Source organism: Rana temporaria, chromosome 1 (assembly GCF_905171775.1).
Source record: "Rana temporaria chromosome 1, aRanTem1.1, whole genome shotgun sequence".
Taxonomy (NCBI): Eukaryota; Metazoa; Chordata; class Amphibia; order Anura; family Ranidae; genus Rana; species Rana temporaria.
The window spans coordinates 349,051,114-349,123,202 of record NC_053489.1 but is presented as its reverse complement, the minus strand read 5'-3'; the positions used below and the strand labels follow the sequence as shown (position 1 = coordinate 349,123,202).

The 72,089-nt window shown below is 44.8% G+C and overlaps 1 protein-coding gene across 1 annotated transcript; it reads left to right on the top strand.

Annotated features, from left to right (window-relative positions):
- The first annotated feature begins 37,658 nt into the window (after nucleotides 1-37,658).
- Nucleotides 37,659-65,928, top strand: LOC120908975 (plasmalemma vesicle associated protein). The gene is made up of 5 exons (XM_040320529.1): nucleotides 37,659-38,231; nucleotides 46,883-46,946; nucleotides 51,463-52,049; nucleotides 55,249-55,309; nucleotides 65,763-65,928. The coding sequence occupies exons 1-4, from the start codon at nucleotides 37,857-37,859 to the stop codon at nucleotides 55,288-55,290; spliced, it is 1,068 nt and encodes a 355-aa protein (XP_040176463.1). The 5' UTR covers nucleotides 37,659-37,856; the 3' UTR covers nucleotides 55,291-55,309; nucleotides 65,763-65,928.
- Nucleotides 65,929-72,089: the final 6,161 nt, after the last annotated feature.

Here is a 72,089-nt window from a genome sequence, read left to right as displayed (position 1 = left end):
AGGGGCCGACCGCCCCAGCTTCCTGAAACTGTAGAGACACTGTATGTGCTTGGCAGGGGCCAGCGGCACTCTTCCCTTTTGCCAGCACTTCTGCTGGGGACTCCACATCATCCGCCCCAGCTAACCGTTGGGGAAGGAGGCTGAATTCCTCCACACACAAACTGTGTAGCTGCCATTGGGGAGGTGAGCTGGCTGCTTCCTTTTCCGTTCCCTCATCTGGCTGCTGGGACAACATGTCTGTGGTACTGTCTCCCAGATGCACGGATCTTTGCTGGGGAGGAAAGACCACGTTCTCCACCCTGGCCAACTGTTGGGGAGGGATGATGAACATCTTGTCTTCCTTCTCCCCCTGTATCGGCTGCTGGGAAGTGATCGCCACCTTCTCACCCTGAGCCTCCGGAACTGCCACAGGGGTGGGGCAGAGGTCTTGAACCCTCTCTCCGGTGACCAGCGATTTAGCTGGGGAAGTTCCTTGCAACTCCACAGATACTGTTGTTGGTGATGGGCAGAACATAGTGAAGTGTGGCCCTGATACCAGCTCTTCTGCTGGAGGCTCATCAAGTTGTTCTTCCTCAGCAGAAAAGTCTATCAAATCCCCTGTCTCTGCAACTGGTGTCTGGGAATAGAGGTTCACCATCTCCTGTCCGTGGAACTCATCAGATGCCATCGGTGCTGGACAGAGGTTAGCAGTGCTCTGCCCTGCTGTCAGCACTTCATCTTTGGGATGGCAATATCCAGTTTTTCCGCTGCCGATTCTCTGGCATACTGCTGGACAGGCACATTCCTCCATCCAAAATCATCCCATGCAGAAACAGGATCATCAAGGTCAGTCAGCACTTGCTGCATATGCCATAAGACCTCCGCGTCCATAGCTGCGGGGGCAGGTTGGCAAAGCACACTGTTACTCTGCCACATTGCGGACTCTTCAGCCAGGATTTCAGAGTTGTCCACTGGTATTTCCTGATAGTCCCAGGCAAAGAGAGCCCAGCCCTGGCGCTGAACGGCCAGAAACTCTATATCTTCCAGTGCCCATTGCACCCCTAGGTGGAGCCTAGCATCGCTGACGTCACCACGTTCACCAGCTGATCGGTCTGCACCATAGCTGGAAGTAACTACACACACGCTTTCTTGATCTCAAGGATTCAAAGTGTGCAGTGTTTTTGAACAATTTTTAAAGCTGATGTCAGTATGTCACAAACTGAATAAACGCCACCTTTTAAATGGAAACCACTGCACTATGAAGTTCTTCCTCCTATTTTAATTTTTATATACCGTCTGAGCACAAGGAGTCTGGTTGCTATACCTACGGTGGGGAATCCAACGTCCCGATTCCTGAGTGTCCCTGAGAAGGCAGCATCGGAACAGCCACCTGGATGCAGCGATCGACATCTTCACTGAGTGCCCGACTGACCCCTTGTGGGTCCAACTTTCTGGTAAGCGGCCATCCTTTTCTTGTTGTATCGGGATTGATGTTACCTACCAGCCAATTCACCTGCAGCAGCACTCGTTGAGAAGAGTCAAAGTTCTGCGAATGAACCCTAAGGCCCCGTACACACGACCGGATCTGTCCGCTGATACTTGTCCGCGGACCAGTTTCAGCAGACAAGTTCGGTCGTGTGTACGGCCTATCGGACCGTTTTCGGCCGGGCATTTGTCCAGCCGACCGTTTTCTAGCGGACAGAAATTTCTTAGCATGCTAAGAAACCTGTCCGCTGGAAACCTGTCCGTCGGACATATCCGGTCATCTGTACAGACTCACCGGACATGTCCGATCGGCCGCCATTCCTCGCATGCGTCGAATCACTTCGACGCATGCATGGAAGCATTGACCTTCCAGCGTCGCGCACGTCGCCGCGTCATCGTCGCGGCGACGGCGTGGACACGTCACCGCGCTGTCTGTCCGCGCGGATTTCGGTGTGATGGTGTGTACAACCATCAGACCGAAATCTCCCAGCGGACATGTCCGATGAAAACTGTCCGCTGGTGTGTACGAGGCCTCAGATGTTTCCCAGATAGGACTTTTTTCAGCATTTATTGTGTTCAGTTCATCATGGGACATTTGAATTTCACCTATTAATCAGTCACATTATTATTGTACATTCAGTAGCACACTTTTTTCCTTTGTTATATATGTTGTTTGGAGCCCATTAGGCTTCTTTTGTTTTGAGGTGCAGCACTGTCATAGTTTTATTTTTCACTACACATTCACATCATAGGCGTGCGCACGGGGTGTGCCGGGTGTGCCTGGGCACACCCTAATCCCCCCCGAGCGCAACATGCACAGCGGCAGTTGGGTGGCCAGCGCAGCGTAGGGTTGCCACCTGTACTGACGCATGTGCCTGGGACGGGTACACATTCCATCGTCCTGTGGCCTAGACGGGCGGCGCAATGCGCTCTGAGCCAGTGGGTGCCCTGCAGCCCTGTGATTGGCCGAACGGGCGGTGTGCGGGGCGGGCCGGAAAGCAGACTTGGGGATCTGTGAATGGCCCTGTGGAGCTGGTGCTGGTCATGTGTGGAGGCGTGGACGGGGCTGTGCAAAGTGGATTCCAATCGATAAAAATGCCTGCTTGCTCCCGGAGTCCTGCCTCACGTGTGTCTCCTGAGGTGAGGGCTCATCTGCTCTGTGTCACCCCCCTCCTCTGCGTCACCCCCCCTCCTCACCCCACCCCCTCTCTCTCTCACTTAGCCCCTTTCTCTCTCTCTCTCTCTCATCCTCACCCCACCCCCTCTCTCCCACTTAGCCCCTCGCTCACCTCCTCTCTCCCACCCACCACTCTCTCTCTCATGCTCACCCTCCCATCCTCACCCTCCCTCTCTCATCCTCACCCTCTCTCATCCTCACCCTCCCTCTCTCACCCTCACCCTCCCTCTCTCATCCTCACCCTCCCTCTCTCATCCTCACCCTCCCTTTCTCATCCTCACCCTCCCATCCTTACCCTCCCATCCTCACCCTCCCTCTCTCATCCTCACCCTCCCTCTCTCATCCTCACCCTCCCTCTCTCATCCTCACCCTCCCATCCTCACCCTCACCCTCCCTCCCTCTCTCACCCTCCCTCTCACCCTCACCCTTACCCTCCCTCTCTCACCCTCACCCTCCCTCTCTCACCCTCCCTCTTTCACCCTCACCCTCCCTCACCCTCACCCACCTTCCCTCTCTCACCCTCACCCTCCCTCTCTCACCCTCACCCTCACTCCCTCACCCTCCCTCTCTTACCCTCACTCTCCCTCTCTCACCCTCCCTCACCCTCTCTCTCCCTCTCTCATCCTCACCCTCCCTCTCTCATCCTCACCCTCCCTCTCTCATCCTCACCCTCCCATCCTCACCCTCACCCTCCCTCCCTCTCTCAACCTCCCTCTCACCCTCACCCTTACCCTCCCTCTCTCACCCTCACCCTCACTCCCTCACCCTCCCTCTCTTACCCTCACTCTCCCTCTCTCACCCTCCCTCACCCTCTCTCTCCCTCTCTCATCCTCACCCTCCCTCTCTCATCCTCACCCTCCCTCTCTCATCCTCACCCTCCCATCCTCACCCTCACCCTCCCTCCCTCTCTCAACCTCCCTCTCACCCTCACCCTTACCCTCCCTCTCTCACCCTCACCCTCCCTCTCTCACCCACCCTCTTTCACCCTCACCCTCACTCCCTCACCCTCCCTCTCTTACCCTCACCCTCCCTCCCTCTCTCAACCTCCCTCTCACCCTCACCCTTACCCTCCCTCTCTCACCCTCACCTTCCCTCTCTCACCCTCACCCTCCCTCTCTCACCCTCACCCTCACTCCCTCACCCTCCCTCTCTTACCCTCACCCTCCCTCTCTCACCCTCCCTCTCTCACCCTCCCTCATCCTCTCTCTCCCTCTCTCCCTCTCTCTCTCTCCCCCACCAACTCACCCATCTCTCTCTCTCTCTCTCTCTCTCTCTCTCTCTCTCTCTCTCTCTCTTCAGGGGGTGGGGGCCCCATGAGGATGGCTGTATGGGGCCCCAATAATTGCTAACAGCAGCCCTGTGATTGTACCAGTTTGGATGTGTCCTGAATCCTGTGTCTTGCCAACACACTTCTCCCCAAGGCTCTCCACACAATGAAAAGAAGGAAAACGACACTACAGTAGAGGAGCTCCACCCCCACACTTTCTCGCTCAAAGCGGCTCTCGGTAAGGCAGTCTAATGGGGGTCTTTCGTGGGGAAGGGGACACTGATGGGTGGGTTCCCTGATCTAATCAAGGGGGGACCGATATAAGGGAAAGGGAGTCCTGGTGGACTACAAGGCCCAGCATTTTACTATAGGAGGCATTGTGTTTGAGGTTTGAGGTGCACACCCTAATGCAATAGGCTGCGCACGCCTATAAATCACATATTGTTTAATATTCACTCTCCAGGGGTATAGCACGGATTGTCTTTTGCTTTCCCGGAACTGGAGAGAGTCCAGAGAAGGGCAACAAAACAAATAAAGGGACTGGAGGACATTAGTTATGAGGAAAGGTTACTTATGAGCACTGAACTTATTCTCTCTGGAGAAGAGACGCTTGAGAGGGGATATGATTTCAGTGTGCAAATACCATACTGGTGACCCCACAATAGGGAAAAAGCTTTTCCACGAAAGGAAATTTAGTAAGACACGCGGCAATTCACTTAAATTAGAAGAAAAGCGGTTTAACCTTAAACTGTATAGAGGATTCTTTACTGTAAGAGCGGTTAGGATGTGGAATTCTCCAATTCTGTTCCACAGGCAGTGGTTTTAGCAGGGAGCATCGATAATTTAAAAAAACTATTAGATAGGCAACTGAAGGATCACAACATACAGGAATATTCAATGTAATACTGACATAGGTTGGATTTGATGGACTGGCCTTTTTTCAACCTTTGTTATCAGTCCCCACTTAGCAAAGGTTCGAAGGCTTAGTGCAATTTCTTGTTTGGGGGGGTCATTTCTCATAACCCCCCAAAAAATTATACAATAACTAAAACGGAAAATTGTATACTTATCTTTCCGTAATTTTCCTTTCCTGGTGCCTACCCATGGCAGCATACCAATGGTTGGTGACTCCGCCCCTAACCGACCCACAGGACCAATTACAACTCTTCAAAAGAAAGAGTCAGTCCCCTCATACACTATTCTTGTAACTAGACTCAAACATTTAAGGATTATATAGAAGGGAGGGTGTATGCTGCCATGGGTAGGCACCAGGAAAGGAAAATTACGGAAAGGTAAGTATACAATTTTCCATTTTCTTGGTGCCTTCCATGGTAGCATACCAATGGTTAATAACTCGCTTACAGGGAGGGTTGCTGCAAAAAAAAAAATGTAATCTTGATTACAGAGTAGACAGCTTTTTTTTTTTTTGTTAAGGCGCTATAAGTAAAGGTAGACTAGCATAGGCCATGAATATGGTACAGGATGACTGGTTTGCATATGATAGAGAGCTTCTGGAGAGATTTGCGTTACCGCTTTTCAGAGAAATGCCGCTCCCCGCAGAGTCAGCATTGGCCTTGGACCCGGACGACCACTAGCCCTGATACGTTCTCTGAACGAAAGATCAAAACAAGTCGTTGAAGTTGTCTTTGATGTCGAAAGTTTCCTTTCCTTCTCTCTTCTTTCTTTTTTTTTTAAAACAAGCTGTTAGTAACACTAGATGCTTGTGTCAGACTAATAAAAAGTCTGAAAGGGCTTGCCCTATCTGGCTCGTGCAGGTTGCAGTTGCTGGAATGTTCCGCAGAGGCTGGAAGTATCTATTTCTAAAAAAAAAGGAGATATGTAGAAGTAACTCTAGGCATGAACTGGCGATACTACCTTGCCAAGAAGGGATGTAATACAGGAGACTTCACCTTAGGACTTGTATTTTCGAGAACCTCTGGCCAGAGGAGATAGTGTGTAAGAGCCAAACAAAAACAAAAAGGAACTGTCTGAGAGTAATATCTTATAGAGAGTGCCGAAGGCAGATCTCACTTTAAAGGTAGTGAATCCCTTGGAGACATTAAACTAAGCGTTGCTTTGATAAACATTCAAATAGTGGAAGCCAAATCCATCCGATGCTTGACAAGGTTGAAAAAGGAAAAAAAGGCTTCCGGGTGTCAAGCCCCGTATCTGAGTTTATCCAAGCTCTACAGACCGGAACATGTAGCTTTGCGGATAATGACATCCTCCCCACCCTGCCACAGGTGCCAAGGAGGATGAGGATGGGGTTCGAAACCACACTCATTCCGTGGGCGCAGGCCCAAATCTTCTACCCCTTTAATGGGCACAGGGTAAGGTCGACTTGTTGCCTACTTATAAAAAGATGAACTCACCTCTGAAAGAGGATGTCATGCAAACGGCCCCTGACTTTGAATGTTGGATATTAAACTTTTGGTTTACTTGCTGGTTGTCCTGGGTTAATGAATTCCTCAAGTGGGTTTTGAGTGGTCACCTCCAGGAACTCTGAATGTGATTGGAAGAGGCCTTTCCAGGACACGATTGTATGTAACTGTAAAACGGTAAAGGGCCGAAAAAGGAAAGACAGCTTGATTAGTAGAGTGAACCGAGATTTTCTTGACAAACCAAGGCATTGTGGCCGTGAAAGCAACTCATTCTACTGACAGCTGCTGGCGTCCAGCTGGGTCAGAGGGTACTCATCCGTACCAATGCGAAGTGCCTTCTTTGAGATGCACCAAGGGGAAAGAAAATGGAAGAAAAAGTAAAGGACTATTAGAAGTAGGGATAAGCTTCGTATTCGAGTTGAACTCATGTTCGACTCGAACATCGTATGTCGAATTACGAACGTTTTGGGCCGTTCACGCCAAATTCGAATGGTGTGTCACGGCCCATAATTCACTGCAGCATCGCAGTGCATTGCTGGCTGATGATTTGCCAAGCATGCACTATGACCCGCATGCTTGGCCAATCACAGCTTGCAAAAAACAGAGAGCCACAATTGGCCAAAGCCAGGGTGGCTTTGGCCAATTATGGCTCAGGGGGTTAAGTACATGCCCCACACTATAAAAGGCCGCCTGCAGTTCAGCCTTGTGTAGTGTGTTGCGGTGGTTAAGAGAGAGAAGACAGAGAGAGAGAGAGAGAGAGAGAGAGAGTGTCATTTTTTGTAGGTACATAGAGCAGGCAGGCAGGCAGGCTAGTCAGTTAAAGTTACAGTGTGTAGAGGATATATATGCATCCCAGGTGTATATATATTTATACACTGTATAGTTTAGCTAGATCCGCTCTTCTTAATTTACTGGCAGGTAGGTGATTGTGCTAGCTGCAGTATTTTCACGTGGTGTACTGCCTGTGTCCTCTGCAGTGTGCACCTAAAGCTACATGGTGTGTACTGCCTGTGTCCTCTGCAGTTTGCACCTAAAGCTACGTGGTGTGTGTACTGCCCATGTACTCTGCAGTGTGCACCTAAAACTACGTGGTGTGTACTGCCTGTGTCCTCTGCAGTGTGCACCTAAAGCTACGTGGTGTGCACTGCCTGTGTCCTCTGCAGTGTGCACCTAAAGCTACGTGGTGTGTACTGCCTGTGTGCTACTGGTATGTAGGGATGAGCCGAACACCCCCCTGTTCGGTTCGCACCAGAACTTGCGAACACACCAAATGTTCATGTGAACTTTAGAACCCCGTTAAAGTCTATGAGACTCGAACGTTTGAAATCTAAAGTGCTAATTTTAAAGGCTAATATGCAAGTTATTGTCCTAAAAAAGTGTTTGGGGACCTGGGTCCTGCCCCAGGGGACATGTATCAATGCAAAAAAAAAGTTTTAAAAGCGGTCGTTTTTCCGGGAGCAGTGAATTTAATAATGCTAAAAGTGAAACAATAAAAGTGAAATATTAATTTAAATTTCGTACCATGGGGGGGGGGTGTAAAGTTAGCAAGTTAAAAAGAGCGCATGTTTCCCGTACTTAGAACTGTCCCTGCACAAAGTGTAATTTCTGAAAGAAAAAAAGTAATTTAAAACCGGACTTGCGGCTATAATGAATTGTCGGCTCCCAGCAATTCAGAGAGGATTCATTCATAAAAATAAAAAAATAGCGTGGGGGTCCCCCCAAATTCAATTACCAGGCCCTTCAGGTCTGGTATGGATATTAAGGGGAACCCCGCCGTCAATTTAAAAAAAATTACGCGGGGTCCCCCCAAATATCAATTCCAGACCCTTCAGGTCTGGTGTGGATTTTAAGGGGAACTCCACCCCAAATGTAAAAAAAAATGGCGTGGAGTTCCCCCAAAAATCCACACCAGACCCCTTATCCAGGCACGTCAACCTGGCCGGCCGCAGAAAAGAGGGGGGGGACAGAGTGCGGCCCCCCCTCTCCTGAACCATACTAGGCCACATGCCCTCAACATGGGGAGGATGTCCCCATGTTGATGGGGACAAGGGCCTCATCCCCACAACCCTTGCCCGGTGGTTGAGATCATCCCTCATTCGCCGCACAGATCGCGTTGTAAATAGCCGCTGTGATTGGCTATTTACCGCGATCTGTTATTGGCTGTGTCCAAGGGACACGGCCAGAACAGAAGTTCCCCGCTGCGCACTCGGGAGCGCGCGCGGGGAACGCGGAAATGAGCTGCCGTCTATTGACGGCGGCTCAGAGATGTAGAACCACCCCGCGGCCGTCAATAGTCGTACGGCCGTCGGGAAGTGGTTAAAGGGGTTGTAAATGTACCATTTTCCCCTAAATAGCTAAGTAACACACAGCTCCTTTCCCTATCTGCAACGTAGAGAGCATCCTGACTCTCCTGTAGTCCAAGGTTGGGGGCGAGCACGACACTCCACACCAGGCAGAAATCCTAGCATTACTGTGTGGAGTTACAGACAGAAGAACAGGAAGTGAGGATTTCTCAGAAGAAATAAGGACATTTAAAAGCAAAATGGAAGATGAGGTAAGTGAAGGAGGACTGCACTAAGGTAAAGGAAGCTATTTAGGGGAAAAAAATTGTACCTTTACAACCCCTTTAAGGGAACCTATTTAGAAAATAAAAAACAAACTTTTACAACCCTTTTAAGCATCCAAAACTCTGTTTATTTTTATGCATCATTCCATTTATTGTTATTTCATATTTTGCAGATGTTACTGCTTCTTGTATCTGTAACAGTCGCTGGATTCTTTTCTGGTAATAAAAATGATTGAAGTGAAAGTGAGGCTAGGTTCACACTGCTGCGAATTCGAAATCGCGGTAAAATCGATTTCGCGGCTGCGGTTTTGCCGCGATTTTGCCGCGATTTCGGCTGCGATTTAAGAGACATCTGTGTAGGGTTCAATGTAAATCGCGGCCCAAAATCGCAAAAAGTAGTACAGGAACTACTTTTTGAAATCGGTGCAGCGCCGCAGATGCGGCGTCGCACCGATTAGGACGGTGCCATTGCCGACAATTGCCGGCAAATGCCGCCGATTTGAGATGCGATTTGACATGTGAAATCGCATCTCAAATCGTACCAAATCGTACCCAGTGTGAACCTGGGCTAAAGGAAATTAAAAATAGATTTGAAATTTGGACTTGTAGAAGATGCCACAATGGAAGGGTTCTATAGCAATGGAGGCAATGGTGGGCTTATAATTATATCTCCTTTGGCTTCCATTTTTTCTTTCAGTAAGAAAGTGTGCACCTCAGTGGTGATGCTAGCACTGGGCACCCAAACTACCTGCCCCACATCTTCTGTGGGATGCCTTGAGTCTGGGAATACCTGCCACTGCAGCAGAAAGCATCCTTCCCCCAGGCTCCCTGTCAGAAGGATAGACTTCAAAGCTGAGGGAAACCGCCCCTAGGTTCCTCCTTAACTCTAACATGTCACATGACACAATAGAAGGGTGAATTATACTGGTGGGACACAATGACTGGGGAAGGAGGGGGGGGGGGGTGTTAACAATGATTTGTTCTTGGGGGGAGAGGATTTGTGCTGGAAGAGGGAATCTGGGGGGAAGGATTTCTTCTGCGTAGCGGAATTTTGGGGTTGTTGCTCATAGGGGATATTTTGGGTGGAGGAATAGAAGTTGTGCTGGAAGAGGGATTTTGGTGAGGCAAAGAGTATTTGAGCTGGGAGGGGGGGGGATTTTAGGTGGGACGGAAGCAGATTTATGATTTGAGATAGGATTTAGGGGGGTTACGCTGGGAGCAGTGGCGTAGCATGGGTTGTCAGCACCCGGAGCAAGACAAGTAATTTGCGCCCCCCAACCTGCAAACTTTTAGCACTCCCCAAGTCCCTTAAAATACAATAGTACTGACGTACCTGATTCCTATACTGACCACTACACTAACCTACTTGATTTCAGCACTGACCAACCTGATCACTATAATGTCCACTACACTACACTGACCACAATACTACACTAACTACTACACTGACCACTATACTACACTGACCACTATACTATCCACTACACTATACTGTCCACTACACTGACCACTATACTATACTGTCCACTACACTACTACACTGACCACTAAACTACACTAACCACTACACTGACCACTATACTACACTAACCACTATACTATACTATACTATACTACACTAACGACTACACTGACCACTTTACTATACTGTCCACTACACTACGCTGACCACTATACTACACTAACCACTACACTGACCACAATACTACACTAACTACTACACTGACCACTTTACTATACTGTCCACTACACTACGCTGACCACTATACTACACTAACCACTACACTGACCACAATACTACACTAACTACTACACTGACTACTACACTGACCACTATACTACACTGTCCACTACACTGACTATTATACTATCCACTACACTATACTGTCCACTACACTGACCACAATACTACACTGTCCACTACACTACACTGTCCACTACACTACACTGTCCACTACACTGACCACTATACTCAGGGCTCAACATTTCAAGTCTTGAGCCACTAGCCAGGCCTCAAGGATTACTTGCCACCAGTTGGGGATGAGAGAGAGGGGGTTGGGGATGAGAGAGAGAGGGGGTTGGGGATGAGAGACAGGGGGATCGGGGATGAAAGACAGGGGGATCGGGGATGAAAGACAGGGGGATCGGGGATGAGAGAGAGGGGGATCGAGGATGAGAGAGAGGGGGATTGAGGATGAGAGAGAGGGGGATTGGGGATGAGAGAGAGAAAGAGAGAGAGGATTGGGGATGAGAGAGAAGAGAGAGGATTGGGGATGAGAGAGAGAGGGGATTGGGGATGAGAGAGAGGGGGATTGGGGATGAGAGAGAGGGGATTGGGGATGAGAGAGAGGGGATTGGGAATGAGAGAGAGGGGATTGGGGATGAGAGAGAGAGAGAGAGAGAGGGGATTGGGGATGAGAGAGAGGGGGGATTTGGGATGAGAGAGAGAGAGAGGGGGGATTGGGGATGAGAGAGAGAGAAGGGATTGGGGATTACAGAGAGAGGGGATTGGGGATGAGAGAGAGAGAGAGAGAGAGAGAGAGAGAGAGAGAGAGAGAGAGAGAGAGGGGGGATTGGGTATGAGAAAGAGAGGGAGAGAGGAGGATTGGGGATGAGAGAGAGGGGGATTGGGGGATGAGAGAGGGGATTGGGGGATGAGAAAGAGGGGATTGGGGATGAGAGAGAGGGGGATTGGGGATGAGAGAGAGAGAGGATTGGGGATGAGAGAGAGAGGGGATTGGGCATGAGAGAGAGGGGGATTGGGGATGAGAACGAGAGGGGATTGGGGATGAGAGAGAGGGGATTGGGATGAGAGAGAGGGGATTGGGGATGAGAGAGAGGGGATTGGGGATGAGAGAGAGGGGATTAGGGATGAGAGAGAGAGCGAGAGAGAGAGAGAGGGGATTGGGGATGAGAGAGGGGATTGGGGATGAGAGAGAGAGAGAGAGAGAGAGAGGGGATTGGGGATGAGAGAGAGGGGATTGGGGATGAGAGGGAGAGAGAGAGGGGATTGGGGAAGAGAGAGAGAGAGAGGGGGAATTGGGGATGAGAGAGAGAGAGAGAGAAAAAGGGGATTGGGGATGAGAGAGAGAGAGGGGATTGGGGATTAGAGAGAGGGGGATTGGGGATGAGAGAGATATGGGATTGGGGATGAGAGAGAGAGGGGATTGGGGATGAGATAGAGGAGATTGGGGATGAGAGAGATGGGGATTGGGGCATGAGAGAGAGGGGGATTGGGGCATGAGAGAGAGGGGATTGGGGGATGAGAGAGAGGGGATTGGGGATGAGAGAGAGAGAAAGGGGATTGGGGATGAGAGAGAGAGAGAGAGAGAGAGAGAGAGAGAGGGGATTGGGGATGAGAGAGAGAGAGAGAGGGGATTGGGGGTGAGAGAGAGAGAGAGATTGGGGATTAGATACACTACACTGACTACTACACTACACTACACTGACCACTACACTACCACTATACTACACTAACCAATAATAATATCTCTGCCACAGATTGGTTGAAAGCCACTGCTGCCAGAAAGTGTCAGGAGCAAGCAGGGGAGGACACATAGAGCCTTCACTGATCACAACAGCAAGGAAGTGAGAGGAGAGAGCCAGTCAGAGCACAATCCGGTGATTCTGTCACACTTATTACAAAATGGGAGACAGGGAAAGCAAGCACACACATAGCCTGCAGCTGTACTGAGCTGTGTGGGGGGAGGGGGGACTTCATAAGCTGGCTGCGACCTAGCTACAATTATGTTCCATTGTTCAAGAGACGTTAAAAAGATTGAAGTTAAATGAACTCCACGTTCATGGTGAAAAAATTGCAAATAAAAAAATAAAATAATATCACATATACAATTGCAACACAAGTCTAATTGTAATTAAATGCTGTTAAATTACCTTTCCTTTTCTATCTGAAGCACTGTAATTATCTGTAAAACAATGCAATATATGGCTACCTGGAGGTGTTCTGTACGCAGACTGTGCACAGAACTTCCCAAGAAACTTACATTTTTGGTTAGACACTGACAAAGGGAAATGGCAATTAAAGAGATACAGACCCTGCAACGTTCCTCATTAGAACACTGCAAGTGTAGCAGCTGATTGATAATTATTAAATTACTCCCATCTACATTCATTTTGCACAATGACACAGACAAACAGCTATTTATTCAGAATAACAAAAGGTTGGAGTCTGCAACAAATTTTGTTCAAATCCTTGCAATGTACTGTACATTGATCACCCAGAGGGAAATGTTTTTTCTCAAGAAAAGTGAAGTTAGTCCTTAAAGCGGGAGTTCACCCATTTATTAAAAAAAAATTTTTTTCCCTTTTTTCCCCCTTAGATTCCTGGTCGTTTGGTCTAGGGGAATCGGCTATTTGTTTTAAAATATGAGCAGTACTTACTGTTTTCTTCCGTCGCTTCTGGGTATGGGTCTTCGGGAGCGGGCGTTCCTTCTTGATTGACAGTCTTCCGAGAGGCTTCCGAAGGTCGCATCCATCACGTCACTCGTAGCCGAAAGAAGCCGAACGTCGGTGCGGCTCTATACTGCGCCTGCGCACCGACGTTCGGCTTCTTTCGGAAAATCGTGACGCGATGGATGCGACCGTCGGAAGCCTCTCGGAAGACTGTCAATCAAGAAGGAACGCCCATTCCCGCAGCCCATACCCGGAAGCGACGGAGAGGATGCATCTCGTAAACGGGTAAGTACAGCTCATATTTTAAAACAAATAGCCGATTCCCCTAGACAAAACGAGCAGGAATCTAAGGCTAAAAAGTGCCCTCTAAGGGTGAACCCCCGCTTTAAGGTACACCAGCCCAAAAGTGCAGTCACCATGTGGACCTGCAACTACCAATAGTAGAGCTGCGCTAGATCAACCACCTAAATGTGAAAAAAGGGACGTAGAAAACAGCAACAACTTTCTATAGTATGTGGTAAGCATTAAAACCATCAGTGTAAAGAAAAGTGAGAAAGTGTTTATCACTTTGTAAAGTTTTCTCTTGATGCTAGTGATTCACAGCACGATGTGGAATGTCCCTCCACCACATAGAATACATGCTTACAAGATAGCAAGCGTTCTGACGCTTTTGGCTTAATACCCAGCCAGGGCCTTTGTCTTCAAGGGGAAGTCAAATTGCCGCTCATATCCAGAAAGCTTCTCATGTAGTGGAGCAGGGCAGATGGTCTGAGCCCTTTAACAAATCCAAGGGAGCCACTCTCTTTTAATAGGTGTACTTAAAAGGGTGACCCAGAAAAAGAAAACTCGCCATAGTGAGGGGCCGAGTTATACACTTGGCGGCTATGGCCCCCAACTGTATCATGGGAGCGTGCCCGCAAGCTAGCCCACTTTCGAGAGCGCTTCCCAGAAGGGGGTTAGCTCTTGCGGGGAGGAGCTGAGACAGCCGCTGAGGGACCCCAGAAGATGAGGATCGGGGCCACTCTGTGCAAAACGAGCTGCACAGTGGAGGTAAGTATGATATGTTTGTTATTTAAAAAAATAAAAAGGGAACCTTTACAACCCCTTTAAATGTAAGTGCATTACTTTTTCTATATTATTTTTTCTGGGCCACCCTTCTGAGTACATCTATTGAAAGAGAGTGGCTCCCTTGGATTCGTTAAAGGTCTTAGACCATCTGCCCTGCTCCACTACATGAGAAGCTTTCTGTATATGAGCGGCCATTTGACTTCCCCTTTGAAGACAAAGGCCCTGTTGGGTATGAAGCCACAATCATCAGAACGCTTGCTATCTGGTAAGCATGTATTCTATGTGGTGGAGGGACATTCCACATCGTGCTGTGAATCACTAGCATCACGAGAAGACTTTAAAAAGTGATAAACACTTTCTCACTTTTCTTTACACTGATGGTTTTGTAATGCTTTATTTTTTTTAATTTGAAATAACTTTTCATACAGACACACAAAAGAAACAGTTGCAAGCATACCAAGAGATAAAACTCTGAAAAAAATTGTTTCATAGGTGGGCACGCAAGGCCCGAAAATCATATTCTAATATCAGTGACAGTGATAACAAACTCTTACATCTCTGTCGTTCTGACTGTATGGCAATTCAAAGGACAACATAACAATAACCAAAACCTATATAAAGAGAATAGAAAAAATGTACATTATGATAAAAAATACTCCACAAAATTCCTTTTGAATTCATTACCATTATATCTTCATAGATTATGCTGATATAATTACTACTCACCTTTTTTTAATATATATATATATTTTTGCTATTTTCTGTGTTATGTTATATCCTCTCAATTCATTTATTCACCCCTTTTGGCTTTATTTTTTTATTTATTTTTTATTTCAATTTCTTTATTAAATTTCTACAGATCTATAAAGATACAAAATCCGAGAAACTCTTCTCGGCCTTACATCACATATTACATAAATTACGTAAATAATACATTTATAATCTAAATTTTACCTCTTTCCATTACGTCTTTTAATTTTGCATTTCTTGTATAATCCAGTTTTCAAACATTGTCCCAATCCCAGGTGTAAAATATTTTGTATCTTTTAATGGTATCAAAGGTAAATTATATCCCCATTTCCCCCTATTGAGTATCATATCCCAAGTTGCCAGTGCTTTGTGTGTAATACTCTGTGTATCCTTGCTTAATTCTCTTAATTTTGTAGGTATCCACATTATTTCCCCCAATGTAATTTTACTAATAATGCTTTGCATTTTTTCCCATCTTTTTTCTTTGTTATTTTTTACCCATTCTATCACCCGTGAGAGTAGTATAGCATTGTAATAATAATAATTTGAGTTTAGGTGCCCCTAGACCTCCTAGACTCCTTTCTTTTGTAAACAGTGTCAGACTTATACGTGACTTCTTTCTTCGCCAGATAAACCTTAAGAGCAGAGGGCCAGATTCACAGAAGAGATACGACGGTGTATCTCCTGATATGCCGTCGTATCTCTGAGATACGCTTGTCGTATCTATGCGGCTGATTCATAGAATCAGTTCCACATAGATAGCCCTAAGATCTGACAGGTGTAATTGACTTACACCGTCGGATCTTAGGATGCAATTCTAGGCCGGCCACTAGGTGGCGATTCCATTGCGGTCGGCGTAGAATATGCAAATGACTAGTTACGGCGATTCACGAACGTCCGCTTTACCCGTCGCTCTAACTTTACGTCGTTTCCGTCGAGATACGCCGCGTAAAACTAAGGCTGCCCTCTGGGTGGACTAGCCAATGTTAAGTATGGCCGTCGTTCCTGTGTCGAAATTTGAAAAATCACGTTGTTTGCGTAAGTCGTCCGTGAATGGCGCTGGACGCCATTTATGTTAATGTCGAAACCAATGACGTCCTTGCGACGTCATTTAGCGCAATGCACGTCGGGTAATTTTCCAGACGGAGCATGCGCAGTACGTTTGGCGCGGGAACGTGCCTAATTTAAATGGTGCCTGCCCCATTTGAATTAGGCCGGCTTGTGCCGAGCGGCTTTACGTTACACCACCGCAAGTTTACAGGTAAGTGCTTTGTGAATCAGGCACTTACGCTGTAAACTTGCGGCGGTGTAACGTAAATGGGATACGTTACGCCGCCGCTGCGCAACGTATTTGTCTCTGAATCTGGCCCAGAGTTTGTAAAGTTTTAAAATAGACCTGTGGGAGAGAGATTGGGAGCATTTGATTCTTATACATGATCTTGGGTAAAATTACCATTTTAAAGATGTTAATTCTTCCCAACCATGATACCTGTCTTGGTGCTATTTTATTGAGTTCTTGCTTAATATCGTTCAATAACGGGAGGAAGTTCAGTTGATATAGTGTCTCAGTGGATGTTGTTTATCTTGACTCCTAAGTATTTTAACTCATTAATATTTTCACCCACACAAAAGGAAAGTCGTTTTGATATGACTGTTCCTCATGTTTTTGCATGTTAATATTTAGAGTTTCTAATATGGTCGGGTTCATTTTAAAGTTTGATATCTCTCCATATATTTTTAGGGATTTCATTAGGTTTGGGAGGGTTATCCTGGGATTAGTTATAAATCATATATCGTACACTGGTGGGTTTACTGCTTACTTACCACAGACTAAAGAAAGTTGTTACTGTTTTGTACATCCCTTTTTTCCCATTTAGGTGGATGATCTAGCGCAGATCTATCTTTTTCATTGTGTTCTATGACTGTGTGTATATCACAGTGGAACTGCTGCTTTTTGCGAATTAAAGAATATTTAGCGCAGTTTGTTTTATATATGTTAGCCGCTTGAGGACCGCCGCACGACAATATACGTCGGCAAAATGGCACGGCTGGGCACAAGGGCGTACATGTACGTCCCCTTTAAGATCCCAGCCGTGGGTCTCGAGCGCTCCCTTGGCGGCGCGCTCCAACCCGGTCTTCTTCTCCGTGACGGTCCCTGCGGGAACAGTGGACCCGATCGCCGCTGGTGTCCCGTGATCGGGTCACAGAGAGGAAGAATGGGGAGAGGTAAGTGTAAACAAACCTCTCCCCGTGCTTCCTAGTGAGCCTGTCACTGATCGTCTGTTCCCTGTCATAGGGAACGACGATCAGTGACGTCACATGCCCAGCCACGCCCCCCCACAGTAAAAATCACTCACTTAGGGCACACATAACCCCTACAGTGCCCCCTCCTGGTTAACCCCTTCACTGCCAGTGTAATTTTTACAGTAACCAGTGCATTTTTATAGCACTATTTGCTGTAAAAATGACAATGGTCCCAAAATAGTGTCAAAAGTGTCCAATGTGTCCGCCATAATTTCGCAGTCACGATAAAAATCGCTGATCGCCGCCATTACTAGAAGTTTTTTTTTTTATAAAAATGCAATAAAACTATCTCCTATTTTGTAGACGCTATAACTTTTGCGCAAACCAATCAATAAACGCTTATTTTGATTTTTTTTACCAAAAATATGTAGAAGAATACGTATCGGCCTAAACTGAGGAAAAAACATTTTTTTGATATCTTTTTTGGGGATATTTATTATAGCAAAAAGTAAAAAATATTGCATTTTTTCAAAATTGTCGCTCTATTTTTGTTTATAGCGCAAAAGATAAAAACAGCAGGGGTGATCAAATACCACCAAAAGAAAGCTCTATTTGTGGGAAAAAAAGGACACCAATTTTGTTTGGGAGCCACGTCGCACGACTGCGCAATTGTCAGTTAAAGCGACGCAGTGCCAAATCGCAAAAAAGGGCCTGGTCCTTTAGCTGCATAATGGTCTGAGGCTTAAGTGGTTAAAGTATCCATAGTAGACTTCAAATCAAATACTGCATCTTTGCGTAGATCTCTTGGATTTTCGGCCCAGCTGGTACACAGAGCCTCAACTTCTCTCCAAATGAGAATAAGCCTTCACTCTTTTGCCACTGACCCCTACCCATCATTCATTGTTAACTGGTAGTGCCGCCTAAGTGCGCAGAGTAGGCTTTGGTATTTGATAGTTTAATGACAGGGGCAAGGTTTGGTATCAAAAGTAACAGGGCTTAATTTTTACCAGTACAGAAGTCAAGTCCCCATATTGCACCTGGATCTAAGATCTAATGGGCTTTATGCCGCGTACACACAATCATTTTTCGGCATGTAAAAAACAAAGTTTTTAAAAAATGTAATTTAAAATGATCGTGTGTGGGCTTCACATAATTTTTCGGGTTCTGAAAAACAACAAAACATTTTTTGAACATGCTGCATTTTTTAACAACGCTTTAAACGATGTTATTTTTCGGGTTGTAAAAAATGATCGTGTGTGGGCTAAAACGACGTTAAAAACCTGTGCATGCTCAGAAGCAAGTTATGAGACGGGAGCGCTCGTTCTGGTAAAACTATCGTTTAATGATGAAGTTGGAAAAACATCGTTTTTTCTAAAGGCTGAAAAACGTTGTTTTTTACATGCCGAAAAATGATCGTGTGTACGCGGCATAACACCGATCAGTGTGAAGAATAATTCAGGTACTTGCAGGAATCACATGATGTTCTGCACTGCGTTATTAACTTTAATAACCTTGTAGAGATTAGATAATGATCAACACACATGATGCAACCTGAACGCAGTCTCATTGCAACACAGGATTTTTCTACCAGCACACAATGAAAAAGGAAATGAATGTCCAGCAGTTTTCTGTTAAAATAATTTGTACTGCATGTATTGCTCTATTGCCCAGAAAACAAACAGGATATTTAAATAAATGGAAAAATCTGAAGAAACAATTTTGTTTCCTGCATCAATCTCACCAATTGGGCTTCCGCCTGTATTTTATTTGACACTTACTTGCTAGCTGTTACCTGTTGGGGATGCTTTTTTTTTTTTTTTTTTTTTAATATAGTTACTGGTATCATTCCAATTGTGTTAGTATAAGAATACTTGATTTATTGCTATGGCTACCTACAGAAATAGTCATAAAATTTCAGTAGTGGATTTCAAGTACCGAGTAAACTACTTGAGGCATGAAGTCTAGAATTCAGATACAACAATGCTACAGAAAGAATCTTTGCCTTGGAGATCTGTATATTTCATTGAAACCTGGTTCTTCCAAATAAATCTATGAAATTGCATTGCAACCAATACAGCAAGTTTAATGATCGTGCTTGTACTTTGTACTTCTCAAATGCACTTACAGGGCCGGATTCAGATAGAATGCTCTATCTTTCTTCCGGCGTATCTTAGATACGTTACGCTGCTGTAACTTTGGGCGCAAGTTCCGTATTCAGAAAGAACTTGCACCCTAAGTTACGGCGGCGTAACGTATGTAGGCCGGCGTAATCCTGCCTAATTCAAATGGGGATGTTGTGGGCGCGTTTTATTTAAATTTAACATGACCCCGTGTATTTTAAGTTTTTTGTGAACGGCGCATGAAAGAAACCCAGTGCGCATGCTTGAAATTATGCCGCAAAGCCTCATTGGTTTTGACGTGAACGTAACTTACGCAAAGCCCTATTCGCGAACGACTTACGCAAACGACGTAAAATTTTCAAAATTTTCAAACGACGTAAAATTTTCGACGCGTGAACGACGGCCATACTTAACATACCCCTCACATACCGCACATACCCCTCATATAGGCGTAAAAAAAAAAACCCGGCGGTCGTTTCTGAATCGGCGTAAATACCTAATTTGCATATTCCTCGCGTAACTATACGGAAGCGCCACCTAGCGGCCAGCGTGAATATGCAGCCTAAGATATGACGGTGTAAGACACTTACACCAGTTGGATCTTTGGGATATCTATGCGTAACTGATTCTCTGAATCAGGCGCAGAGATACGACCACGCACACTCAGAGATACGACGGCGTATCTGAAGCTACGCCGTCGTATCTCCGTTCTGAATCTGGCCCACAGTGAATTAAAGAGACACTAAATGATATCCTTATTCTTCAAAATGTACATAAAAATCCAATACTTAATGACCCTGTAATCTATTTTTCATTCTCCCAAACCTCTCATTTTTTCCCTTTGTTTATAATGTGTTATTTGTTTGTAACGAGCAGTGGATGCTAGTTGTGGTCATGTGCACTGTTCTATTTACACTACAAATCCCACAGTGCCTAGTCCATCTCAGAAGCAAGCAAGACTGGGTGACTATGTTCCTACTATAGCACTAAAACAAAAAGAAAAGAAAGGAGGGCGCACCGACCTTGCGCATTACCACTTAATTTTTTTTATTAAAAACAGAATAAAAAGCAATGGTCCTACTCACAAGGGATTTATAAGTAAGTGCTTTTCAGACAGCTGGACTGGACCTCACGGCACCAGCCAGTAGAACCTCAGACATCTGAATGGCTGACGCGTTTCTGGGGCGTACCCCCTTCTTCAAAGCCTAGATGGTCCGTGATACCTCTCTCCTGCTGCGTGTTCTCCTTAATATAGGTATATGTGTGTATGCACATGTGCAAGGGCAGCCCCCAGCACTAATGGCCACTGATTGGCAGGCCCCACCCCTCTCTCAGGACCCCACCCATCCAAAATGCCACCCCATGAGAGCTCTCATGGGGTGGCATTTTGGATGGGTGGGGTCCTGAGAGAGGGGTGGGGCCTGCCAATCAGTGGCCATTAGCGCTGGAGGCCGCCCTTGCGTGAGCCGTTCAGATGTCTGAGGTTCTACTGGCAGGTGCCGTGAGGTCCAGTCCAGCTGTTTGAAAAGCGCTTACTTATAAATCCCTTGTGAGTAGGACCATTGCTTTTTATTCTGTTTTTAATAAAAAAATTAAGTGGTAATGTTCAAGCTGTTGCGCCCTCCTTTCTTTTCTTTTTGTTTTAGCCTTATGAACACCCTTTGTTCTGTGGAGGGCTGCAAGACTTCAGACTTTGCCGTTAGACTATACTGCTGTACCCGGTTTGGCGAAACACCAGAGCGCAGGAGTTTTTTTGTGTTCCTACTGTAGCACTACCCCTGAAGGAGCTGCTGGTTTAGATTTGGGCCTGCACGTTACCTCACCATTCCTTGTCTAGGGGGATGAGTGTCTGTAGAAACCTCAATGTCCACACAAGTTGCAAATCCTTTTTTGTTAAGCTTTATTCACACAAACTTGCACATGTAGAGGGATAGAGGGTCAGGGGATGGTTCAGGCACTCAATGCAGATCACTGGGGAGCTTTTAAGCTTCAAAAGTCACACTTACCACTTTCCTTCGAGTGGGTACTGCTCACCCCGATAGGCCCCTCTCACTGGCCTGGCAGCCGGGATGATGCACAAACAAAAAGCAAGAATAACTGTCTCTGCTACAGATTTTTAGTGCGATGAAGTTGAAGTGTGCGATAATCCTCTGCCACAGGATTTAGCATTCAGATATCCAGCCTTACAGTTTAGAACCTTTAAGCTGACCCGGCACACTGTAAAGTAACATAGGCTTCGGTGCATCCTCCAATAAAGCCACCAGGCCTTCCCAGAGATACCAGCCTTCCACTTGGTCCTCTCCAGGGCAGGTCCTCCCCTGGTTTCCTCCATTGAGTGGCTTCCTCCCTCATGACGGATGCGCAGGATCACCTCCAAAGTACAGGCCCCAGTCAGCACAACTGGGCCTGCGTGACGGGGATGCAGCCTTGGGCCAACGTGGCCCCGCAGCTGAAAATCAATCATCACATACCTTGAGCCAGGAGGCACTTGTAGTGCAAACTGGATTTGCCTTTAGTAAATAACCCGCACGGTGTGGGTGCACTTTGCAAGTGTAACCAGAATCACTAAAATGTGCAGTCCTTATAATGCATTGTTATGGTAAATATTTCCTGAATGCAGCTCCCTTTGATCTCCACAAGATGGAGCTTCTTTGGACTTAGAAATTTTGATTCTTTTAAGCCTAGAGCACTGAATGTTGGGAGATGTAGTTTGGGCTAGGAGATATGTCAATATCATTGCAGGCAAAAGAAACTACAGAACCCAGTGCGTCTTGAGGCAGCAACAGGAAAGCCCGGGAAAAGTTTAGGGCATTTGAGAGTTAGCCGTCAGTGTGTAAAAAAGGGAAAGTCCTGTTATAGAGAGGAGAGAGCTGAGGAGACCGATTAGATACTTAGTGCTGTATTGGTATCAGGACTAGGGATGAGCTTCATGTTGGAGTCAAACTCACGTTCGACTCAAACATCGTATGTTCGACCGTTCGTCGAAATACGAACGTTACGGGCCGTTCGCGCCAAATTCGAGTGGCGTGTCACGAGCCCATAATTCACTGCGGCATCGCAGTGCATTGCTGGCTGATGATTGGCCAAGCATGCACTATGACCCGCATGCTTGGCCAATCACAGCTTGCAAAAAACGGAGAGCCATAATTGGCCAAAGCCAGGGTGGAATCGGTCGGCTTGAATCCAATGAGTGTTTAAACACCAAGATGATAGGATAAAACACTCGGTATTAATATGAAATTAGTCAAGTCCCAAAATAATGATGAAGGGATCGAGGCAGACCCCGCAAGCAAGATAAACAACACCACCGTGAATATACTTCTTGTGACAAGACCACCACCTATTGGAAAGCCGCTTACCACAACCACAGGGTTAATAGGCACATAGGAACTCCATCCACAGAGTAGGACGCCGAGCCAAGAGGGATTCCAGGAACGGATAAGCAGGGAGCGATCATGTCCTCACAGATAAGCAGGTCCTCTGTTCATGGATGTGTAGGAAAGAAACAGACCAATAGTGTAACTCTGTACTTGTTAACTATTAAACTATTAACCTCCCTGGCGGTATGATTCTTTCAGAAAAAAGGTGCTGAAAGCGGTACCATTATTTGCAAGGAAATTTGGCGTTTTATATTGTAGGCCTGTAATTTTTAGAAATAACTCACTTAAATCTGACCACACAAGAATCTAATAGGCATCTCGGGTATGACATTTTTTTAAAAACAAAATTATAAATTATAATATAATAAATAATTATAAATAATTATAACAAATAATAATATAATTATAATAAAAATTATTCAATAATGTAATCAAATCAAAATCACTAAAATTTGCTCAGTTGCAGAATTGTCGCTGTCATTATTATTTTTTTTTTATGACGAATTTCCCCACAAATCGCTATCGCACAATTCTGCAAGTGAATATAATTTTTTATCGCTGTTTTTTAGCTGCTCTAAAACTATTTTTGACATAAAGGGACACTTTTGGTTGCTATGGACAATCTACAGTTTTCAGGCAGAAAGAACAGTTTTTATAACTGGGCAGACCACTAGGGACAAAGGGGGTGTGTATTTTTTACATACAGTACTGTAATCTATAAGATTACAGTATACTGTGTGTATTGTGTTTGTTTACTTTTTTGAATTTGGCGCCGTTCTCCGCTCCCGTGCGTCGCAACGTCGCAGGGAACGGAGATCGGCGGCACAGGAGGACGCTGTGTGAATCGAGCGAGGTCCCGCTCGCTCACACAGCGCGGTGGCATCGCTGGATCCAGGGACAAGGTAAGTAAACACTCCATGTGGATCCAGCGAGGCAAGCCCGAGTCTGACTCGGGATTACCGCTCGCAGCATGAAAATCTAACCCCGAGTCAAACTCGGGAATACCGCCAGGGGTGTTAACTGTTAAACTATTGTTTTTAAATACGTGACCTGTTGTAAGTACGTTTTTGTCCTTTTTTATATTAAATTTTTATACGGAGTTACGCTATTGGTCCGTTTCTTTCCTACACATCCATGAACCGAGGACCTGCTTATCTGTGAGGATGTGATCGCCCCCTGCTTATCCGTTCCTGGAATCCCTCTTGGCTCGGCGTCCTACTCTGTGGATGGAGTTCCTATGTGCCTATTAACCCCGTAGTTGTGGTAAGCGGCTTTTCAATAGGTGGTGGTCTCTTCACAAGAAGTATATTCACGGGGTCTGCCTCGATCCCTTCATCATTATTTTGGGACTTCCTCTTATTCATCTGTTGGAGCACACGCTGCATGGAATAATGGACAGGGCCCTTGAGGCAGAACAGAGGGAGGAAGAGGAGGACTTCCTTACCTCTCAAGGCCCCCTTTATCCAGACAGTGTTCCTGCTTGCCCGCCAATCACACAGGAAGAGGAGGAGGAGGAGGATTGTGTCAGCATGGAGGTGGAGCCTAGCACTCAGCATCAGCAGCAGTCTTCAAGGAGTCAATTACAGTCCCAAGAAACCCATGGACTTGTACGTGGCTGGGACGAGGTGGCTGCGGATCCTGTCGTCCTCAGTGACCCAGAGGACTCCGTACTGAATGCCTCAGCAAACCTACTCTGTATGGCCTCCCTGATTCTGCAAAGCCTGCGGAAGGATCCTCGTATTCGTGCTATCAAGGAGAGGGATCATTACTGTCTGGCAACCCTCCTTGATCCACGTTACAAGAGTAAGGTTGCGGACCTTATCTTGCTGGCGCAGAGGGAGCAGAAGATGAAACATCTTCGGGAGGCTTTGCAGAAAGGTCTGTGTAATGCGTTCCCAGAGACTGGGAGGTTACAAAATCCTTGTCCTGGACAACGTGTTGCTGAGGCTTCGGTCAGTCACAGAAGGAGCAGTGGAGAAGGTTAGCCATCTGACCGATGCGTTCAGACAATTTTTTAGTCCGCAGCGCCAAGGTATGACTGGTTCCAGCAACCACCGCTAGTGTCTGTTTTACATGGTAAAATGAATCAGGCTTGGATCACCAGCAGCTTTCAAGCACCTGATGCTGATGTAACTGAATAATTTTTTTGGTAATGTCAGATCCCTTCAAGACTGCCTATGCTGATGCTGAGTGACTATCCTGTTATGCTGAGTGACTATCCTTTTCCTCCTCAATGATCATGCTGATAGCTTGTAAGAACATTTTTGGTTCTGGGCATTGCCACCAGTGGCTAAGGCCCAATTTTTCTGCCCCTGTTTAACAGGGGCGTGTAATTACAATTTTTTATGCAATACTTTGCAGCGGGCTCATTCCTGCGATCCAACTAGAGTATCTGTGAGGGGTTGCAGTGTTGTGGCACCAGCACCAGTGCCTAAGGCCAAATTTTTCTGCCCCTATTTAACAGGGACGAGTAATTATACAATTCTTTATCTAATATTTCACAGCAGGGCCCATTCCTGCACCCACCAAAAGTAACTGTGAGGGCTTACAGTGTTGTGGCACCAGCACCACCACCACCACCACCAACAAAGGCCCAATTTTTATGCCCCTGTTCAACAGGAGCATGTAATTACATGTCTTGATCTAATATTTCACAGCACGGCCCATTCCTGCGCCCACCAAGAGTAACTGTGAGGGCTTACAGTGTTGTGGCACCAGCACCACCACCACCACCACCACCACCAACAAAGGCCCACACTTCTGCAGAGTATATACGGCAGGCCCCTACTTTCAAACATCCAACTTACAAACGACTCCTACTTGCAAATGGAAGGAGACAACAGGAAGTGAGAGGAAATCTACCCCTACGAAGGGAAATTCTCTTCTGTAAGAGGTGTCTCCTGTCCACTGATGCTTTATCACCAATCCTTGTTTCACTAAAAACCCCAAATTTAAAAAAAATCATTTGTCATTGGGACAGAAAGTGAATTGCAATCTTCTGAACAGATGCGCACAGACAGCAAAACAAATGTTACAGGGGTGATAACCCTTTTCAGGAAGGCTTAAAAATAGATTTTTTTGGCTGGAGCTACACTTTAAAAAAGTACCAGTTCAAAATTACAAACAGATTCTACTTAACAACAAACCTACAGTCCCTGTCTTGTTTGCACTGCCTGTATACTGCTGTTCAAAGTATATAGGGCCAAAGGGGCTGGTAAGGACCTGGGGGGAGGGGAGCGGGGAAACCCATGCTATTTTTCTCAATGATTTTCATCCATATTGCAGGGACCAGACATTACTTTAAAGCCGCAAGCAGTTTTAAATGACTTTTTTCTTATAGTAATCTCATTTTGTGCAGGGACAGTACTAAACACATGCCACTTCACAGGCATACTATAGACACCCAGCAGGTACGATATGTACGATATTTAAATGAATTTTTCATTTTTTTTTTCACTTTAACCACTTAACCACTAGCCGACCAGCCACCGTCATTATACGGCGGCAGGTCGGCTCTCCTGGGCGAGAGCCCGTAGCTATACGTCCGCTCTTCGAGCGGCCACTAGGGGCGCGATCGCCGCCGGGCACCCGCGATTGCTCGTTACAGAGCGGGGACCGGGAGCTGTGTGTGTAAACACACAGCTCTCGGTCCTGTCAGCGGGGGAAATGCTGATCTTCTGTTCATACAATGTATGAACAGAGGATCAGTGTTTCCCCTAGTGAGGCCACCCCCCCCACAGTAAGAACACACCCAGGGAACATACTTAACCCCTTCCCCGCCCCCTAGTGTTAACCCATTCACTGCCAGTGGCATTTTTCTAGTAATCCAATGCATTTTTATAGCGCTGATCGCTATAAAAATGCCAATGGTCCCAAAAATGTGTCAAAAGTGTCCGAAGTGTCCGCCATAATGTCGCAGTAAAGACAAAAAATTGATGATCGCCGCCATTACTAGTAAAAAAAATATATTAATAAAAATGCCATAAAAATACCCCCTATTTTGTAAACGCTATAACTTTTGCGCAAACCAATCAATAAACGCTTTTTGCGATTTTTTTTTACGAAAAATATGTAGAAGAATACGTATCGGCCTAAACTAAGGGAAAAAAAAGTTTTTTTATATATTTTTGGGGGATATTTATTACAGCAAAAAGTAAAAAATATAATTTGTTTTCAAAATTGTCGCTCTATTTTTGTTTATAGCGCAAAAAATAAAAACCGCAGAGGTGATCAAATACCACCAAAAGAAAGCTCTATTTGTGGGGAAAAAAGGACGCCAATTTTGTTTGGGATCCACGTCGCACGACCGCGCAATTGTCAGTTAAAGCGTCGCAGTCCCGAATCGCAAAAAGTGCTCTGGTCTTTGACCAGCAATATGGTCCGGGGGTTAAGTAGTTAAGGACTCCTTCATGGTGATATAGTCAGCAGAATGGCACGGCTGGGCACATCCACGTACCTGTACGTGGCCCTTTAAACCCAGACGTGACCCGGTCTGAAGCTCCGTAACAGAGCTTAAGAACGGGGAGAAGTGTGTGTAAAAAAAAAAAACTGAATGGCAGCCTGGACTCCAGCGAGCCTACACCTCCAACGTGTTTTGCTCTGCCATTTGGAGCTTATTTATGGGATCACTATCTATTGTACTGCCAAGGGACCCAGAGCACCGAACACAGACTAGCTAACTGCTCCCGCTGCCATGCAGGGTCCAATCAGAGTTTACTGCCTCATTGGAGAATCCACCAATTGTCCCATTACTGCAGGAAACCACCTGGGAACCAATGCCACTTAAAAGGGGGCCCCCTATCTGAGAAAGGAAGTCTGCTTCTACAGATACAGAAATGCTGGTGAGTGGGTTAGCGACCCATTAGTGATTCATCATTTGACTTTGTGCCTAATCACCTGGAAAACGTTATTGTCCTTTATCTCTTCTGACATCTCCTGTCTGTTTACTACTAGTCCTGTTGGCCAGAAAATATATATTTATATATAACCATCATCATATCTCAGAGTGTTAACCCTTGCCCCTCCCTCACCAGTGTTGCAAGGAGCCCATTATTTTCCAGAACTGACTCACTGCTTGCAGGGTTATCCCCCCTCCATCAAGCATGCCAGCATCTTCAAGGGCCCCCAACGTAGCTGGCAGAAGACTAATCTTAAAGACTTTACAGTGGAACCTCGGATTACGAGCATAATCCGTTCCAGGAGAATGCTCGTAATCCAAAGTACTCGCATATCGAAGCGAGTTTTCCCATTGAAGTCAATGTAAACTAAAATAATTTGTTCCGCATTGACTTCAATGGCATGCAATATCGCATGCAGGCAGAGGCAGGGGCGCCAGAGAGCCTCAGAAACGGCCGAAAAGGTCAGAGGACACCTCGGCTGACCTCGGCTATCCTGGGTAAGACTTTGTTCCAGAGATTTGCCGAGGTCAGCCGAGCTGTCGTCAAGCCTTTCCGTGCATTTCTGAACGGCGCCGATTGGCTGCGATCTCCACCGTTCGGCTCGGGCGCGACCCACCTCAGGCCAAACGCGGTACTGCACAACGATTTGGCCTTAATGGTGCTCGTTTTGCGAGACAACACTCGCAAACTGAGTTACAATTTTTAAAAATACAGTGCTCGTATTGCGAAACGCTCGTTAACCGCGTTACTCGCAATCCGAGGTTCCACTGTACATAACTCACCTGCTATTGAGCACAGTTTTCAGCATATTCATGTTTCTCTTATTTCAAGAAGGTCTAGGCTTAGCTCCCTCGCCTCAAGTGCCCATAGGCAATGTAGCTCTGCATTGGTACCAGTCTGTTGTTGCCCTATGCTGTTCTTTTAGTGAGACGAGCTACAGTTTATGCTGGTTTGGTTTGAACTTAAGGTAGCACTCTAACCATAGCAAGAGAAGCCTTATTATAGTGTATTCTTCAAATAATGCCTCACTGTTATACTCTGCTCGTCTGAACATTATTTAACAATATACTTTGTTACCTGACCACAATGTCTTTAATCTTATTTTAGGGTGGCCCCAAGGGATTAACAAAAATGATTAATCTCTACCTATTAACATGTATCCTGAGGTGTCAGTGGTGCTGAGGTCTTTGCCAAGGTCAAGGTAAGAACAGAAGACCCATTATAATCAGCGGCTCCTGTGTGGGGTAGTGCTACACAAGTGCAGTTACTCCAGAGCTTAGTAAATGAGCGAAAGCTCTGCTGACTTACATCATCCAATCAGGTGCAAGGGAAAATGCTGTTTTTTATATTTCCCTTTCATGAGATTGGGTATTCTTTGTAAAGTGAAGCCTCACCTCATTTACTAAGCTCTGGAGCAATTGCATTTGCAGAGTGGACAGTCTATGTGCCTTTAGTAAATTAACCTCATGATGAATCCTGGCTTATGTACTGGTATGATGTGTAATAAGATAACTAACCCAACTAAAAGAGGTAATTGTGCCAACTTGGAATAGTTGCTGCAACAGCAATCCTAATGTTAACATAACTTGACAGAAATATATTCAATTTTTGATTATATTGAAATAATAATTTATACCATCTGCTAAAGGAATTATCTTAGATTCTCATTTTAGTGGATTCGTTTCACAAGGTTGGCATGTGGTTGATGATCTGCTCTTATTTAAAAAGAAACCAAGGTCCTAAAAAAAAAAAAAAACATCAGGAGGTAGATTTTTTTTTCCAGAGGAGACACTCAAAATATATTTGCAATTTTTTTTTTTTTTTGGGGGGGTCCTGTTTTTTTTTCTCTTTTTTCTACACATATCTACATTTAGCATATACCCCCAAATGAGCCACTAGATGTATTAGGTCCTCTGTCCTTGGATAGTGTCCCTCTGTTTCCAAGTAAAGGTGTCCTTCTCTTTCTGCTTGCACTGCACACAGGTAGTTAATTTCACTGCCCAGGAAAACTAAATCTGCCTTTTTAAGTCCCTCTGTTGGGAAATGTAGTCTTTTAGTGAATCTGCCATAATAGCTCAAGCGTGGACAGTGAGTCTAGGTTCACATCTATGCAGGCAGCGCTTGATGCATTTTTCCGGCTAATTTTGCAGTGCGTTTTTGCATGCAGGTTCCTCGATGACAGCTGAATGTCAGGTCTGGGTCTGCTATGGATTTGGAGGGGAACGCCATGCCAAAAAAAAAAAAAATCCATACCAGACTCTTATCTAAGCATGCAGCCTGGCAGGTCAGATAAGGGGCAGGCTGAGCGAGCACCCCCTCCTCCTGAACCATACCAGGCCATATGCTCTTAACATGGGGGGTGATTTGGGGCCCCCCACCCCAAAGCACCTTGTCCCCATGTTGATGGGGACAAGGGCCTCTTCCCTACAACCCTGGGCTGTGTTTGTGGGGCTAGGCTGGGTGGGGCTTATTGGAATCTGGAAGCCCCCTTTGACAAGTGGGCCCCCAAATCCTGCCCCCCCCCATGTGAATGAGTATGGGGTGCCTAGTACCCCTACCCTTTCACCAAAAGGTGTAAACGTGAATAGAGGAGCCAGTTTTTGGACAATTCCTTTATTAAATAATAAAAAACAATGTCCCCGATGTAGATCTATCGTCAATCATGGTGCATGCTGGGTTGCTGACATCACGGGTGGGTGGTGCCACCAGGTGATGTCCCTGAGTGGCCCAGCCCCTTAGCTATTGAAGAACTGTCAAACGGCAGGGCAGGCAGACCGTGGTACCGTAGTCGTGAGCCAAGCTTTTTTTTTTTTTTTTTTAATCAGGTTTGACGGTGCGGTGTGCGGCGTGACTGGCGATGAATCTAAATCAAGGGACATTGTTTTTTTTTTTTTAATAAAGGAATTGTCAAAAACTGGCTCCTGTCTTTATTCACTTTTACACCTTTTTAGTGCAGGTGTAAGGGTACTATGTACCCCATACTCATTTGCATAAGGGGGAACCGGCATCTGGGGGCCCCCTTGCTAAAGAAGGCTTCCAAGGCGGGGGGCTTCCAATAAGCCCCCCGCCTGCAGACCCCCCACAACCACAGTTGAGGGTTATGGGGCAGAGCCCCCCCCCCAAAGCATCCCCCCATGTTGAGGGCACATGGCCTGGTATGGTTCAGGAGGAGGGGGTGCTCGCTTGTCCCCCCCTTACCTGACCTGCTGGGGTGCATGTTTGGATAAGGGTTTGGTATGGATTTGGGGGCCCCCCCATTCCATTTTTTTTTACACAATTTTTTTTGCCGGCAATTCTTATTTTACATTCAGCTGTCAGTGGGGAACCCAGCTGACAGCTAATGACTCATCAGTTGTTAAGGACACTGCGGCCGGTTTCCCAGCCGGCTCCTTAGCAACCAGCTATATACAGTATTTTTAAAGGTAAAAAAACACAAAATGCATCAAAAAACACATTATAAATGCACCTGCATTTCTGGTGGGACTCTAGTACATGCAAAGCGCAATCTGTTGCGGAAAAAAAAGTCCACGACCCTTTCCAAAAACTCACCGGCTGAAAAACGCATAGATGTGAATGTGTACCATAGGAAACCATGTGAATATAGTGTAAGAGACCTTCGAGTGGACTAAACCTGCAATCTTGCATCAGAGTCTCTCTGGTACTCCATGTCTCACAGGTTCCCTCTGATGGATAGAAGTGGAAAAACTCTGGCTGCATCAGTAATAAGTCTTATGTGGACATACACTGAACAATAGTGGCACAATGTTTCTGTATTTGCTCCTTTCTTGTCAGCTAAACACTGGGCTAAATACAAGTTCATCCCAGGGGAGGTGATCAGGTACACGGGTAAGGAAGTGTGAGAGATTTTGTCAAGATGTGACATGAGATGGTCTCTAGAAAGATCTCTGGAGGCATTAGTGTGCTAAATTTGTGTGGGAAGCATTAGACAATTTTCTAAAAGCAGCACCTAGGCAAAATATGAGTAAAATGACCGGTGACCCTGCTAACCCTAAAAAGGTTGAGGGAGAACGTGCAACAACGGCAAATGCACACCAGCATTTCCTTGGGAACCTGGCCAGCAATGGTGGAGGGGTTTGATGGGAAATGCATTTCCAAGGCCAGGCAGAATGCAAGGAATTGCCTCCTCTGAGAGACTTGACAAGATAGTATGAATGAGAAAATCAAAGTGAAATTAAAGTATTTTTTAGCTGAAATAAAAAGATAATGGGCCATATTCTGAGTATAGTTACGACGGAGTATCTCAGGAGAACTGGAGCATGCCGAGAACTGGAGCATGCGCACTGGGCTATTTTTAGCCCGGCGCATGCGCAGTTCGCTCAAAACGGGGGCGCGCTTAATTTAAATACAAGCCGCCCCCCTTGGAGTTACGCGGGGATACGCCGGGCCAATTACACTACGCCGCCCCAAACTACGGAGCAAGTGTTTGGGGAATACAGCACTTGCTCCTGTAGGTTGGGACGGCGGAGTGTAAATGGCTTATGCGACGCCCGCCCGAAATCTACGGGAATATGGCCCATTATACTTACCTGTTCTGTGCAGCGATACTGCACAGTGTGGTCCCTTAGCAGCTCTTCTGGGGTCCCCCACCAGGGCTGTCTGCTCCTTCTCTCCTCCGGGTGCCCCCTTAGCATGTGTAAGGCTGAGGGGACATCTGTGCAGGATCGCTACCAAGCTGGGTCGTGTGCATCCATAGACAATGTACTACAGTACTCTGAGCAGGTTTTCAGGATTTTTTTTTTTTACACTATGATTACTTATTACAGTGATAATCACTGTATAAGCAATCATACACACTGAGTTTGACATCCATTCATAATGCCATTGTTTACTGCTGTGATAGCTGTGATTGGCCATGTCTATCACATGGTTCAGGGCTGCTGTGATTGTGTGATTGTCTCTGTACCATGTGATCACTGTGACAAATCACAGAGATCCCAGTTGTACTACATTTCATGTTATCGATGTGATTAATTACAGCAATCACATGGTACCAGGGGCACTCACAGCCGCTGGGTACATTGATCTGTGGACACATTGGTCGGTGATCGCACTGCTTGGTGGCCTGAGGCCACACATAATTGCCAAAAGTGGGAGGCCCCACTGGTGCACTGCTTGTCCCACTCATCTGCATCTGTGCATTGGCTGGGCAAGAGGCAGTAAAAGAATAGAAGTAGTCATAACCCAAGTCACCGCCATACAGCTACAACCTTCTACGGCAATGCTGCTATGTTCAGCATTTGCAGATTTACCAGGCCAGTCTGCTGAGCACTAGTGACTTGTTACTAGTGCATCTTTAGTTATTTTAGTGTAAATTTATACAAATGTATTTAGATGCTGGCACAGTGAGAAAACTATATATGTCCACGAAACATTGCACATAAATTTTTTTTATAACTGAAATGGCAACATACACGTGTATAGACAAATGAATGTTTCATTAAACATTTGCCAGGAGCATCATCTAGTGGCTGCATGGCAAAGTATGCACATGTACAGGCAAAGTGTATCTCTAATGTATAATGATAAAAAAATTTGGGGCACTGAAGACACTGCCCATTATGATGGCTATAAAGGAGTGCATTGTTTTCAAATGTTTAATAACTTAGACCAGCTCATCAGTGATGGGATGTATATGATTATATACTGTGTGTGTATATACAGTTGTGCTCAAAAGTTTGCATACCCTGGCAACATTTTGAAATGTAGGCATTAATATTGAAAATATGACCGATCATGCCAAAAAAGGTTAATTTCCCACATTTGTTTTTTTAAATCACAATTCGTGTCTGTGTATAAAGAGTCAATGAGTTTGTTAGCTCTCACATGGATACACTAAGCAGGCTAGACACTGAGCCATGAGGAGGTAGAAAAGAACAGTCAAAAGACCTGCGTAACAAGGTAATGAAACTCTACAAAGATGGAAAAGGATATAAAAACATATCCAAAGCCTTAAATATGCCAGTCAGTACTGTTCAATCACTTAATAAGAAGTAGAAAATATGGGGATCTCTTGAATCCAAGCCAAGGTCAGGTAGAGCAAGAAAGATTTCAGCCATAACTGCCACAGGAACTGTTCGGATACAAAAAAAAAAACCCACAGGTAACCTTAGGAGAAATACAGCCTGCTCTGGAAAAAACATGGTTTGGTTGTTTTTAAGGAGCACAATAGGATGATACTTGAACAAAAAAGAGTTGCATGGTCAAGTTGCCAGAAAGATGTCTTTATTGTACAAGTTCCACAAAAAAGCCTGGTTACAGTATATGCCCAACAACACCAACAAGTTAAGGCTTCCTTCTGGCAGCTCAACCATGCAGCTCTTTTTTGTTCAAGTATCTTTGAATTGTGCTCCTTAAAAACATCCACACCATCTTTTTGGAGAGCAGCCAGTATTTCTCCTACGGTTACCTGTGGGTTTTTCTTTATATCCTGAACAATTCTTCTGCCAGTTGTGGCTGCAATCTTTCTTGGTCTACCTGATCTTGGCTTAGTATCAAAAGAGCCCCTAATTTTCCACTTCTTAATAAGTGATTAAACAGTACTGACTGGCATATTCAAGGCTTTTGATATCTTTTTATATCCTTTTTCGTCACTGTAAAGTTTAATTACCTTGTCACGCAGGTCTTTTGACTGTTCTTTTTTTAAAATACACCTCCTGCTGCTGTAATTCAGGTGCCTGGTGAAAAGGGTCCGGATGCCTGAATTATAGGAATGGAGGTCTAATAGGCTTAAAAAAAGGTGAACTCAGAGCGCAAAGCATTGCGCTCGGAGTCCACCCAGGTGTGTTAGAAAAGCGAATGAACATTCACTTTTCTAACATTGAACCGCCTCTCCACCAATCAGGAAGAGCAGGTCTGTTAACCGTCACCCAATTGGCTGAAAGGACAGGTGCAGCTATTGGATGCCTATCAGGAGGAGGGGAGGAGACGCATGGAGGACACAGCATGCTGCTGTCTTACCCACTGCAAGGTCCCACATTTTGCCATCATCATCCACTGCCTGACCCGCCACAGAGATAGGGTAAGTGCTGGGCAGACAGCGAGCAGACGGGGGGGTTCACAGTAGCAACTTTTGATGGGCACAGTGGCGACATTTGATGGGCACAGTAGCAGCATTTGATGGGGCACAGTGACAGCATTTGATGGGGCACAGTGGCAGCATTTGATGGGGCACAGTGGCAGCATTTGATGGGTACAGTGGCTGCAATTGATGGGCACAGTGGCAGAATTTGATGGGCACAGTAGCTGCAATTGATGGGCACAGTGGCTGCATTTGATGGGCACAGTGGCTGCGTTTGATGGCACAGTGGCTGCGATTGATTTGATGGGCACAGTGGCTGCATTTTATGGCACTGCAGCTGCATTTGATGGGCACAGTGGCTGCATTTGATGGGCACAGTGGCTGCATTTGATGGGCACAGTGGCTGCGTTTGATAGCACAGTGGCTGCGATTGATTTGATGGGCACAGTGGCTCCATTTGATGACACAGTGAGGCTGAACTTGATGTTTTTTTTTAGAATTTTTCAATTTGTTTTCGCCCCCCAAAAATTTGGAGCACTAGCCGCCACTGAATCGCGTGCAAGGAAAATTATAAAAAAAAAGCATTTTTGGATTCGATGATGGAAGTCAGCAGATCTTCTGCTCATTTACTAAAATCTGGAGCAACTGCTCTTTCAGAGGGCAACTGCATTTTGCAAAGTGCACAGTCAATTTGCCTTTAGTAAATCAACCCCAAAATGACATAACGTGCAATCAGTTACTGCTGTCTCTTTAACTAACACAGTTAGTGTGCTTGGAATAGTTTGCATTAAACATTTGTTTGTAAAACAAAGATTCCATATACAGGAAATATACAAATACAAAGCAAAAGTTACAGTAGAGCCGGTTCACACTGGGGCGACCTGTCAGGCGATTCAGCCGCCTGACAAGTCACTTCACAGTATTCAATGGAACCGTTCTAATAGGAGCGACGCAAGTCGCTCCGACTTAGAAAAAGACTTAGAAAAAGGTTCCTGTACGACTTTGGGGGAGACTCGCATTGACTTCAATACTGAAGTCATTTTGCAAGTTGCCTCTCAAGTCGCCTTGAGATCGCCTTGCCGAGTCGCCCCAAAAGTCGTGCCGCCTGTGTGTGAACCGGCTCTGACCCTGTCACCATATTTTAAAAAAATGCAGGTGAAAGTGCACAAAAATCAAGTATTTTAAATGCTCACATGCAGTGTTTTCATTAATAATTTCTTTATTCACTTGCAATGTGCATTTTATTCTCGAAAATTTGGCTACTCCAGGAATCATCACTTCCATAGTACTGCCTGTTTGCACATCATATCCCTCCTCTTCTGGGCAAGTCTATTTACTGTCTGTGCAGGACCAGCACCTTCACTCCTCCCCCTCATCTTCCCGCATAACTTTTTATGCAGCTGCCAGGGAAAGAGTAACAGGTAATACTATAGGGTGTCTGCTGGGGCTGTGAACATCTCAGCATCAATCTCAGGTCTTTTGGATACCCACACAAGGGAATCGTTTACAGGTAAACAACATGTATAAAATACTTTTGATGAGCATATAAACTTTTAGTAAATTTTTATTGAAATGAATGGTCATGAGACTCTGTCTCTAGCACACTGCTCATACTAAAGTCATGGGGTGTTATTATGTAGTAATAGCCACTTGTATGCAGGGCCAACCCAACATAGGCAATACATCCTATTAACAGGTACCACTACCAGGTTTCATTACCCTATCTAGTTTGTGTTCCCACTCCTGAAGGGAGTCGTTACGTGTACCTCCTTAGCCCATATCCAGTTCTATGCCCTACACTCTGTCCCACATTCTCCCGGATGAACCAGCTAACCATTTCCCAGGTAAGTCACAAGTAATAACCAAGGCAAGTCTTATGCATTTTCAGAATTTAAATTTCCAACTTCAAGGTGGGCAACACCAGGGGCACACAGTTATAGCACTTCTAAGTTTAGAGCATCCAATTCTAGAATACATACTTAGGTTACACATCACTTCAGGGAAAAATAGGTTCCATCTTTTTACCCTGAAGTTTGACTGCGGTTGGCACTTTTCCCAGTTGGGTTCCCTTCTAGACTTGTCCCTAATTTCAGTCCTACTCAGGGTGTAGGGGCCTTGCTAGGTATTCCTTAGCTGGGGGAATACCATACTCTGGGGTCTTTACTTCTTTGAAGGAAGGGCCCCATCAAGTCCCATGGAGGCCAACTACAGAGCAGAGTTCCTACCTCCTTACACTCTCCACCCAAACACCTCCCGAAACCCACTCTCTATATATTCTAAGAGGGTGCCACCTAGTGGCCAAAACAAGAAGTACTGTAACCCCCCCCTTACACATTAGCCATTGCACTGCCATTGAGTAAAGCTGCCAGGAAGCTTTATAATAAAGTATATCTGCTAGCTGGATTTGGGATTCATTAAAAAAAAACTATTCGCTCCTTTTCTTTTTAAGACCCAGTATCTTATTTGTTTTTCACTGTATAGTCAATAATAGTCGTTAACACAGTCCTTTAAAGTATAAACTCTAAAAAAACAGAGCAATATAATACATGGTAGTTAAGTAGAATGTGTGTACAGAGCTGTAAATGAAACCAAAGAGGGATATTCGAGAAACATGCATATTTTTCTTTGGAATGTTTATCATAAAGATAATCAAATAATAATCACAGTTCTGCTTATACTAGGCAAATATGCACTATGACCATTAAACCCACTAACAATAGATTTTTCACAGAGTGGAGTGTTATGACAAATTTGAGGAAGTTGGACGCATCCTGAGCAGCAGGAAGGAGCCAGGCTTGGGAAACATTAAAAAAGTCTTATCAGTAAGTGGCTGTGAAAAAACCACACCCTGTCCCTTGGCCCGTCTCAAGATAAAATGATGAGGCTATCAAGACTTTAAGGTACAAGCTCTTTGCAGATGAGAGTTAATGGTCTGCTGAGATCGTACTGGTCACATAAGGACTTCAGATTTTGTAAGAGGAGTCTTTAAGCTCTTCTTTTTTATTAGTGTATGTTATTTTGTGAGAAGCCAAGGAAGAAAAACAACACGAAGAAGAAAAAAACCTTTATCATAATAGCAAGAAGCAAACATGGACACAAGCTACGCAATGGCCAAGTTTCGCTTGGAGTCCAAGGACATTCTCAGATCCAGGCAAAAAGGTTGCTGGCATTATATGAAATATGTCTTCATTTTTTCATCTATCATCCAGTTCCTTATCATCCTAGGCTTGGTGCTCTTCATGCTCTATGGCAATGCCCATGGCGGCACAGAACTTCGCCTGAAAAGTGTAGAGAATCGTTATAAGGATCTAACAATTGACCATGCATGGCTGAAAGGTAATTTCAGTTTGCTAAAAGAAAAACTTGCCAGTGCAGACAAAAATCTGAAAAACTGCAGTGATACTCTCAGCAGGACGCGTATGAGCATCAGCACCATGAACAAAACAGCTCCCTGTCCAAGATTCGTGAGTACAATTTTGGGAATATTTGGTGTAGCATGACTTTTGTTTAGATTTCTTGATCCATTGTATTATGTTGCGGGATCATGGTCCAAAAAGTTTTAACACATGATGATCGTGTCAAACGTATACATAATATATAAATACAGTAAAACCTTGGTTTGCAAGCATAATTCGTTCCAGAAACATGCTTGTAATCCAAAGCACTTGTATATCAAGGCATTTTTTTTACAGGGTATAAAAGAGAAGAGAGGCGCCTCTAAGTGTAGCAATAAGTTGCTAAATGTTGTACCTTCATTAAATGTAACCATATTGCTACACTTAGAGGCTTCTCTCTTCTTTTTTTATACTCAGTTGTGACATGATGCTCCTCTTATATCAAGACATCGCTTGTATATCAAGGCTAAAATGTATTAAAACATTTTGCTTGTCTTGAAAAACGCTCTCAAACCAAGGTTTTACTGTATACATAAACGTGTGTGTGTATATATATATATATATATATATATATATATATTCCACTGTAATTCAAGTACTTGTAATTAATGCTAACAGGAATGCCTTATTATTCTAGACTAGAGTAAAGAGCATTGCAGGTGTATGAGCAATAACCTCTTTACTAGATTTAGATAATTTAAGTGATAATTTCTAATTGGTTGCTACACTTTGCATATTCGTATTGCTTTTTTGTACTATTTTACTGAATTGGAATGATAATTAAGGATACATTAAAGAGGTTTCCAACTCAAAACAAAAATGTAATATATTAATATATTGCAGTGTACCAAACTAGCTTCATTCGTTTTCTTTTTTCCCCTGTTTATTTTCACCTGGTGATCCATGCAGCATCACACTTTCTGTCATAGAGTGTCTCCACTCTCGATGGATGAGCAATGGAGCCATCCTTGGACAACAGTATTGTCAATTTGGGGAGAGGATAGTGTTTGGGGAGAGGATTTGTGATGAAAAAAAAACGACGTTTTTGAAAATGTCATTTAAAATGACCGTGTGTGGGGAAAACGTTGTTTTATGTCTTCTGAAAAACGACAAATAAAAATTCGAACATGCTCAAATTTTTTGTGTCGTTTTTCAAAACGTTGTTTTTTGTTTCACAGAAATTGACCGTGTGTAGCAAAAAACGACGTTTAAAACAACGTTTTTAAACCCGCGCATGCCCAGAAGCTAGTTATGAAGTGAGCTTCAATGGAAAAAAGTGGTGGAACGTAACCTCGCTTTGCTAGAGCATTGTGAAAAAACGATGGTGTGTAGGCAACTTCGTCTTTGAAAATGATGTTTCAAAAACGTTGTTTTATTTCATAATTTAAAATGATTTAAAATGTCGTTTTTTTTTCATCACAAAAAACGACTGTACGCGGCATAAGACCCCTTTCACACTGAGGGCGTATTGCAGGCGCTATAGTGTTAAAAATAGCGCCTGCAATCCACCCTAAAAGTGCTGCTCTATTGTCTCCAGTGTGAAAGCCCCAGGGCTTTCACACTGGAGCGTTGCGCTAGCAGGACGGTAAAAAAAGTCCTGCTAGCCGCATCTTTGGAGCGGTGAAGGAGCGGTGTGTTTACCACTCATCCACCGCTGCTGCCCATTGAAATCAATGGAAGGTGTGGTATACACTGCGCTGCCTAGGATGCACAGCTGCTAACACTGCTAGTTTTGAATAAAAAAGCAACAACAAAAGGAAAAAATAAAGTGTAGCGCTTGAACCATGTATATTGTGACAATATACTAGGATAATAGGTGAATAATAACAAATGGCTCAGAATATAATCCTAAATACAACTCAATATCAATATATGTGATGTCCATATGGTTTAAACCATGATACGTGAAAATCAATACTAAATAGTGATCAGAACATAAATAAAAACGAATAATGATTAAAGTCCATAAATAATATATTCCACCACGTGAAATTGGATCAGATGCAGGAGATGCTGATATCGTCCTTGAAGTGATCAAAACACCACCACCAGTGTAGTAATCTGCTTACCGGAAATGGTGGACTTGTGGGGACATATGTCGCCAGAAGTCAAGAAAGGCTTATGTGTTATATATCCAGGGTCTTGGAAGCAGGAAGCTGGAGGTATACTGGTCAAATGCTTCTGATGCAAAAACGGCTTCAAATGGAACTTTATATTGGAACGAAGGTTCCTAAACACGGCCTCTCAAAATGGTGTCAGTGGTAAATAGGAGATAGAAGAGAAGGGTGGCCACATAGCGTAAAATTGTACAGTAAAATTATTTTATTTAAAACAGCAATTACACTCACATGTAGGCTGTAGATTCATGCGTGTATATACAAATGAGGCGGCAGTGGAAGCGACCCTATGACAGCAGCGCAATTCGGGCGGTTTTAACCCTTTCTCGGGCGCTAGCGGGGGTTAAAATGCCGCAAATCCACCTATAGCGTCGGCGGTAAAAATAGCAGTGTTTTACCGCCGACACTATGGGCGGCTCAGTGTGAAAGTGGTCTAACTGCCACTTTTGCTGGACAGCTTAAAAATTAACAGACTGAGGGGTTGATTTACTAAAACTGGAGATTGCAAAAACTGTCCATGGTAGCAATCAGCTTCCAACTTCCAACTGAACGTTGGTTTCTATGCACCAGATTTTGCATGCACTAGTTGTAATAAATCAACCCCCTACCCAGGTGATAGTAATTATTTACAGGTACATATATAGCACCATCAATTTACACAGTGCTTTACATATATATTGTACATTAACTCCAGTATCTGTGTTTTACTGTGCCGCAGCAAAATTAAATTTCTAAAGGTAAAAATGGTTTAAAATTGCTCGCGGCTGTATTACCGGCTCCCGGTAATATAGAGGAAATACTATTGAAAAAACCGGCGTGCGGTCCCTCCCCCTTCCAGTCCGTACCAGGCCCTTCAGGTCTGGTATGGATATTAAGGGGAACTCCAAACCAAAATGTAAAAAAGAACGGCGTGGGTGTCCCCCCCCCCCCCCGCCAAAAAAATCCATACCAGGCCCTTCAGGTCTGGTAGGGATTTTAAAAGGAACCCCTGGCCAAATAAAAAGAATGATGTGGGGGTCCCCCCCAAAATCCATACCAGACCCTTATCCGAGCAAGCAGTCATGGCAGGCCAGGAAAAAGGGGAGACGAGCGAGCGCCCCTTCCTGAACCATACCAGGCCACTTGCCCTTAACATGGAGAGGGTGCTTTGGGGACCCCCCAAAGCACCATGTCCCCATATTGATGGGGACAAGGGCCTCAACCCCACAACCCTTGCCTGGGAGTTGTGGGGGTCTGCGGGCGGGGGGTTTATCAGAATTTGGAAGCCCCCTTTAACATGGGGGCTCCCAGATCCTGCCCCCCCACAATGTACCCCTACTCATTCACATAGGGGGACCGGATCGGGGAGCCCCCCCCCATCTCAAAAAAATCAAACCCTGTAAGACAAAGGCATAATGAGCTAGTATGCATTGCATATGAAATATTTATCTTAGATCAAAGCTGTTGCAGCGGCCCTGTCTACCGCTATGACTGGTGACATGTCTCCCAGAGTTATTTCCGGGTTTGCAGGCTTCGGCGCTATGATTGACCGGAGCCACGATGATATCACTCCAGTCATGGCACGGCTACTGAAGAAACTGCATGAGTGGATCGTTTCCTCAGTGCGTATATGGTAGTGCAGGTTTAGGAGATATTTACAGTACCTACAGGTAAGCCTATAGGTACAAGTGGTGTAACAAGGTTTACAGCCACTTTAAACTAATACTTTGTTGAAGCACCTTTTGATATTATTACAGCACTCGGTCTGGCTGGACCATTCCAAAACGTTAATCTTCTTCTGGTAAAGCCATTCTTTTGTTGATTTAGATGTATGCTCTGGGTCATTGTCAAGCTGAAAGATGAAGTTCCTTTTCATATTCAGCTTTCCAGAAGAAGCCTGAAGGTTTTGTGTCAATATTGACTGGTATTCGGAACTGTTCATAATTCCCTCTACCTTGACTAAGGCCCCTGTTCCAGCTGAAGAAAAACGGGCCCAAAGCATGATTCTGCCACCACTACTTCTCATTTTTTCAACAATTTTGGAGGGACATCCAGTTCTTGTAATGTCACTGTTGTGCCATATTTTCTCCACTTGATAATGACTGTCTTCACTGTGTTCCATGGTATGTCTAATGCCTTGGAAATTTGTGGGTACCATTCCCCTGACTGTTATCTTTTAACAATGAGATCCCTCTGATGCTTTGGAAGCTCTCTGTGGACCATGTCTTTTGCTGTAGGATAGGACAAAGAAAATGTCAGGAAAGACCTACTAGAACAGATGAACTTTATTTGGGGTTAATGAGAGGTACTGATGGCAGGTGTGTACTGACTCCTATTTAACATGAGTTTGAATGTGATTGCTTAATTCTGAGCACAGCTACATCCCCAGTTATAAGAGGGTGTACACACATATGCAACCACATTATTTTAACCCCCCCCACCCCAAAAAATATTTTGGTTTGATTTTCAATTGAGTTGTACAGTTTATAGGTCACATTAAAGGTGGAAAAAGTTCTGAAATGATTTATCTTGGTCTCATTTTTTTACATAAAAGCTGACATTTTAACATTGGGTGTATAGACTTTTTTTTATCCACTGTAGGCAGCACAACAGCCTACTGAAGCAGCTTGCTAAGCAGGTTGGCAATGCTGCTGCTAATTGCAAGACAATGACTTATCCTGACTAGGAAATTCTGTTTTTGGCAGAATAGCTATGTAAGCAATTAAAACATATTCTACTGTACAAAACAAAATCCAACCAATGTATTAATTTTTATTTTATTCACAGCGCTTTCTGTCCCCACTGTAGATATTTCATATAATTTCCTGACCCATTTTACTAGGACAGAAACTGAGGGGACATGGGGACACAGAGTAAACAACTAAAGAAACAGATCAGAGGGTCTAACCTTGTCCACTCTATTCAAGACTAGTAAAAAAAAAAAAACTTTGTCTGGAATTGGGCTTTAAGGTAAGCCATAGGCCACTGTCACCAGATATCACCCTGAAAATAACAGTTGGGGTGACATCTACCCATTTCTGTAACTAATTCAAGCAATGGTGAAGTGCAAAAAGGATATTCGCGCTGCTTTATTCCACCGCATAGAAGAATGAAGGATAAGGATCTACACAGAGGAAGATGTTCCAACAAGCTGATTATTTTTTGTGACAAAGAAAGACCGTGAAGTAACCTTCAAGTTTATTCTAATGCTAAAATATTTGCAAAGCCAACATGTTTCAGAGGTTGCATCTGCACCCCCTTTATCAAAGGTAGCATGAAAAATGAAAAATGATAATCGTTCAGGAAGCCCAAAAAGCTTTAACATACCTTTTCCCCCTATTAACCACTTCAGTACAGGGCATTTTCACCCCCTTCCTGCCCAGACCAATTTTTAGTTTTCAGCGCTGTCGCACTTGTAATGATAATTGCGCGGTCATGCAACATTGTACCCAAATGAAATGTTCCCCCCCCCCCCACAAATAGAGCTTTTGTTTGGTGGTATTTGATCACCTCCGCGGTTTTTATTTTTTGCGCTATAAAAAAAGAAGAGCGACAATTTTGAAAAATACACAATATTTTTTACTTTTTGATTTAATAAATATCACATTTTTTATTTATTTATTTTTCCCTCAGTTTAGGCCGAAACAAAATTGCAATAAGTGTATATTGATTGGTTTGCGCAAAAGTTCTAGCAGCTGCAAAATAGGGGATAGATTTATGGCATTTTTTTTTTTTACTAGTAATGGCGGCAATCTGCGATTTTTATTGTGACCATGACATTGCGACGGACATATCGGACACTTTTGATACGTTTTTTGGGACCATTCACATTTATACAGCGATTAGTGCTATAAAACTGCACTGATTACTGTGTAAATGTGACTGGCAGGGAAGGGGTTAACACTAGGGGGCGATCAAGGGGTTAAATATGTTCCCTAGGGATTGATTCTAACTGTAGAGGGAGGGGACTCACAAGGGGAGGAGAGCAATCGGTGTTCCTCTGTACTGGGAACACACATCGGTCTCCTCTCCTCTCCTCTGACTTCCCCCTTCACTGCCCCTTCAACCACATTCCACACTTCTGGTTCTGTACCCATCTCAGATTGAAAGCTTCCAGTCCTCTCAGGCATGCCTCCCCAGTCCTCCTGACTGTGCCTGAAGGTGGTCCCGACTGCACACGAGCCCAGGCCCAAGGTCACCCTCCCAGACTGGGGAGCTCTCTCAAAGGCCCCGACAGCCTCCACACTCTCTCACTCCAGTTCTTCCACCCAACAACTCCTCTCGGCTGACCCTGGGTATTTAAAGAGGCCTGCCCCCTGCCAATCCAGGTTGGGGATTGGTCAGGCAATGCTGTATCCTGGCCTAGGCCAACAAGGCCCAGGCCTAGGGCAGCACTTTGCAGACAGCAGCACGGAAAGAGTCCCTGCCAGCTTGCGCTACACTGTTAGTGTAGCACCAGTCTTATGGGGCGGACTGGGCTGAGAGGCAAATTAGTCTTCCTCACTGTGCTATATGTTTTCTGCTGCACCATTGGCATGGTTATATCTTCTTAGTCCTCTCCATAAAATTATCAGAAGTTTGTGCTTCAAGTAGAACTATAGACAACACTTTTAAGGGAGGGTTAAAGCCCCTGTCAGTTTATTTTTTACTATCCCTGTCCCATTGCAGAGATTTTCTTTCACTTCCTGCCCCATAGCCAAAAAAAAAGTGAGAGGAAATCTATGAAAATTAAAGGAATTCATTGACCCCCCCCTACCCAGGCCCTCTGGACTAGTGTCCCCACTCGAAAATTTCAGGGGTCTGGTCTTGACTGAAAGGAGTGGCTCATATTTCAACTAGGGGGTGCACGAGTTTAGTCGGGCCTAGGGCAGCACAAAACCTAAATACACTACTGTGGTCAGGTCTCCCTAAAACACCCCAGGCAGCTTAACCTCTCCTCTTCTCCTCTCTTTCCAGAACTTTCTAGCAAACTCTAGAAAGAAGAGGGAGGTCTCTGTGATGCTGCCTGTGAGTCACCAGCTGCTACCCTGAGCCACTCGCAGACAAGACCGGATCAAAACAAACAGGCCTGGCTAAATGGACCTGTTCTACAAAAATCTTACCTCTAGCACCTATCTACCTAGAGGGTGCTACACATTGAAAGAACAATAAATAAAGAAAACAGCATAGAAAAGATAAGAAAAAGCAAATGCAAGTCAAATTTCACAACTTAGGTTGTAGGCAGTGACATACAAATTAGGGTATGCGACTTCAAATGTTAGAGACCACAAGTACAATATCTACAGGCAAACAATGCAACAACAAATGGATAGGACCCTACTGGCCCCATTCAGTATGTGTGAAAGAAACAATGTAAACATGCCTAGGTAGGGCAAACAGGGAAAATATCTCTAGATGAGGTTCCCCTAGCAGATGTATTTTTTTTTACAAGTTTTCTTTTTTTTGTGGTGACATCCATCTAGACCAGGGGTCTCCAAACTTTCTAAACGAGGGGGCCAGTTTACTGTCCCTCGGACTTTGGGGGGGGCCGGACTGTGGCCATTTTGAGTAGAAAAGGTCCCAACGTCAGTGGGAATAAACAATGCGCCATCTTTGATGTCAGTGGGAAGAATTGTGCTCCATAATTGGTGTCATTGGGCCCTGATTGTTGGTGTCATTGGGTGAGATTGTGCTTCTTTTGTTGGTGGGAGGAGTTGTGCCCCATCATTGATGTCAGTTGGGGGAACTGTGCCTCATTGTTGGTATCAGTGGATGACATGGTGCCCCAAGGGCCTGATAAAAGCAAGCAAAGAACCACATCTGGCCCCGGGCCGCAGTTTGGAGACCACTGATCTAGACTATAGGGTTAGGCACCATAACAACTTCTTCATTCCCCTAATCATTTATTTTTTGTGTTCCACCCTGCTACTCTTGTTCCTGATCCCAGTCCTGGTTTCCCCGTTCCCTGCATCCCTGGTATTTCCTGTGATCTGTGTTCATCATCTTGAATATATTGTACACATTGTATTATAATTAGGTGGTTAGGCATTTTAACTTCCCCGCTGTCAGAATACACAGATCGTTGCTGAAGGATATAGCCTGCAGTGTATTTTTTCCAACAGGCTGGTTGAACAGAAGTCAGTCGATAGATCGACTTCTGTTCCACCATTGTGGTCATAATTGGATTGAAATTTGGCCAGTTCAGCAGGGAATTTGATCCATCTATTGCTAACTTTAGATTTTGTCAGCCAAACCCAGAAATCAGCAGTCACAATCAGAAATTCCACTGTTAACCTTCAAATCAATGTGGACCTATACAGTCACATAGGATGGTTTGAAGTGGGCATTTTATAAATCTTACTCACTCGCTGACAAGTATTATGTAAGCATATTTTAGCTATAAAAGTTCTTTAGTATTTCAAACATAATGTGAATGGCTACTCTACTGTTGTCAATATTTGAATGATGTTAATGCTTTTTGTGCCTTGTCAAATGTTAATTCATGATAAAAAACAATTGAAAGAAGTGGGCATTTTATGTTTTTAATGCACCAGATTCAATGTGCTGATTGATAAATATAACCATAAAAAAATTAAGCTATAGACTACATGGATTTTGATATCTTTTTTCTTAATTTTATTTTAGCCACCAATATCTACCTGCCACAATTTACAAATTGAGAAGGACAATCTGAACATGACCTGCAAGTGTGAGTTTTATTTTTAAATATAAATGCTCTCTATGACTAAATTAACATTTTACGTGTTTCGTCAGCTGGAAATATTACAAAATGTTTTTTGGGTTTTTCTTAACTTTCAACAAGAATCTTTCAAGTCTGAAACTCTAATGTTCATGGAATTAGGCTCAAGCATTTCCCCCAACCCATTGGCTACTACTATGCTTTCCAGCCTGGAGGAGAGATGTGGGGTCTTATTGACCCCGCATCTCTCCATAAAGAGTACCTGTCACAGTGATTCCTATTACAAGGGATGTTTACATTCCTTGTAATAGGAATAAAAGTGATAAAAAAAAATGTAAAAAAAAGTGTAAAAATAAAAGAAATTGAGTAAAATAAAAAATAAAATAATAAAAAAAAAAAAATTTAAACGCCCCTATCCCCGGTAGCTCGCGCTCAGAAGCGAACACACACGTAAGTCCCGCCCACATATGTAAACGCCATTCAAACCACACATGTGAGGTATCGCCACGTGCGTTAGAGCGCCAGCAACAATTCTAGCACTAGACCTACTCTGTAACTCTAAATTTGTAACTTGTAAAAAAAAATAAGCGACGCCTATGGAGATTTTTAAGTACTGACTTTGGCACCATTCCATGAGTGTGCGCAATTTTAAAGCGTGACATGTTAGGTATCTATTTACTCGGCGTAACTTCATCTTTCACATTATACAAAAAAATTGGGCTAACTTTACTGTTTTGTTGTTTTTTTAATTAACAAAACCGTTTTTTTCCCAAAAAAAAGGCGTTTGAAAAATGATTGCGCAAATACTGTGCGAGATAAAAAGTTGCAATGGCCGGCATTTTATTCCCTAAGGTGTCTGCTAAAAAAACATATATAGTGTTTGGGGGTTCTGAGTAATTTTCTAACAAAAAAATTATGATTTATGCATGTAGGAGAGTGCCAAAATAGGCCCGGTATGGAAGTGGTTAAAGGTGTATGTTTTGTATTTAATAAACAGTTAGGGACACTCCCCTTAGCCTTGTCATAGAGGGGGTAGGGGACAAGCAAGAACCAATGGGAACTCAACACTTGTACATTGAAACAGAAACTACAGTTGAAACACAAAAAGGGATTATGATAAGCAGGCAGCCCCTTCTTACACATTCCCTGCTGGGATGTGTCTCCAGACCTTTTGTCTACATGCCATGACCTAACATAATTAACACAATATAGGGACCTTCATTACATTATCCCAATGCCATTTTGTCCCCAAGTCTCGTAAACAAGTACATTGTTTGTGGGATAAAAGTATATATTTAGCCCAGCTGGACCAATAGGCTTAGGTAGCCGGAAATGACTCCATGAGCCCAGCCATCCATGGATGAACCGGTGACAGCGGACACAAATGTCTGGAGGTGGCATCTTCTCCAGGTGGTGGGAGACGGCAAATAGTACTCCAAATCTCTCGTTCTCTGCTGGGCCATGGTCTGTGGGTAGGAGGCCAGCCCACAGCCCCCTCCAAAACACACAGTCATAGTGGGTTCTGACACATTTCTCCCCTTTTTAAAACAGACTAACCAGGTCCCTGACCCTCAACTGGTCTGGACCTGCATTAGTCACAAATTCCCACCCCAGGCAAACAGGAAAAGGGAAAGTATGACTCTGGCACTGGGGAGCAAAACGGCACATACGGTCTCCTGTGGATAAAAACAGCCGCTGCAGAGTGGGAACAGCTGTCCGCACTCCCCTGATCTGGGACCTGGTTGCAGGTATTGGGGGGGAGCTGAATAATCTTCTCCCCCGATGCCATCGCTTCAGCTGGTAGGGAGCGTAGGCTGGTAGTGCTAAGTCGTTGGGGAAGAAAAGGTACTTGCTTTTCTTCTGATGTAGTTACCAGCCGCTGGGGAGGTGTCTTGCAGTGACTATCTCCCAGACTTCTTGTCTTTTTGTCTTTTTTTCTGATGCTGGGCAGAGACCAACAGCGCTCTGCCCCAAAGCCAGCGCTTATGCTGGGAAGATGAACACTGGGGTAGTTTCTGGGGAGGGAGAATGCCTTTCTCCACTCCCAGTGGGGATATCTTCTGCTGGGGAAACGGCTCACGAATATCATCTCTTGGACTCTCTGGATCTAACTCTGAGGGTGGGCAGAGGCCAGCGGAACTCTGCCTCATAGCCATTGCTTCTGCTGGGGCACCGGATGCGATACTCTGGACTTCCTGATGATCAGCATCTACCAGCCTTCCAGTGCCGTCTAGACTCCTACTTCTGAGACCTTTATGCCATTAGCTTGTATCGCTGCCTGGGTAACCTTCGGTGCTTTTAGTCATTCTAGCACTCGCAGTGCCCTCTGTATCATCGCCGCTTCTTCGAATGTCGTTAGGGCGGGAAAACGTAGGGGCACCCCTGGCCCCATTTTTTCCGCATCTTCGCGACTGCCGGTTTTTATTCCGGACAGTCCCAAGCAACGGGAGCCATTCTGGGCATCTGATCACCATCAAACAGCCGCTTGTAGGCAATCTCAGGCTCCCATTCCAGCTTAACCAGGAACTACAATTCTTCCAGGTCACACGCCTCCTCTGGGAGGTCCAGCACCTCATCTCGGAAGGCCAAGATGTCTTTCAGCTGCCACACCTCGTCGCTCCTAAAGTCTTGGTCTCTGTACATTTTTTTGATGGAGCAGCCCCACGCCACCATAGCCAACGCCTTCTGTCAGGCTGCCATCTGCTGTACCTGGCCACAGTTGAGCCGTGAACCACCTGAGGGCTCTGTAGCTGGTGTCCAGCCTCATCTCCTCCCAAGCCAATTTTCCACTTATCTCGCGGTCGTTCCCTCAGGAACACCACTCGCGCACGGTACTGCGTCCAGTACATCTCTGTGGAGGAGAGAAGGATCTTCCTCTGATGGTGCCGCTTGTGTCTTAGCGTCTCATATTCCCCAAGCCGAGCATGGAGTGGTCCCCGATGTTGCTTCTACATGTTTTGCAGCCAGCTCCTGAACTCCGCTCTCATGCTGGCCGGTCCTCATATCACTCCTCTTGCGGCTGCCCCGGATCTTGAATCCTGATGGTGGTTTGGATGTCCTGGACTGCAGGAGACATCCAACTGCTGCCACCACTGTGACAGATCTCGGATACCCCGGCTGGGCACCTCCTCCAGACCTGTGTCTCCTGTTCTCCAAATGCACCCGCAGCTGGTAGAATCGCCATAACCAGCCCATAACCCCCAATCTTGAGACAAACCGCACAGGTGTTGAGGGTTAAACATGCAGAGCATAAACTGTTTATTAAATACAAAACATACAACTTTAAACAGTTAGGGACACCCCTCTTGGCCTTGCCATAGAGGGGGTAGGGGACAAGGAAGAACCAATGGGAACTCAAAACTTTTAAACAGAAACTACAGTTGAAACACATAAAGGAATTATGATAAGCAGGCAGCCCCTCCTTACACATCCCCTGCTGGGATGTGTCTCCTGACCTTTTGTCTACATGCCATGACCTAACATAACACAATAACATAACATAATTAACACCTTCCTTACATTATCCCAATGCCATTTTGTCCCCAAGTCTTGTAAACACGTACATTGTTTTTGGAATAAAAGTATATAATTAGCCCAGCTGGGCCAATAGGTTTAGGTAGCCGTAAATGACTCCACGAGCCCAGCCACAGATACTGCGTTCACCCGGTTCGGATAAACCGGCTACCGCGGACACAAATGTCTTTAGGTGGCATCTTCTCCAGGTGATGGGAGACAACAAATAGCCCTCCAAATCTCCTGTTCTCTGCTGGGCCATAGTCTGTGGGTAGGAGGCCAGCCCACAGCCCCTTCCAAAACACACAGTGATAGTGGGTTCTGTCACATATGGTATCAACCCCATATAGAATTAAGGAACACTGTTTGCAGAGGGCATCATGATGTCAATGTCTAGAGGCTTTGTCACAAAAAGGGTGTCATCAGGGGCTTTTTTACTGTAGACATAATTGTAGGGGGAAACATTGTGGATTCCAGAACCTTTCCTTCTCTCCCTAGTCCTTTGTTTTCCTTCCCCTGCCTCTTGTGAGGTCCCCTTATTTTGACGCATGCTTTAGTGCCTTTCACTTCTTTTATCCCCATCCCCCTTTCTTTTCTTTTCTCTTTCCCCCTCTTCCTTCCCTATCTACTTGTTCTCTTTAACTGCACAGAGAACATCGCAGATCACGCAGTTTCTTTAGACCAGCTATCGCTAGCGTGAAATTGTTACGTGTAAAGATGAGTATGTAATACGGTATTTCACAAAAATTCACAGTTTATGTAAATGTATTACAAAGCAATTTGACCAATATGTGACTCTCTGTAACTATCCAAAAATCTTTCTAATAAAAATTGCCGTATTGAAAGTGAGAACTTCTTTATCTTTAAGTTTTAGCAATATGCACACCTATATCTTAAAAAACAAAACAAAAAAACAGCCTAACCATTCTCGCTAGTATCAAGTAGAATACATTAATACATTTTAACAGTATAATCTCGCCTAACTGTTCATTTTTTTTTTGTTTTTGAACAGATAACCAACTTAGGGCAGAGAATGAGAAGATATTGTTTCGCTTAGAACTAAGTCAGTATAAAGAAAACTGCTCAAAGACAATAACTGACTATGCCACCAAAGACAGTATGGTCAGTTCTGAAATTGTACAGCTTCAAAGGGAAAAGAAAGACCTGGGGACTCAGATACACATGCTTCAAGAATCGTGTACTAAAATTGATGAAAAGTTCAGGCAGGAGGTACAGAGCTTAAAAAGTTATATTGAAGCAGCTGTACCATCTGGAAACCCCTATGATTCAACTCTGAAGTGTAGACCAATTTCTGATCTGGTTAACAGGCAGCTTGATTTTACCTTGGGCAAGTTAAGGCAAGATGTTAACGTTGTTGTCTATGAAAACACCCAGCTGCAGGTGATGAAAGCACGAATTAATGAGGATTTGGAGAAGTGCAAACAAGACAAGGCCACTGTCACTACAGAAAAAAATAACATAGCAACAGAAAAAACTTCATTAGAAAAGGAGCTGGCTGTAAAAAAGGATGAATTTACTAAGTCTTACGCTCAATATTTAAGAAAGGATGAAGACTTGGCACTTTGCCGGAGGCAACAGGTAAGAAGTGTCCCAGACGATTTTTGGTGCATATTTTCAAAATTTAAAAATTGGTTATCTGCATAGTGATAGTGATAGTGATGAACACTATTGAATTTGTAATGTAGATAAATGTAGATAAATCTTTTGCATTAGTAAATGAAAGTTTGGAGGAAGAATATAGGGCCAAATCTTCAAAGGAGATACGCAGGCGGAACTGCTGTTCAGCCTGCGTATCCCTGTGCCTAACTTTGGAAACGATCCTCAAAAGGATTTTTCCATAGTTAGGTAGAAGATCTGACATCTGTAAGACACTTACACTGTCAGATCTTAAGATGCAGTACCGCATCCGACGCTGGGGGCATTTCGAGTCGAAATGCCGCCTAGCGTATGCAAATGAGTACTTAAGCAGATCCACAAAGCTTTTAAGCTTTGTGTTTTCTGCGTAAGTTCCGATTTGCTTGCGCAAAATTAGGGCTGGTTTTACAATGTGTAAAGTTAGTACACCATGTAAAACCAGACCTTTTTTTTGATCGCCGCGATTTTTTTTTAAATTTGAATTTTTTTTCCCGGCGCATTTTTTTTTTCACCCGTCGCAACTTTATTGTCCCGTCGCAATCCACAAAGCCCGGCGTAAATTACGTTCGCGCGCTGCACGTCGGGAAAATTACGTCACACGCATGCGCAGTACGGCCGGCGCGGGAGCGCGCCTCATTTAAATTGTAATCGCCCCCCTGAGAGGAGGACCGCCTTGCGACGGAGGCACTTAAGTTACACGGCGTGTAATTTCTAGGTAAGTGCTTTGAAGATCGGGCACTTAGGTAGAAATTTAACGCCTGTGTAACTTAACTGCTGAAAGTTAAGTTAGGCTACGTTTTTGGGAATTTGGCCCATAGATCCAGTTACAATGAGTCATTCAGGTAATTTTATAGATTTGAAGAAAATTTAATATCTGAAAATAAAGGCTACAGCAACCAATGTAATTTTAGCCATCGTGTTGCATGTACAGTCAGGGAAAAAAGTATTTGATCACCTGATGATTTTGTATGTTTTCCCACTGACAAAGAAATGATCAGTCTATAATTTTAATGGTAGGTTTATTTTAACAGTGAGAGACAGAATAACAACAAATAAATCCAGAAAACACATGCAGGATTTCAGTCCTTCATGGCGTAGTGTGTTCCCAGTTGTTTTCTTGGTGACTATGGTCCCAGCTGCCTTGAGATCATTGGCAAGATTCTCCCATGTAGTTCTGGGCTGATTCCTCACCGTTCTCATGATCACTGAAACTCCACGATGTGAGAACTTGCATGGAGCCCCAGACCACGGGAGATTGACAGTTATGTTGTGTTTCTTCCATTTGCAAATAATCACACCAACTGTTGTCACCCTCTCACCAAGCTACTTGGAGATGGTTATGTAGCCCATTTCAGCCTTGTGTAGGTCTACAGTCTTGTCCCTGACATCTTTGGACTGGTCTTGGTCATGGTGGAGAGATTGGAATCTGATTGATTGCTTCTGTGGACAGGTGTCTTTTATACCGGTAACAAGCTGAGATTTAAGAGTGCTTCTAATCTCAGCTCGTTGCCTGTATAGAAGACACCTGGGAGACAGAAATGTTGCCGATTGCTAGGGGATAAAATACTTATTTCACTCATTGAAATGCAAATCAATTTATAACTTTTTTGAAATGCGTTTTTCTGGATATTTTTGTTGTTCTGTCTCTCACTGTTAAAATAAGAATACCAATAAAATTATAGACTGATCATTTCTTTATCAGTGGGCAAACGTACAAAATCAGCAGGAGATCAAATACTTTTTTTTCCTCACTGTACAAGTTACAAATAATTTGTTTTGCTACAGCAACCAATCCAATTTTAGCATAAAAGTTAGAAAAAAAAAGTGAGTGCTATTTACAGTTATAATGGTTCAAAGTTAGCAAAAACCTTTCCTAACATGGCTACCCTCTTCAAGACATTTGAAATGCCTTGCAACAATATAAGATGTGTATATTCTAAAACAACAAAAATATATCATAATGTGGCAAGTACAATGTCCCAAGTTTATCAAGTCCAAGATGCTGCAAAATCTGCTTGCATATGGGAGAACCACCTACACATCTACACACCTTGGGCCGGATTCAGATACATTGGTGTATCTTTCCGGGTGGCGTAACGTATCTTTCCGGGTGGCGTAATGTATCTCAGATATGTTACGCCGCCGTAAATTAGGGAGCAAGTTCCGTATTCAGAAAGAACTTGCGCCCTTAGTTACGGCGGCGTAACGTATGTGTGTCGGCGTAAGCCCGCCTAATTCAAATGTGAATGATGTGGGCGTGTTTATTTAAATTACATGTGACCCCGCGTATATGACGTTTTTACGAACGGTGCATGCGCCGTTCATGAAAAAATCCCGGTGCGTATTTAGTTCGAAATTACGCCGCAAATGGTCATTGCTTTAGACATGAACGTAACTTACGTACAGCCCTATTCGCGAACGACTTATGCAAACGACGTAACATTTTCAAAACTCGATGCGGGAACGACGTCCATACTTAACATTGGCTACGCCTCATATAGCAGGGGTAACTTTACGCCGGAAAAAGCCTAACGTAAACGACGTAAAAAATGCGCCAGCCGGACGTACGTTTCTGAATCCGTGTATCTACCTAATTAGCATATTCCTCGCGTAAATATACGGAAGCGCCACCTAGCGGCCAGCGTAAATATGCAGTCTAAGATACGACGGTGTAAGACACTTACGCCGGTCGGATCTTAGGGAAATCTATGCGTAACTGATTCTATGAATCAGTCGCATAGTTATGAACACGCACACTCAGAGTTACGACGGCGTACTAGGAGATACGCCGTCATATCTCCTTTCTGAATCCGGGCCCTAGAATTTAGAAAATTAGACATGAGGATTGGTAGGAACAGTATAAATATTTGCCCGCAAAGGGCCTGCTTATCTAGGACTGAGGTTACATCCAAGTACCCAGTCCTCTGCACAGTATTTTGACATTACTGCATCCATAGATTTGAAACATATAGCCAATCCATCATCAACTTGGTCAGTTATATTTTAATCCCAGTATAAAATATCTGCCTTGTCATCTCAGAATTTTAGTTTCCATTAGCCATGTTCTAATGTGATTTCTATATTACCATATGTGTGTATATATTTAGCAAATTATCATTTCCTAATATTTATTATTTTACAGACACGACCTCAATTTCCACCACAATTTCCACCACGTACTTAACGGAAAAGGGGAAAACAAGGTAACATTTTGTGAAAGAGACCATCAATGGAAGCTGGAAGGTTTACTTTTGTACAATTAAAAAAGGGTGCGCTTGGCCAATATAGTGAAAGGCTGCAGCACTGAAAAAAATCCCTGGATTGGTGATGTGGTAATATGGAAAATTGTTATCAGTCCAGACCATCTGCTGCCATTTTTCTGCACCCCAGTTCCTATATTTTCATGCATAGTTGAGCCGCTTACCCTTGTTTCTATGTCAGAGGTATGGGTTTGTGACCGCAGTTCTTCCACAAAGACCACTTCTGGCCAGAATTTTCCATACAGTAGATGGGTGTACCTCAGTGTTGCCAACCGTCCGTATTTTTACAGACAGTCCGTAAAAAACTGTCACTTTAAAGATAGCCGAGATCGGGTCGGCTTGGAACTGCGCATGCGCAGTTCCGGAGCTTGCTGAGCCGAGCATATGCTGTATGCGGCCGGCGGTAGGCAGATTTTACAGAGGCTGTGCCGTGCGGCGCCGGTGAGTGATGTAGTAGGACATCCTGCCAGGTGCGCGCGCCAGAATTTTTAATCTAACTAACCAGGAGGTCGGAGGAGCACAGCACTGGAGTCAGGACTCGGAGGCTGAGCAGCACGCAGCGGTGGCAGAATGGAGGAGCCTGCTGCATCCAGGCAATACAAAGTTCACAGGGGAGTCAGGGACAGTGACATCAGGTGATGGTGGCAGAGGGGGATCCGATGGAGGCAGGGGGTGATGGTGAAACCACAGAGGGGGACGATGGAGGCAGGGGGAGATTGGTGGCAGGGGGTGATTGGAGGCAGGGGGTGATTGGAGGCACCACAGAGGGGGGTGGTGGCACCGCAGAGGGTAGGGATGGAGACAGGGGTTGTTGGTGGCACCGCAGAGGGGGATGGAGGCAGGGGACGATGGAGGCAGGGGGTGACTGGAGGCAGGGGGCCTGGGGGTGATTGGAGGCAGGGGGAGATTGTGGCACCGCAGAGGGGGGGTGAAGGCAGGGGGTGTTGGTGGCAGAGGGGGATGGAGGCAGGGGCTCATGTGACTACATAAATTGCCCTTATTATATCGAAAATAACAAAAAAAATGTTTTACCTTAATATCTACCTTAAATCGCATACTTGTTTGTAGCCTAAATACTGAAATGTGCACCTAAAAATGTAATTTAGTAACTTTTGTGAAATGCCAGTAAATTTCGGATGTCGTGTCAGTAAATTTCAATCTGGTAGGTTGGCAACACTGGTGTACCTGGGTCCCACTAGTTTTCACCAGTTCTATGCTGATAGCACTAATGGACATCTTCTGATGTCGAAAGGAAGTAAGCCTACCACTGCTTTTACCACTGGCGGTTGGTGCTCCATTTTTTGAGGGGGAGTGGCAAACAAACCAATCCTACACCTGACTCTAATCCTACAAAATCCCTCACTTTGTGCACCCACCTAAAAACGTTTGCACAGTACCGTGTGTGTGTGTGTGCGTGCGTATATACAGTGTGTATATACAGAAAAGTATTCATACCCCTTGAAATTTTCCACATTTTGTCATGTTACAACCAAAAATCTATATGTATTTTATTGGGGTTTTATGTGATAGACCAACACAAAGTGGCACATAATTGTGAAGTGGAAGGAAAATGATAAATGGTTTTACATTTTTTTTTACAAATAAAGATCTGAAAACTGTGGGGTGCATTTGTATTCAGACCCCCTGAGTCAATACTTTGTAGAACCACATTTCGCTGCAAAAACAGCTGCAAGTCTTTTTTGGTCTCTACCAGATTTGCACATCTAGAGAGGGACATTTTACCCATTCTTCTTTGCAAAATAGCTCAAACTCTTGCAGATTGGATGGAGAGCGTCTGAACAGCAATTTTCACATCTTGCCACAGATTCTCAATTGGATTTAGGTCTGGACTTTGACTGGGCCATTCTAACACATTAATATGCTTTGATTTAAACCATTCCATTGTAGTTCTAGCTGTATGTTTGGGGTCATTGCCCTCTTGGAAGGTGAACCTCCGCCCCCAGTCTCAAGTCTTTAGCAGACTCTAACAGGTTTTATTCTAAGATTGCCCTGTATTATGTTACATCCATCTTCCCATCAACTCTGACCAGCTTTTCTGTCCCCACAATCCTGATGCTGCCACCACCATGTGTAACGGTGGGGATGGTGTGTTCAGGGTGATGTTTAGAGTTAGTTTTTCGCCACACATAACGTTTTGCTTTTAGGAACTGCAAACAGGACTTGTGGTTTTCTTTCAACAATGGCTTTCTTCTTGAGATTTTTCAATAAAGCCCAGATTTGTGGAGTGCACAACTAATAGTTGTCCTGTGGACAGATTCTCCCACCTGAGCTGTGAATCTCTGCAGCTCCTCCAGAGTTACCATGGGCCTCTTGGCGACTTCTCTGATTAATCCTCTCCTTACCCAGTGTGTCTGCATAGGTGGACAGCCAAGTCTTGGTAGGTTTGCAGTTGTGACATACTCTTTCCATTTTCAGATGATGGATTGAGCAGTGCGCTGTGAGATGTTTAAAGCTTGGGATATTTTTTTAGAACCTATCCCTGTTTTAAACTTCTCCACAACTTTATCCCTGACCTGTCTGGTGTGTTACCTTCATGATGCTGCTTGTTCACTGAAGGCCAGGAATCCCGTCTGTTTGAAAACCGTCAGTTTTACCCAAGGGGATTCCTGTCAAGCTTGCCTTGAAAAGCCATGTATACACACGGCCACAAAAAAGACCCGCCGTTTTTTTGAATGGCAAGTACGCGGTGATGTCAAAGACTACGATGAGTTGGCTAAATTACGCTCTATGCTACCGCTCATGCGTCGAATTGTTATCGAGCATGTGCGGTTTATTTCCCCTTCAGATAAGCATACAGGCGACCGGTGTTCTCGGCAGGAATCCCGATAGGAAAATAGAGAGCAGATTCTCTTATTTTTTTTCTGACAGTTTTCCTGTCGGGAAAACTGCTAGGGAGCATACACACAACTGGGATTCCTGGCCAAAAGCTCTCCTGGCAGTTTTCCTGCTGGAAAAACCGGTTGCGTGCACAAGGCTTAAGGTTCTCTAACAAACCTCTGAGGGCTTCACAAAATAGCTATATTTATACTGAGATTAAATTACACACAGGTGGACTCTGTTTACTAATTATGTGACTTCTGAAGGCAATTGGTTCCACTAGGTTTTAGTTGGAGGTATCAGAGTAAAGGGGGCTGGGTACAAATGCCCGCCACACTTTTCAGTTATTTATTTGTAAAAAAAAATTGAAAACCATTTATCATTTTCCTTCCACTTGACAATTATGTACCGCTGTGTGTTGGTTTGTCACATAAAATCCCAATAAAGTACATTTGTAGTCAGAGTCTTCGAGTATGAACTGTGATAACCCTAACACCCAAGGCCTGAGGTGTGCCTTGGCCTAGCTGGTCGGTATGCCTGAGAAGAGGGCATACCCTGAATGTGAGAATAAGAAAATGTAGAAAGAGTAAAAGTGTGTATGAAGCTGGGGGAACGGGTGGGTGGGGAACCTGAAAAGGCGCCAACACAGGACCCAGCGTGGGAGGAGGCTTAAGTACTCAGCAGACTCCTCCCACAAACACAGGCTAGCCTTCGGCCAGCCTTTACACTTGTAGTCAGAGTCTTCGAGTATGAACTGTGATAACCCTAACACCCAAGGCCTGAGGTGTGCCTTGGCCTAGCTGGTCGGTATGCCTGAGAAGAGGGCAAAAAGACACATATTTAGGTGTAGAAGGGTAGAGAACAATCCGTCCAGTGGAGTAGCGTGTACCTGGAAGGCAACCGTATACGTATCCACTATGACAGGAGAACCCCACCGACCCATGACTTTGTGAGAGAAGAAACCCCCTATAGAACCTGCGAAACCGCTCAGAACTCAATGACCCAAGAAGATGGATCAAGCCTGATGCCCGAGACAACCCCACCACAAAGAATTAACTGCTTGTGACAAGAGGATGCCTGGGGGAAATGGAGCAAGGGCCAAGCGGATTAAATCCTTCAACCGGGCACCGGTGAAGTGGCTCTGTGAAAATCCCCCAACCCCTGGCCTACCCATGCTGATATGGGGAAGTGAGAGGGTAATAGCCAAAAAGAACAACTGGCAGGAGAGTAAGTGTCAGATACCTGGAGAAGGCATATAAGGCCAATGCACTAGGCAATAGTATCATGGCACATGGGAACCAAGCCAGACTCCCAGACTTAGGAACATAAACCAGTAAACAAGACAACAGACATGCAAGAACGACCACCCCCTCTGCACCTACCTAAGTACGAGAACATGAGCAGACACGTCAAGACCACTGCGCGTGAATGAACCTGAAGACAGCCCCCCCCACCCTTGTGCGAGTGGTAAATGAGCCCGAGTAACCTGCAGCGCAGACACAGGCAATTAATCTGAACACTCAGGGCTGGTGTACCCACAGAGGGTGGTGGGTAGTCGTATAGGTGTAAGAATGAATGTGCAACGTATGACGTATGGTATACAGGCGAGAAGATTGTGGTCAACAATCATTAAAAACGAAACCTCAGCCCGTATGGATCTGTAGACGTGACAGATCCCGAGATGCGAGTACTAGCTAACTAACCCAGGATGCAACATGACAAAGTACAACGACATGATGACCAACGAAACAACCCCACCATGACAGACAACGCTATGACCGTCACGCTGGGGCAGAAATGACAGAAACACAGAAACTGGGGCAGAAATGACAGAAACGCAGAGACTGGGGCAGAAATGACAGAAACGCAGAGACAGGAACGCTGGGCCAGAAACGCAGAGACTGGAATGCTAAGACGCAGATCCAGAAATGCTAAGTATGAGAATATGAACAAAACGTTGAGACCACTGTGCGTGAATGAACATGCCAACAGCCCCCCCCCCCCTTGTGTTAAGAAACGAAACCTCAGCCCGTACGTATCTGTAGACGTGACAGATGCCGAGATGTGAGCACTAGCTAACCAACCCAGGTGCCACGTGGACAAGTAAATGAGACATGGTAACCACAAAGAAGACAACGCTATGACAGACCAACCCTGACAGAAATCGTGGGGCCGAAACGCTACGACAGAAATCGTGGGGCAGAAATCGTGGGGCCGAAACGCCACGACAGCAATCGTGGGGCAGAAAACGCCACGACAGCAATCGTGGGGCAGAAACGCCACGACAGCAATCGTGGGGCAGAAACGCCACGACAGCAATCGTGGGGCAGAAACGTCACGACAGCAATCGTGGGGCAGAAACGCTGCGACAGATATCGTGGGGCAGAAACGCTACAACAGAAATCGTGGGCAGAAACGCTACAACAGAAATCGTGGGCAGAAACGCCATGACAGAAATCGTGGGGCAGAAACGCTATGACAGAAATCGTCGGCCGGAAATGGTATGACAGAAATCGTCGGCCGGAAATGGTATGACAGATAACGTGGGCAGAAATGGTAAGAGAGAAAATGCTGAGCCTGACACGTCGAGGCAGAAATGCCATGACAGGAACCTGGGGCAGAACGCTAAGGGAGAAACGCTGCGCCTGAACACTGAAGATGCTGATGAGAACATGACTCGCACGAGAAACGTAACTCAAGAGGACCTAACTCGCATGAGGATACGTAATCGCATGAGGACACGTAATCGCATGAGGACACGTAATCGCATGAGGACACGTAATCGCATGAGGACACGTAATCGCATGAGGACACAAGCATGAAAACGTAATGCATGAGAAACGTGGTCGCATGAGAACGCAATCGCATGAAAAAATGTAATCGCATGAGGACATAAGCATGAAAAACGTAATGCATGAGACAACATAATGCTTGAGAAACGTGGTCGCATGAGAACGTAACACATGAAACGTAATCGCATGAGAAACTACCCTGGGAAACAATTGCATGCGAACTACCATGTGAACTGTAATCGCATGAGAACGTAATCGCGTGAGAACTACCATGTGAAACGTAATCGCCTGAGAAACGTAAACATATGACATGATTCATGAGAAACGTGATCGCATGAGAACTACCATGTGAAATGTAGTCGCATGAGAACTACCATGTAAACTGTAATCGCATGAGAACGTAACCCACAAGGACATGACTCGTGAGAGAAACGTGATTGCATAAAGACGTGATCGGATGAGAACTACCATGTGAAACGTAATCGCATGAGAAATGTAATCGCATGAGAAACGTAAACACATGAGGACATGCCTCATGAGAAACGTGATCGCATGAAAACTACCATGCGACATGTAGTCGCATGAGAACTACCATGCCAACCGTAATCGCATGAGAAATGTAAACAAGGACAAGCCTCGTGAAAACCAAGATCGCATAAGAAACGTGATCGCATGTCAACGTAATGCACGAGAACTACCATGTGAAACGTAATCGCATGAGAACGTAAACGCATGAGAAACGGAAACACATGAGGACATGACTCGAGACACGCGATCGCCTGAGAACTACCATGCGAAATGTAGTCGCATGAGAACTACCACACGAAACGTGATCGTATGAGAAATGTAAACACAAGGACGAGCCTCGTGAAAACCAAGATCGCATAAGAAACGTGATCGCATGTGAACGTAATGCACGAGAACTACCATGTGAAACGTAACCGCATGAGAACGTAATCGCATGAGAAACGTAAACACATGAGGACATGACTCGAGACACGTGATAGCCTGAGAACTACCATGCGAAATGTAGTCGCATGAGAACTACCACACGAAACGTGATCGTATGAGAAATGTAAACACAAGGACGAGCCTCGTGAAAACCAAGATCGCATAAGAAACGTGATCGCATGTGAACGTAATGCACGAGAACTACCATGTGAAACGTAATCGCATGAGAACGTAATCGCATGAGAAACGTAAACACATGAGGACATGACTCGAGACACGTGATCGCCTGAGAACTACCATGCGAAATGTAGTCGCATGAGAACTACCACACGAAACGTGATCGCATGAGAAACGTAAAACACAAGGACGAGCCTCGTGAAAAACCAAGATCGCATAAGAACGTGATCGCATGTGAACGTAATGCACAAGGACTACCATGTGAAACGTAATCGCATGAGAACGTAATTAATCGCATGAGAAACGTAAACACATGAGGACATGACTCATGAGACACGTGATCGCATGAGAACTACCATGCGAAATGTAGTCGCATGATAACTACCACACGAAAAGTGATCGCATGGGAAACGTAATCGCATGGGAAACGTCACCGCATGAGAAAATACCATGAGAACGTCATCGCATGAGAAACGTCATCGGATGAGAAACGTTGTCGCATGAGAACGTCGTCGCATGAGAAACGTAAATATTTGGAACATGACTAACCTGAGCAACGTGACATGAATGCATACTGAACCTGACTGAAAAATGCACTCACTAACTGTAACACTGATCACACACCCACTCCAACCAAATCCTAGCAGAAAGGTGAACCACCCCCCCCCCCCTCACGCCGCCGTCGTGCAGCAGCGTGTACCCGGAGAAGTAGGTGAGCTCCCCCCACCGTGCGCCAGAACGCACGGAGCCAGGGAGAACCGGGAAGCGTCCCCTCCATGACGCACATGGTTCCCTCCTAGCACAACCCCGGGAGCTGAATGGTGGACAGTCTCCCCCCCCATGCTGCCAACGTGACCCCCCCCCCCCACCATGGACAGCGGGCGGCCCTGTAAGTTCCAGCGTGCGCCCGGAGGAGTAAGAAGGTGGGTGAATGGACGGACCCCCCCCCCCTCCGCATGAGCTTGTAACCGACAGGGAGGAGGAGTGGGCGACCCCCGCAAAAATGCCGGCGTGTGCCCGGAGGAGTGGGAGGGTGGATGGACGGCCGCCCCCCCTCCCTCTCGTACAGCAGTGTTCACCCAGAGAATAGGTGTGCTCCCCCTCGTGTGAGCCCAAACCTTGAGGACCATGCAGGCGTCCCCTCCATGACGCACGTGTTTGCAGTCAGTGAGGAGAACCGGCCGGTGGAGGGACGAACCCCCCCTCTGCATGAGCGCCGGGCGAAGCAGGTGGGCGGTCCCCCCATGCTGGAAGGAACACGGGGATGGCAGAGAGAAGCGGACGGCGCAGATTTGAGCCCAGCGAAGGGTGGATGGATGGACAGAAGACCTCCTCCCCCTCCAGCGGCAGCACCATGGGAAGCGGGCGGGCGGCTCCCTGATGCGCTGGAGAGAGAGGGTGGATGAAGGATGGACACACATCCTTCCCGCAGCCCCCCGGCATGAGCGCCGGCAGAAGCGGGCTGATGCACTGTAGAGAGTGGGTGGAGGATGGCCGGACGACCTTCCCGCAGCCCCCCGGCATGAGCGCCGGGAGAAGCGGGCGGGCTGCACCCACGATGCTGGTGAACCCCAGGGATAAATGGAGGGGGGTGGGTGGGCAGGAGGTCCACCGTTGCCCAGGAGAGGAACCCCTTGCTGCGGCCAAACCACCGCTCTGTCTGGAACCGGAAGTGACGTCCGCCGGCCGGTTCAAACACCTGAAAAGGCGCCAACACAGGACCCAGCGTGGGAGGAGGCTTAAGTACTCAGCAGACTCCTCCCACAAACACAGGCTAGCCTTCGGCCAGCCTTTACACGTACAATTTTGGTTGTAAAATGACAAAATGTGGAAAATTCCAAGGGGTATGAATACTTTATCAAGTCAGTGTATACTGTGTGTGTATGTGTGTATATGTATATGTATATGTATGTGTATGTATTTACCAGTGTTTTCCAAACAGTGGTGTAATAGTGTGCATTCAGATCCATGACACTGTGTGGTCAGATTCATACACCCACTCAGGCACACTATGTTTAGTGTTCAACGCCAAGTTTAACTGCCCACCGCTCCAAGCCGCATGTGCGAACAACCCCCTTAAAGTGACTAAGCACAATATTATCAATCCAAGGGAGATACAGAACAATACACTTGTGCCAATGTATCCCTGTCGGGAGAAGACAATGGCCCGGCAGGAAGTTTTCCCCCATTAACCCATGGTTGCAGGAAAGAAATTTGCTCAGTGTATGGCTGGCCTTAACCTCTCTAGCGGGACAGACTTGCTAAACTTATTTAAAATTTTTTGCAGCGTTTCATGACACATAGGAGGTGATTTGCTATAAAAGTGATAGTGCCGATTTTCCCCTGCCTTTCCTGCCTTCTACAAATTAATTTTGCCTAGTGAGGCAGCCTATCATAAAGGGTCCGAAGGAATATGGGTGGGTGTTAGGTAGTGTGCAACCTCTAACACTACCTGAGAAAACGGGTGGGGAGTGAGAGAGGCAGGCAGAAGGGTGGGGGGGGGTGTAGTATCAAATGGCAAGCAAAAAAGGAAGGTGTCTCGGCATGACCGCTTCAGTGCAATTTTCTAGACAGGTACACAGGTAGGTCTGCATGAAAATAACAGTTGGTGCTTTGCCTTTGTTTATTCTTCATAAATGGTAAGAGGAAGTCTTCCTGGGGTATAGGTAAAGCAAGGCCGTTTCAGTCTTCTGGCCAACAGTTATAAAATGTTTTTTTTCTTTTGAGGCTCACACAGACACTCAGTTTTATGCAGGGCTTTTTTTCTTGGACAATAGGTGCAGGAACTCCCACTTTCCGAGTCACCCTTTTTCTCCGCCCCCTACCCACCTCCCAGTACCACCCCTTTTAGACAATATAGAACCAAGTATCATTTTGTGGTGCTAAGTAATTTATATGGAATTTGGTAATGATATCAAGAAAAGCAGTAAGATAGCTCCCCTGCAGCCAGCAACAATAGATCCCCCCCCTCCCCAACAACAATGGACCACCTACAACAAAATTTCCCTGCCAGCAACAATAGACTCCTGTCAGCATCAACAGATCTCCATACAGCCAGCATTAATAGACTCTCTGGCTGCCATCAATAGACCCCTCCCCCAACAGTAGATCTCTTTCAGCAACAACTGACCCCCCCAGCAACATAAGACCCCACTAGAAACAATAGGTTCCCCACCAGCAACAATAGACCCCCCTGCAAAAATAGATCCTCAGCAGTGAGCATCAATACCCTGCAGCACACTCCAGCATCCCTTGCTATTACATACAGTCAGTTGAGAAGGTGCCGGAACTGCGTTCCCGCTGAAAAAAAGCCCTGGTTTTATGTGGTTTATTTCTTTGATGGCTCTAGCAGAAAAGCCTATGCTTGCAGGCCCTGTATTTATTCCAGTAGCTGAAAGCATTTGTTTCTAATGTAGCCTCACAGCCTAAGCGTAACATTTGTCCCGTCCATGACTATACCTGTGTCCTCTGAGGCTGTTTGTCATTATGGTGCTGAACCTTTATTGTCCTATCACAGCTTGCAGCTATAAGTGTAATGTAGGGTATATAGCATATACATGCAATCCTAGTACTTTTGCCTGCATTTCCACTTTAACCACTTGAACTTGACGGACTTTTTCTTTTTTTTTTATCTACAGGAACTAAGGGAGAAAGATAATAGAGAGGAGAGTCTTCATTGCATCAACCTTAATAATATTGATTCTCAACAAGTACAAAGTGATGTATTAATGAAGAAAGCGGATTCTTATGCTTTTTATTATACAAAACATCAGTATATCTAAAAAAAAAAAAAAAAAAAAAAAAGCCAATCATATGTTCATATAATAATGGAGGTCATGTGTTTTTGAGTATATAAAGGTATATTGAATTTTAAATCCTAACTATACTTTAACAGCCCAATATAAAATTAGATTGTTTGCTTGTATATTACATTGTATATATTATTACTGTAGATCTATAAGAATGATTTTAATTTTCAATGAATTTTTATTGAAATATTTTATGTTTCTATCTTTTTATTAAAGTGTTCAACTAACAAACAGGCTCCCCAAGCAAGGGAAAAACAACAGAATGCCAGAGTAGGCGCTTAAAATTTGAACACAGTTAACATTTTACTAAACCCACAACAAAAGCAGTCTATATGCAGTAAAGCATGCTTCTTCTACTCAATGTGGAACCTACAGGGTTAACCCTGCCAATTGTGTAAAATGACAGTTTGATTCTATCTTCTTTGACTCTCCCCTTCTTCCACAGTCTCCAATTCACCTTCTGATATTCCTGAGCCTTGAGGGCACTCTGCACATGCTCAGTTTGGTGTGTAATGCTAGACAGTTTTTTTTTTGTGGACGGTGCATGTGATCAGCACAATGCCAATAAGCACTGTCCAGACAGCGGGTTAGGAGTCATGCAGCTTCAAAGGACAGTCCGATGAGAATAAAAACTCCTCCTACAAGCTTTAACCAGTGCTCAACTGGACACTGATGGAAGTCACACGACTGCTATATATTGCTGATGAGAAAGCAAGTAATATTTACTTAAAAAAAACATTTTTTATGTACTGTGGAAGACCATATATAATGAATGCAGGGTTCTGGGTTTAGTAACACTTTAAGGCACATAACAGCCATATGAAAAAAAAAAAAGTCTTGAGAGTAATTTCTCTAGGGGTGCACACCCGAGGATCGATAGGTTGTCAAGTGGTAAAATTGCATATAGGATCAAGTAGTAGTGAATCAAAGATACAAAAGAGTTTCCACATTCAACAGTGTATATGTACCAAGTGACCCCCCCCCCCAAAAAAGCACGTACATATAATAGGGGAAGAGACTGTCACCAAGAAGGAAAAGAGAAGGAGTAGAGCACGGGTGTTCAACCTGTGGCCCTCCAGCTGTTCAGAAACTACAAGTCCCATCATGCCTCTGCCTTTGGGAGTCATGCTTGTAACTGTCGGCCTTGCAATGCCTCATGGGACTTGTAGTTCCGCAACAGCTGGAGGGCACAGGTTGAGCACCCATGGAGTAGAGGGTCATTGAGGGAATCTCCAGAGCACACTATACCTTATCGAGATAGCAAATCCATGGCACATTTTATCGAATTTCAATTGAGTATTGGTGAGAATAGATGACAACTTTTTGTTGATCGTTATTCAATTAAATTTATACTTCACATACTCAAAGGATATTGTCGGTTGATTCCAACATTTAGCTATCAATTTTCATTTATATTTGGATGGTTCTATGTTACATTTTTGGAACAGGGCCATTTCAGGGGTCCTGGAGATTTTAACATCTGTTACCTGATCCAAAACCCAGTGAGTTTGGGGCATTGCCACCATAAATGGAACATGGTGCCTAATTGGCAACAATGTCTAAAAGACAGAAGAGAGGCTTGTGGATATATCCTGGCCAATCTGACCAGAACCTTATACCACCAGAACCGCAATAGTATTTTATACCTAGACTCAGATTATGCACAATTGTCTGTCATTCCTCAATGTCAAAAGGTGGAGCCCAGGTCATGTTCCCATTGGGTAATATAGAAAAGTTTGCGTAAAGGGCACAATGAGGAGCTCATAGAGAATAGATATATGACCTGTGACAAATATGGTAGGATTGCAGGAATACTCAAATGTTGTAAGAGTAGCCAAACCCATAAGCTTTTTTAGTTTGGTCTTTATGAAAGACATGATTTGTTGACAGTGGAAAACTTCATAGGGGGGTATGAGAATAAAGTTTAGTGCTTTGTACGAAATCTCCTATTCGCAGTAGTCCTCTATTTTCCTACCACTGGAAAAAACGTGGCTGCAGACCTGGGGGAAACTGTGGGATATTGAGTAGGGGAGGTTATTGAAATATATTAAAGTACAAGTTGTAACATGGAGACGTATGGAAAAGTGAGAAATTAAAGGACCTCAAAAATAGGGAGTTGTGAGAGGAGGTAGAAAGGAAAAGAAGTGGGGAGGGTGGAAAAAGGGGACATGGAAGACACCCAAGCTAGGACCTTAATGTCTCATGCTATAAGCATGCTCTTCAATTCCTTGAATATTAAACAAATGATATTTTTTCCAAGGTTAGTTTCTTTAAATGGGCATAAGTCACACATACAGAAATGCATGTAGCCCCAGGTAAATTTAATATTTTCCTTAAGCCTATAAGAGCTACTAAAATTTGTACTAAGCCATTTGTGTATGAAGCATCTAGTCAGGTTTTTTTTTTTTTGCAGTACTTCCACTGACCAGGATACAGTTTGAAATACTGTAACAGTTTGTTACGTTTGTTTCTCCCTTCCCTATTTAGAACTTTCCTGGATGTGCCTAAGACTTTCTGTCCCCAGTCATGTGATTAATGCTTACGTTATTACAGGAAACCCCTGTTTGTCTTTGTATGCCAGCAATGTTTTCATTAAATGGTCATATAAACACACGCACATTGTTCTTTTTGTACATATTTCTTCCCTGTTACGGATGTGAAGAATAAACTTTATGTTTAACTGATACAAGAGACGTTTCCTGATTACTCAAAGATTTTTTTTTTTTTGTGTTGAAAAGTGTCATAACTTAAAAAGTGGCATGAGATATGCACATCATAATATTAATAATATAACATAAAATGGAGACATGTTTGTAAGTGTTAAATAAACATGACTATAGACAATGGTTAGAGGTTTCATCACTTGGACCCTACTGACTAATTAATTTCTTTCACTCATGGTTAGTGTTTGGCTGAAGCCATTTATTATCAATCAACTGTGTTTACTCTTTCTAAATCATAATCACAACAGAAACTACCCAAATGACCCCGATCAAAAGTGATTTTGGCCTGATCACATGCACACAAGTTGACACAAAGGGGTTTGAATGACTATTAACCACTTGACGTCCAGCTACAGTGCGGACCTGAATTTCCGGGAGGTCGTCAATAGACGTCCTCCCCTTTGCGCGTGCGGCGCGCACTATGATCACTGAGTCACCGAGAGCATGAGGAGAAAAAAAAGCTGATCACAGGCTTATATGCAAGGGAAGAGAAAGCAGGCAATTCTGTCTCATCTGTGCCCACAATTACCGTCTGCCAGTGCCCACAGTGCCACCTATCAATGCCCACCAGTAATGCCAATCAGTGCCTCATCAGTGCTGTCTTTCAGTGTAACTTACCAGTGCTGAATAGTGCCCATCACTGCCACATATCAGTGCCCATCACTGCCAGCTATCAGTGCCACCTATTAGCGGCACTTCTCAGTGCCCACCAGTGCCACCTATCAATGCCCCTCAGTGCTACCCATCAGTGTCCACCCTTGCCACGTTATTGGTGCCCATCAGTGCAGCCCATTGGTACCCATCAGTGCAGCCTCATCGGCGTACATCAATGAAGGAGAAAAATTATCTGTTTGCAAAATTTTATAACAAAATATAAAAATATATATATTTTTTTAAATTCTGTCTTTTTTAATTTCTTTAACAAAAAAATAAAAACCGCAGAGATGATCAAATACCACCAAAAGAAAGCTCTATTTGTGGAGAAAAAATTATAAAAAATTTAATTTGGGTGCAGTGTTGTATGACCGCGCAATTGTCATTCAAAGAGTAAGAGCACTGAAAGCTGAAAATTGGTCTGAGCAGGAGGGGGGTTTAAGTGCCCAGTAAGCAAGTGGTTAAAGGTAACCATCCTCACCTGTGATCTGTTCGCTTGTAATTAGTGTGTGTGTGTGTATAAAAGGTCAATGAGTTTCTGGACTCCTGACAGACCCTTGCATCTTTCATCCAGTGCTGCACCGATGTTTCTGGATTCCCTGTCATGGGGAAAGCAAAAGAATTGTCAAAGGATCTGCGAGAAAAGGTAGTTGAACTGTATAAAACAGGAAAGGGATATAAAAAGAAATATACCAAGAAATCATACATTCTGCCAGGGTATGTAAACTTATGCGCACAACTGTAAGTTCTAATATAAGTTGCCCATACACGGTTTACATTTTGATTAACTCCTGCTGAATTTGCCAAAATTCAAGCCATGGGCACCACCTGGCTCGACAAACTTGATCGATAAATTGAAGAAGCCAGGTGAAAATTGTTGGTCGAATAGGGGCTGCATCCTATCACATGCAGTCACTGTCTGGGTATTCAGAAAGCCAGGGGCGCTGCAGCTGTTTACAACAGCTGGCAGGGAAAGTTCCTCCATCCACACTGTCCAGTGTAGATGGAGGAATGTGTTAAATTTCTCCTGTTCCCTTGTGTACTTATAGCACCCCCTTACTTTCAGTATGGGCGCTACGCTAAAGTTAGTGGGGAATGGGAGAGTTATTTTGCTCCCATTCACAATTTTCTAAATTGGGCTGCTGTCATTCCTGAACTGTCCTGTAGGTCAGTCTGCGCTCCAGGGGTGTTGTTTCCACCCCTGGGCGACAGTTGGCACTAGAGGGGTTCTGGCGGATCCGCTTTTCCCCAGCAGCCAATTGGAGGAGTTTTCCCTCGCGGGGCATGCTGGGGGAGAGTATATCTGTGACAGACGCAATTTTGTGTTGTTCTTCGCGGGTTCCAGGTGCGGCACCCACCTTTAGGGTGTGCGCATCCAACGGACCCCGGCGATGGCCTTCCAGGCCGGGGCCGCATTCTACGTGGAGCTCCATGTTCCTGAGAGGGGCCCTAGTGACTTACTGCGTCCCCCACTTTGCTGAGAAGATCCCAGGCTGTGTGCCGTTCGACAGGGGGTCAGCTTGAGGAGAACCCGGAGGCAGGTTGTCCAACAGGGCTTGAACGAACCATCAGGGATCTGGTGACTGGAATGTTGACAGGTACACTATTGCTGTCATCCGGTGACCTATGCTTAATCTACTGGGAGCTCAATCTCAATCTGTTCATTAAGCTCATTCAAGTAATTGGCCTGTGGCAGAGGCCCTAGAGCCAGGTCTGTGGCAGAGGCCTGTTCCTCCCAGAAACCTAAAGTGACACTTCGTCTGCCAGGCTTGTGACAGGAGTCTGTCCGGGGGCACTTCACCCACTCTGGCTAGAGTGGCGATGGATTGCAATTGATACTACTGAGAGCAGGATTGCTCGGTTCATATCCAGGCCTGATACTGCAAGGTTTTCTCTTGCTTCATCAACCTTTTCTCCTCATTTGATGTTGATGTTGGCCGTGTTGGGCCTGGAAATAAAGCATTTGAAAACCTTTATTCAATGACTGGACATTCGCTCACTACTCTAAGCTACTCTACTTATCAACCGCACCCCTAGACAACACTGAAAGGGTAACTTAATATGCCGATCCCAACAACAACCAGCAGCTCCTGAGGGGGTAGCGCTACACACTGAACAAAATAAATCTCTGCCTGGAGTTTGCATGTTCTCCCTGTGCTCACATGGGTTTCCTCCCACCCTCCAAAGACATGCTGGTAGGTCAACTGGATGCTTTCCAACTTGGCCCTAGTATGTGTACTGTATGTATGAATGTAAGTTAGGGACTGTAAGCTCCTTGAGGGCAGGGACTGATGTGAACGTACAATATATACGGGTGCATCTCCAAAAATGTGAATATCATCAAAACGTTAATGTATTTCAGTAATTCAATTCAAAAAGTGAAACTTACATATTATAACATATAATACAAACGCACAGAGTGATAGATTTCAAGTGTTTCTTTCTTTTAATTTTGATGATTATGGCTTACAGCTAGTGAAAACCCCAAATTAAGTATTTCAGAAAATTAGAATATTGTGAAAATGTTCAATGGGTTGCCTGGGCCTTTAAATGGTCTCTCAGTCTGGTTCAGTAGGTTACACAATCATAGGGAAGACTGCTGACTTGACAGTTGTCCAGGAAACAGTCATTGGCACCCTCCACAAGGAGGGTAAGTCACAAAAAGTCTCATTACTAAAGAAGCTGGCTGTTCACAGAGTGCTGTATCCAAGCATATTGATGGAAGATTGAGTCGAAGGAGAAAAAAGACTGGACTGTTGTTCAGTGGTCCAAAGTCCTC

What these genes read in the sequence shown, in the direction of transcription:
- LOC120908975 (XM_040320529.1), top strand. Translation starts at nt 37,857, where the DNA reads ATGGACACAAGCTACGCAATGGCCAAGTTTCGCTTGGAGTCCAAGGAC. An exon ending in CAGCTCCCTGTCCAAGATTC is followed by an intron (nt 38,232 to 46,882) that starts GTGAGTACAATT and finishes ATTTTATTTTAG; the next exon opens with CCACCAATATCTACCTGCCA. An exon ending in CACTTTGCCGGAGGCAACAG is followed by an intron (nt 52,050 to 55,248) that starts GTAAGAAGTGTC and finishes ATTATTTTACAG; the next exon opens with ACACGACCTCAATTTCCACC.